Genomic DNA, 72,089 nt, shown 5'->3' with positions numbered 1-72,089 from the left:
ATCTTTCCAACTCAGAGAGAAGCACTTGAGTTTTTGAATCTCATTTAAATGCTGTGGAGTACTAGCCATAAAGAACTATATTTTTATTATTTCTGCATATAGGATTGACCTATTCCATTTCCATTTCTTCTACTTTATATCAGCAGAATCAGGCCAAAGTCAACAATCCAAACTTTTGCGGGAGAGCAAAAATTTACAGACCAGCCAAGTCACATCACTACTCCTTAACTTACACTCTTTCATATATTAGCAAGCACACGTCATCCGGAAGCTCTTTATGCTGCATAGCTTAAATCTAAGAGAAAATTTATTTGACAATTTTTCAGCCACTACTGATTGTTCTTATTATTGAATGGGAAGAAAAAGAAAAAAAAAAGAGAGAGAAAAAAAGCTAGTCTTAATTGTTGCTATGGTAACTAACACATCTGCCAGGATATGTTGCAGTGGGAAAAGCGTGTGAATTCTATGAACATTTCCTGTTGTCTTTCCGTGGGAAGACTTAAGAGCACGGCTCCATAGTGGCAACTTTACAAACTCAGTTAGAAGGCACCGAGAAACGGAAAGGCAAGCAGTGCAAAATGAAAGGCAAGAAGCACTCTTTAAATAGACAAGTGAGAAGAGCAGCATTGTCCAGTGGAACTCTTGGCCTTGTTAAAAAGAAAAGTTTTGTAGAATTTGAAATACTAGTGGGCACTTTACACGCATGGTAACATTTTCATTTGCAGCAGACTCAACGGACTCGCTTTGTGGTTCGGGCCAACTCATTATTATGGAAGGAAGGAAACGAAGGAAGGGTTTTGGATTCTTTAGAGTGCCACTCATTCGAATGTGGTTGTACACTGGAAAACCTTTGCCTATAAGGGACATTTGCCCATCCCATGTTCTACAAAGCAAAAATAAAGAGACAATTTCCCTACTTTCTTCACTGTTGATAAGCTGGCCTGGACCCTGTCTTACTCATCCTTTCCACTACCTGGATCTTTGTGCTTCATTCTGAAAAAATTTGATGCACTGATCCTCTATTTATAGCCCAGACAATTCAACTGCAAGCGGGGGGCTTCATTGAAAGACAAACAAACTTCTAACAAAACCCCACTGGTTGGTAAATGACCAACTCTGCTGACACTGCAGGCTGCAGGGGACTTAAACTACCCTGGGAAGTTGGCCATTTACTGTACCACAGAGTAAGAGCCCCTGTTGTTTCCTTGGCCTGGAAACAGCTAGTGATTTTTTTTTTTCTCTCTCGTCCTTTTTTTCTTCTTGCAAAAAATCAATTTCTCTATTGTTTTTCAAGAGTATGACAATTTCTTGCTGATTTAATTTAAATATATAAAAAAGCATAGCTTCCGTGACATCCTTTGTCAGACACATTTATTGATTTCAAATTGTTAATCTTTCATTTTTTAGGAGATTGTTAGCATCTTTTTTCTTTTAAAATACACTTGTGAAACTAATAGTTTACTCCATTGTGTTCAGGACTTTTGACCTTCAGGACTGGGATTTCTTGTCTTGATCTCGTTCGTGTTGATGGCTCCCTGTTTCTGAATTCAAGATAGTTCCACATTTCATTAGCTTTTATTCCATACAAAGACTAGGTGAGAGAAAAAAATTTGTGATCCATCTCCTTTCAAACTCATCGTGCTTCTGGGTTACAAACAAATAAACCTGTTTTTCCAATATTTTAAATGTAAAATAAGTGCTTGTGAAACACCACAGCAGCATTTTGTTCAGTCTGCTGGGGAAACGTCTTCCTATCCATGAAGGTACACTTCAAATTCCTTATTGAAACCAAGGGGAGGTGGTGACCACATACATGTTCAGCATTTCTAAATATCAAAACTGCCTAGAAGGCAGATATAGGCATTAACCTGACCCTTCTTCACTTCTATAGGCATTAACCTGACCCTTCTTCATAACGTGTTCCCTTCCTTTTAGACTCACCCAACTTAATCACACTTGTTTGAGCTGGAGATAAGACAGACTCTCCCAGAAGATATTTTGAACCTGCCTGAGGTTCCTCATTGCAGGGATGACTCAAGGTGTTGTATCCATTCCTCTGACATTCTTCAGTGACAAATAAATAAATAACATTCTATATAGCAAGCCAAGGCAAAAAGAGATCAGCAATTTTTAGGGTGAAGAATTATTGATATATTCTGTGATTTTCAGGGAGCTTAGACAGATCAGCTATCAAAGTTCTCTCCTCCGGAGTTATATTCATGCATCTAGTTGTCTGGTCCAGGTGTTTCTGGAGCTAGCCCAAGTGTCACGCCACTACTCATGAATCGCAGCTACTAGCCTTCCCACCTCCAGAATCTCCTTAGACTTGGTGTCCTTTTGGGACCTTTGCCTTAAGAGTAATTATTTTTTAAGGATATGTATTGCATGCCGTGAACATAGCAGTAAGTGGTGTTTGTAGGTACAAGCTTGCTGAAGTAGTAAGGAAGGACTGTGCAAAGAGAGGAGTCAAATCAGATGTGATTTCATCTTTCTTTCTGAATGTCATCCTGGAGAAGAGTAACTGGTTCGCTCCAAATGAGAAACCCAGGAGTGAAGGGCCAAGACCAAAGAGCAGGGTGGACATAAGTTCAATCTGAAAACATTTGTATCCTTTTTAGTTGTTTGGTCTCCTGTTGAGCAGTTTTACAGGAAAAATACTGTGACAAACAAAAGGTGAAGAAGAGGTCTGGGATGAACACAATATTATAGAGGTGTTTTGGTGAACTGCCTGTTAATGAAGACAAATCCCAGGGGGGTGAGGGGAAGTGTGATATTGCACATTCCTTGACTGTGTGTGGGAAGTGCTGAAATCCATCTCTGGATTTAGACATACTGTACTTAACTCCATATAGCAGAATTCTTCAAAATGAAAGGGAACTGCTAAAACAATTTTGATTTTTTTTCTCTCCCAATTTTTCTCCAACTTTGAAGTGTGTGTGTGTTTTGTTAAAAATAGTTCAAACAAATCAGATTATTAAATAAAAATGACTCATTAAGTCAAAATGAAATCTTTCATTTTAAAACACTTTCCTTGTTATGCAAATAAAAATATACAGAAAAGAAAAAAATGCCCAATTTTAAAATAATATTTTGATTGAAATTTTTTTACACTTACTTACTTGAAATTTGACGCAGTTATCAGTTCTTATGAAGAGATATTTTCTCAAGATGATTCTAAATTATATCAAATGATTTGGCTCACATGTATTTTTTAAACTATGCATTTACTTTTAAAAAATGGCGGGGGGGGGCAAAAAGGACAGACTGAAAGGAGGGAATCGTCTTCAAATTACTTGGTTTCATATTCAACATCACACTGTGTGCATGAGAGAAGCAGAGCAATGGCAAAGATATTAGATCATCCAGACTTTCTTCCTTAAAATGAGAATTCCTTTGCTTTGATATAAAATCAAAAGAAACTGAAATGGAACTGCATGTAAAAAATTAAGCCAAATGGTCTTGGCCTTAGAATACAAGTTACTTTACTGTTTTATATTTTACATTTAAGGGAAGATTTTCTGAAAATACAAATGGGAGTCGGGTGCCTGAGTCAATGAAAAATGGACACCTGACTCCCATTTGTGCCTTTGAAAATCTTTCTTTTATAAATCATTGTGGAATTCCTATACTATAATAAAATGTAGAAAGCAAAGGAGGGCTTAGAAGTGATGCTTGAAGTTCTCCAAGGACTATATGGATACCCTTTCTACTTTCTTGCCTTTGAAACCAGTATTCTTGTTTAAATTATTGTATTTAAATGTAACTGCTCTTTTTGCAAAGAATTTCAGTTTGCAAATTATGATAACCAGCTTCCCTGCTGTCAGTTGCTCAAAATTCTGTTGTATGATCTTAAAAAAAGGCACTATTGTTTGCACCTGTCTTTTACTAATAGTCTAAACTGGTGAATTTCTTAAAACCACAGGAAGATGAAAATGTTCTGTATCTCATTGGATAACTGATTGCTGTATTTATTAGAACAGGTTTAAGTTAATTTTGTTGCTTTCATTTTTTTTTAATGTTTTGAGATTTCTGTCCAGCTATTATGCCATCCTAACAAGAATGTACAGAAAATCAATGACCTGAAAAGTTCAACACACTGTAATATGACTACACTTGGAAGTATGGTGCAATATGGTCTTATTTGTGAGTAATCCAACTGGAATTTTTTGTTATTGTTGTCATTTTGCAACAATCCTTTTTAATGGTTTATACTATTGCTACAGTGTAGCTTTTCTTTCAAAGTAAAATCTTTTCTGTAAGGTATGCAAGGATACCCAGAGATATTCTGATTTCCCATCATTATTTTTTTCTCCATCACAATGAAACCCAGGAGAAATGCAACTCCTTCTCACAGGTAAGAAATGTTCTTAAGGTTTGTTTTTATTTCCCCCCAAGATAAAATATTCAAGATCTTCAATTGGAATTCACTCAGAAGTACAGACAATTGTTGAGGAAAATGAAAGGTATCGTGAGGGTGCAATTAGTATTTCTTTTACATTTTTGAAAGAAATAGCACATTCAGTTTGGAGAAGGTGAGGCATTTTTGAATTCATTAATAACTGAAAACCATGCAAAATAATAACTGAGATTCTATTTTTCATATCAGTAGGCTCAAACAGCTTCCATATGAGACTTCTTTAAGAGTTGTTCAGGGAAATGCTGTTACTAAGATATTCTTACAAGATCTTGGAATATTGGAAAAAAATCCAGAATACAAAAAAAAAAAAAAAGATATGATGACAATATCCAATAGGACAAGTGGAATCATCTGGTAAACTTCAGGGCTGTCAGAGTAACAAAAAAGTTATGGAAAATATAAAACAGAAAAAGAAACAGGAATTAAGCTTATAGAAATTCATAGAAAAACTTAATATCATTTAGTCGGAATTTATGTGAAAAATATCTTCACACATTTGAAAGTGAACTTTGCTGAGTTTGTAAGTTTGTTCAGCATAATTAGGAGATGAAACATATTACTTTAAGTATGCAAATTAGGCATTGCAATTCCTAAAATGACCTCACATGGTGATTTTCGACACCTGCCTAAAATAACACTTCAGATTAGCTTTGGCAGAGTGTAGATGTTCGGGTCCAGAAGAGCTCTATGAGTGTGCAATCTACGGGTGCAGACAGACAAGACTTCTGGGTCACTTTAACAGCTTTTTGTTCCCAAAAGAGGTAGAACTGATGCTCCCTCCTCACTTCCACTCCTCCATCTCATCCTCTTATTCTTTCCAGTTTGCCTGTGGTGCTTCTCTGATCCTTTGGTGAGCTAATTCAGCTCAATAATTTTCCTTGAATTTATTCATCATTTTGCAGGGATAATTTTCTTCTCTATTAAAGGAATGGAATTGGCTCATCAAGAACTGATACAAACATCAGAGTTTGCATACAGAAAAGAGCTGGAGCATGTGACCAGCAGACAGGTAGGGGAGGTGGAAAGGTGGGAAGAGTCGGAATGCCTCCTTTTGTCGGCAGAGAAATGCTGAAACATCTCCAGCCACATCATCTGGTTGTACTCTGTGTGTCCCTCAAGCACCTTCATGGCAGTGATGCCTTCACTTGGAGAGCAAAGGTCACCTTGTACATGAACCGAAGTGTCTCCAAAGCAGCACCTCGGTTCAGAGAGGTCCAGAGCTCCCACCCAAACTCAATCATGATTCAGAGGAAGGCCTCTGAAACCCCGCTGAATGCTTGCAGATGCATTCTGGGCTGGTAATTGTATTATTTCCCATATTGGTAGGGGTCATGCTTAGGAAACAAGAGTCAGCAGTTGTATCCTCTCATCTGGATGCTTTTAGCAAATAATCAAGAGGGAATATTTTTCGTCACTTTAAATAAGAAAATCATCCCAGGAAAGAAAAAAAGGAGGTGCTGGTTTGTGATCCCCCGGCACTGGAAGCAGGCTGAGTAGCTGTCTTGGTCCCAATGCCCAAATTTTGACAGTCCACCCTACACAGTCAAATTGGCAATCGGAACTATGATTATTCTTTTGAAAGGTATTAACTCTGTACTCAAAGAATAACTTCATGCAAAGTCAATAAAAAAATAAAGATTAAACTGAACTTCAGAAAAAGTACTTACTGGAAATGTTTCACAGTATGAAAGTATTTCTAGTAGGATTCTGCAGAAATATATCCTAGGGCTAAGAATATTCAGTGTTTCCATAGTGATGTATAAATAAACATGGTATGGCTGCCAAAAATGGGTCATTATTGGCAGAATGATAGATAACGATAGTAACATGGAAATCCTGCAGAACCATTTGACAAGCAGGGTCCATTCAAAGAAAAATTTCTACATGTAGCTGTACATATAGAAGTCAAGAACAATACAGAATTAGATCTAGCATCCTGATAATCCACTAACCTCCAAAATTATTTAAGGTTATAGTGCAATATAAACTTAATATAAAGTCCTACTAAGTTATCAGGAAGGATCACTGCAATTTTTGGAGGAAAAGCCAAAGAGGGATACTAACTATTTGTCATTTAGGAGCTAAAAAATGCTGTTTGGAAAAAAATGGACAGAAGCCAAGCAATGCCACAAAAAATATTTGAAGGCTAGGAAAAAAAAAAAAAAAAGGTTTTACTTTCCTATTTTAAAGTGTCTCTCTCGTCTAAGCCCATGCACATATGCCTCTTGTAGAAGTTTTCTTGCCCCAAGAAAACATTTGTGACTGCATGATGCAGCCCCTTGAACTGTAGAAAGCCTGCTCTCACCAAGAAAATATTACCTTGCTTCCAATTGAAGGCAATTTCTTGCAGAGGTGAGCTAGTTTCTTCCTGGGACTGCTTCCCAGGTTAATTTGTGCATGTCTGTCCGATGCCAGTTGTCTTTGTGCTCTTCCCTTGGAGCAACTCGGCACGCACAGCGATCGCCCAAAGGAAGGGTGAGAGGTGGCTTGGTAAGTACCTTCAGGAGCTGAAATATGGAGAGTTTAAATGTCTCTTTAATCTAGCAGAGAAATCTGTAACAGCCTGAGACCAAACTAAGCCAATTTCAAACTGGAAAGCAGACACCTGGTTCAAACAGCAAAAGGGATTAATCACCGGAACAAATTACCAGTAGAAGTGTTGGTTGCTCTGTCTCTTGATCTCTCTATGTCAAGTGCAAATGCCTTTGTGGTAGGCAAACAACAAGAGTCAGTTTAATTCAGGCAAAACGAAATGGTCTCTGACCTATAGGAGGTCAGAGCAGAGGAGCTAGATGTTTTCTCTGCTTCCAACCACATGGCCGTCTTAGTAAAATAACTTTATTAAGAAATTATTACATGGCAATTTCTTTGTTTATTATTTTTACTATATTTTTATTATCAATTATTCCAGAACCGATTAAGTAATAATCTAAAATCCTGTTTTCTTACTTTAAGGTCTACAGGTGGAGTGTCAGTTTTTTTCCAGTGAATCTAATGATGCACTTTGCAGGATTAGAGGAGTTTTCCCTGGCTTTCTTGGTACGTGTAGAATATGAGTAAGTAACAACTTCAATCTTTTCCCCAAATAAACAAAATATTCACACCAGCTCTCATAAAATCAATAACAAAACTAATATTTGCATCCTCTGAGATTATAATCCAATTTATCCAATTTAGAGAGAGAGAACAGTTTAAAGAAAATTCAGATGTGGGGTTAGTTGCCTACTTCATATGAAAATTTCCTAAAACTTTTTTGAATGAGGAGAGCGAATAGTAAACAAGCCAGAGAATAGCAAATATATATTCATCCAAACACTTATGCTTGACACTTTCAGAATTAATAAGCTTTTTCACAAAACATCTGGCTCACCGAATGCTCAAATAATGTGACCCTTACATAGGCTGATTAATCATGTTTATTTGTGAAAAATATTATTGAAAAACTTTTTTTTGTCCCTAAGACAAGCAGTCTAATAGCAAGAATATAAAGCAAGAACTTAATTAAAGCAGGATGGCAAGATCAAATAGTTTTAATTAGGGTAGGGTAATATGCTATGTGTAATGGAAATGATTTACAATGTGGTTAGTTTGATCTAAGCATCTCTTAACTTGAACTTTTTGTAGATCTTTCCCTAGAAATTACCAAAATCTAGATGAAATTTTATAGGAAGTAAGTTGCAGTGGTATGTATGAGTGTATGAGATAGACAATTAACTAAGTACTTTAATATGACGTTTTCAGAATAAATTTACTTAGGAAGGGTTTAGTCAATTAAATATCCATTTTTTTCAGAAATAAATTAACAGGGGTTTTTTGAAACATCTTTTTTTTTTTTCGTGATCCAGTTCAAATGTGTATTTGATATTCAAAAACGTAAGGAAGCATTATTCGTGTAGTCATTTCCAAGAATTCATGGAGAATTTAAATTTTTTTAACTTGCCTAAGTCATTTGAAATAGATTGATAATTTGATCCTGAAACTTTTTAATTATAATGTGTAATTGGAACACTTACATTTCAATTAAAACAAAGCAGCCTAAAACCATAGGGTGTTAGAAACCTATAAGCAGGGTATAATTTATTGCCATTTTGATGATCTGTAAGAATTCAACTTAGATCAATTATAAATAACCCATTTGAAAATGGATACAAGTGAAATGAACTAAATTGATATGCATTTCTTTTTGTGATCTGAAAATATATGCATAAATAGCAAGAAAATATTAATTGACCTTAACCTGTTCTGTGATAAATCTCTTCAATAATGCAACAATACTTCGCACTTACATAGCGTAGTACCTCTTATCTGAAGATTTCAAAAAGCTTTACAAAAATTAATTAAATCTCACAGTACTTTTTCAGCATAGGCAGAGAAAGTCTTAAATAGGTGTTTAAACTGAGAAAACAAGAGGGTAAAACCAACATTTTCAAAACAGGTTATCTGATGTTAGGAACGGAACCCTAACTCTAATTATTGTGGTCCCTTATTTTCATTAAAACCACAATTGTCATTGATCATAGGCCTCTAATGGCTCATAAATACAGAACTTTTGACCTACAAGGTGTTTGATGCAGCTGCTCCATTGCTTGGTCCTTTATAAAGCCAAGTAAATCACAGGTCTGGCCACATGCAAGCTCCCACTCAATGGGAAGAAGAGAGGTGTCCTCTCATCTTTCACACCTCCTGATTCTGCTAAACCACAGAGCAGAAAATTCACCTTAGAAACTCAGCATGGTTTCGAAACACTATCACCATACAAGAGAGAAGGATGAATTGTCAGCTGGAGGTGCCTCTCTCTATCAACAATGTAGAAAACCCAGAAACAAGATAAACAAGAGATGCCTAAATTCTAGACAACCAACATGTGAGATTAATTTCACCCTAATTAGAGGATAAATTCTACTTGTGTAGACCTGATCAGCATAGCAATGCTGTAATTCCAGAATTGAGAAATCACACTGGATAGGTATTACTAACAGATATCTTCTAAACAGAGCACTTTGAACCATGTATTCACTTGAATCATGTAATCACTTTAAGAGTAACCACAGAAAAATGGAATAAACGTTATCATTATTATCCTATATTCATCTTAACATATGTTGCAATCTGAATAAACATAAAAACTTCCATCCTGAACAAGGTTGGCACCAGCAAAGCTTGGAGACCCAAGGCATTATCAGGCAAGCTCTAATTACATATATGAATGTAATGGTGTGTGCCTGTGTTATACTTTGCTGCTTAATAAAAGAGGTAACTACTCTGAGGAAGCAGTTCATTGTCAACTCAAAAAGAGGAACTGCTGCAGAATAGGCTCTCTGGATTTTCTCTTTCTCATGTCTAAAAGTACAGGATATCCTATTTTCACTTGACACACCTGTCCAGCCATAGATTCCTGGAGCTACAGGCCGAGGAAGATCTCCAGCTCATCTCCTATATCCCCGCTACTTGACAGTCGTGATTTGGCTGGCTGGTTTTGTTTTTCTTTTAATCATGAATACAAGTCACCAAGATTAAGACAATAGTATAGAATTCATGCCCAGAAATCAACAACCAAATGTAATCACTTGATTATATTTGAATTCTAAGCACTTTGCAGAACTGAGCCATTTTTATTTGAGTCATATCGTATATCAAATATCATTTTCCAAAGTATATTAGAAATAGGTGCATCAATGAGAAACTGTAAGAGGTAAGGACATGAACAAGCTTCCCTCGCTGGCAATGGAAGTATCTCCATGCATTCTGTTTGGTGGAGCTCTATAACTCCTCTGTGACCCTGTTGTACCCATTAAAAATAAAAATATAAATTTTATATAAGATTCACGTGTTTGTGAGTGAAGGTCACTGCAGTGAAAATCTTTCCAAAGAATCAAATGCATTTCAAAATAATTTATTAAAATAACAAAAGGCAAGTTCAGAATGAACATCTTGCGTTCCTGTCACTGTCAAATCCATGAACTGGAGTATTCCTGGCAGAACAGAACCAGCTGGAGCTATCAAGCACAATTCTGGTGGAAGCTTACATTTTTATAGCTCCAGGGGCCAGTAGCATACAACACAGATTTGGCACCACAAAAGACAATAATAAGTTTTGATGCCAATATTTGTTAAAAAAAAAATGTATTTCTGTTTGGCACCTAGGCAGCAGATGCTTTTTCTAGGTGTCTCCAGGTACACAGAAATGATGAATATATTCTAAATTATTCAATTATACAGCTGACATATTTTGTAAAATGGCATGTTGAGTACTTCCATATGAGGTTGGAGCCTGTCCCTGAAATAGTATAAAGAAAAAAAAGAAAGAAGCCAAATCAGGGATCGACTTCTCTCCCTCGATTAATTTGTTTTATCTTATTCTAGCAATAAGAGTGTAGTGCAGCCGGATGGCAAATTTTGGAAGTTCTCTTTCAGAAGAGCACTTTAAAGTTGGGCAGCTCCTCAAATGGATCAGAGCAAAATTTATTCACCACATCACAAAACACCTCGGTATGGCAAAAAGATCACTCGCAATTGAACTTTGAACTCTCTTTGAAAAAGGATCTTATGTAATGACATCAGCTGTATGAATGGCACTTACAATATGAAGACAAACAGCTGCTACTTTTGTTATTTATAAGACTATGATTCCTGGAATGACCACTGAGAAAGCCAAAAACCTGTAGATTTTTTTTCTTCACTAGGGATTTCATTGTCCATCCTGTTATTTTACAAACAATGTCCATGTCTTTAACTGAGGGGGAAAAAAGAAAAAAAAAGGATGCATAGTTAAATATTTAAAACTCAGAAAATGATGCATATTAACATTGAACTTTGCCACCTTGCAAATGAGCAATGTGATTCCAAGACAAGCTCTCTCCTGGTGGCTCCTGGCAAACTACACAAGTGCTGTTGTTGAGCACCGTTCCACAGCAGCAGTCGCCTCCAGCCTGCTGCAGGCTCTGTTTTGGGTCCACTCAGAAGACCTGCACAACTCCTCAATTTGTCCTACTTGCGTGGGCCTGATTAGCATAGCAGCAAATCGGCTTGCCAACCTCATCTGTACCTATTGGCACTAGCTGCTGATGTGTTTATATACATACGTGTGTATTTCAGGGAATATTTTTTACTTTTGCTCACATTAGCTTCTAGTTGATTTTGGGTCTCATTCAACTTGAGGTTTTTGCATAGCCACTTCAGTGTCTTTAATGGTTAGGGTTCTCATTTCATCTTGTTCTCATTTTGACACCTGTGAGCTTTGAACTTAGTTGAGACGTGCTTTGCCTGAGTCAACTCCTCTAGATTTAGATGGGAAAAAGCAAATTGTAAGAGATTTTCAGCAAAGGTCAAATATGGAACTTCTTCCCTCCTCCTGCCATGCAGGACCAATTCTCAGCTGACATAAAAACCCTATTGATATCACTGTAGCTACACAGACTTATTTCATCTAAGGAACCAGCTTTTGGGGTATGCCCAAGGCACACATCTTCTCGCACATGTTTTTGCTTCACAGATCATCATAAAGTCACTAAAATTAACCTTGTTTTTTGACTTGACCTGTAAATTCTACTCCCAAGTGCTGCTCTTCCCTACCTGGAATCACAACTCTGCTCAAGGTCCTTCCATCTGAAAGCATTGGTGCTCTGGCACGCATCCCAGCTCTGGGATATCTGAGGCAACAGCAGAGCTCACTGATGCCCAAACGTATCCAGGCAAGGGGGATTTAGCTTGAAAGGTAATTTATACGTCTGGACTTTTTTTTCCCTCTTATTTCTGTGTAAGATCTTATTGCTGCTAGTTTTATCTCTAGGACTAGATGTGTCTTTTAAGCAATCATAAGGACACCTGCAGCTTAAGGGAGGGCTACGAATATGAGCAATCGTTTTTGACTGCACTGATCTTAATTGTCCAATCCTGGAGGGATTTTGTGATCGCAGGTACTTTAACTTAGTAAATCAAGTTGGGTGCACAGAACTGAGATAAATCCCATAGTAACAAAAACACTAATCATTTTTTAATATCTTGCCTTGTGCCTTTTTTATATATATAAATCTGCTTTATATATCATAATTGACTACCTCATATCTTGTAACTTGTTTAATGTGTCCCTCCTGATTGCTTTAATGCTTAGACATTGAGTGATACATCGTAAAACTTGGAACCGAATGAATAGGCTTATTCTGTGTACTGCTTACTGGGGTTTATTTGTAGTAACAGAAAAAGGACAGTAAATTGCAACATTGAGAATGGTCCATTATAGTTTTAGGCAACCCTTTTATATAATCCTATTCATAAATCCATTGAACTCCATCTTCAAGCCGGTTAAGTTTCTTATTTCATCTTTGCATGTTTGTACACTGTCAGGCTTCTCTGATAGCTACAGCCTTGCATATCATTTCAAGCTAAAATTTATTCATTACTCATAATCATTATATTATAACAATGCATATTTTGTAATGGCCAATGTTGCCAGGTAATAGCAACAAGTGTTTTTCAACCTGCGTCATGAGGTTCATAATTAAAGACAAGAGACACAAATCACATTCTGCAGCAACCTACCCTTGCTATGTGGCTTTAAAGTAGGCAAGCAAATATTTAACTTTTTAGGCAGCACAAGGATGAAGAGAGTCTAAATTCATACCAGTAGCAAAGAGGCATTTGCAAAAGCACATGGCACTGAGCACAATTATAGAACACAAGAAATTTGAGGAAATTTCACTTTATAATGCACTTTGTTATTGTCTTCTGGTTATGCACAGGTTCCTAACTGCTTGTACAGACTTATCACTAAAGCCCTTGGTTAGACTTGCTGGAGTATGTCAAAAACTATAGTAAGATAAAATTTCCTTTTGATCCTTGAAAAACTAGAGTTTAACCAGCACAATTTAGGTGCAACCACCTGTTTCAATTAGTTCTGTTACATGTCTCATGTCCCAAAAGTTTTCTTCTTTTTCCTTAAATCCTTTTGTCAAATGCTGCAGATGGTTTCTTTTTGTCACAACTCTATCAAGTTTTCAGTAATAGCAAGAGGTGAGTTAAATAAATCTACCCTAGACAGCCTACATATGCATCCATCATCACTTGCAAAATATGTAGGCATGATTATCAGATAAGAGAAATTATTCTAAAGGACTTGGCGATAAAACAAGCAACCTTGCACCATACCTGCTGGGTATCACATTCATCTGGAAGCTTAGAAGAGTCTCTTAAGTGAGGCACTAGAGAGGGAACTGAACTGCTGGCTCCAAACTCTACTCTCCCACTGGCCTGGCAGGTCGTATTTTATCTTCCACTCTACTTCAGAAAAGCAAAATTTAGCTTTGTGGCATTTAGAAAGAAAAATATCTCTATAATACTTTTTCGAAATATTTCAAGCTGCAATAGATTTTCCGTATCCACAAAGAAAAAGGATATATGGAAGATCTTAATTGAAACCTGACTGTTGAGATGATTTCCTTCTCCTCTTCTCTTCTCTTCTCTTCTCTTCTCTTCTCTTCTCTTCTCTTCTCTTCTCTTCTCTTCTCTTCATTCTTCTTATTTTTGAGAGGGAAATGTTTTGTAGGAGATTTCAAAACAAATATTTTGTGATTGTCTTTTTCAATTCCAATAATGCATTTTTTAAAATGCCTGCCTATGAGAAAGAAAATGAAAGCTTGAAAAGTATTCTTTTTGAGTAGCTTCACTTTCAAAATGCCCTTTCTGTAATTGAAAAAAAAAAAAAAAAAACTGTCAAACAATCTGTCAAAACTTCTAAATCTGTTTCTGTCATGTTGGCCACTGTGCAAACATATGGCTTTTATGCTTGGCCTTGGAGAGACTGTAGATTCTTTGTAGAGGGGTTATTTGTTCTGTGGGCAGAGTTGGAAGCATAAGTGAAATCAATGAAAAAAAAAAGAGAATTATTTCAAAATATGAAAAAGAAATTATTTAAAATCAGAGTTCTTTTGCAACTACACTTGAATCAGGTATAGCATGGTATAGCATGAGACATAGATATTCTTCATCCAAATTTTTTCCTGTAAAAGTTTTGTGTGTAGAAAACTTGTCCCTGAACTGCTCATTGGCAGATCAAGACTTTCATTATTCCTGTTTTATTCCCATGTCAAGGTTCTTGAATTTTCCAATATATTTTCCTACACTGCCTATTCAGCATGTGATTTCTGCAGATCTCTTGGAGAAACTCAACTCAAGGACAACTAAAAGGAAGCTTTAGTGTTTACACAGAGAGACCAGTGTGCGTGGGTGATTCATCCAAATGGGCTGGAGAATAAATCCATACAAAATTAGAGAATAAATCATGGGATATGAAAGCCTCTTGGCTTTAGCCCCACACCTAGGCTGAAGATGAGCATCTGATCTACATGAAGGTTATTGGTCTTTCCCTCTGCCACTAAAATTCTGGAGCTATAGGGGAAGGTTTCATCCTTTTCTGAAATTCCAAAACTCTAGGCAAGTACTTTGCATATGCCATAAATTGCTTCCTTTAAAATATGCTGAAACCCCAGTGAAATAATGAGATTTGTCTTAAAAATATTAATCGCACATCCAAATATTTAGATCAAAGCTTAACTCCTTTTAGTAAAAGGAGGTTGAAGATACAGGTATGATGCTTCCTCTATACAAATGCTCAAGTTAGCAAGGAAAGAAGGAAATCTTTTTTCATTTGTTCTTCTTCTTCTTTCTTCTTCTTCTTCTTTCTTCTTCTTCTTCTTTCTTCTTCTTCTTCTTTCTTTTTCTTCCCCTTCTATTTCAGGTAAATAGGGTATGTAACTCAAAGAAGAGGTATTACTACTACAGAGGTCACCACTCATATCATGAAAGCAATTAATGATATTTTAATTTCAATAAAAAATATATACGATTCTTAAGTTTCACAAAACTGAAGATCAGGTGGCTTCTTGAAAATCTTAGATGGAGTTTTGAGTCACTAACCTTAAGCAGCAGTCTTCATTTATTACTTTTACATTTATTTTTCCGCACACTTTTAGCCAATTGTAACAGCAGTTTTACCTGTAGAAATAGATATATGGAACTTAATACATGGGGAAAACAACAGGGATATCCAAAAAACCAACTCTGAGTATCTTTTGATGTATGTGTTTCTATCTATCTACACTGCAATTCAGAGGTGGGTGACTAGCCTGTGTACATCTGCCCAAAATAACAGTCTAGTTGTGTCTCCATGGAAGCAGGGGTTTCCTATGAGATATACAATCCTGCAAAATGTGGAGTGTGTACTCAGGAAGAACTGTACTCTGCTTTCTGAGTTTTCCAGGTGTCGGATTAAAGCTCCCTCGGATATGTCTGTACAAGATGCCACCACACTTCAGGATCACCAGAGATTTGCGTGTATTCTTGTGTTGCTGAACATTATTGAAAGGGGATAAAAAGGACACTTTTGAGATGAGTATTCCAATCTTTTCGGCTTGAAGAGGGAAATAAATATGAGCTGCAGACCCACCTAGGGCAAAAACAACAGAGCATTTGTTAGTATGACATTCAAACAAGGTCTCTGACTGGAGGCACAGATACGTATCTACAGTTTCGATTAAGGTTCCTGATTTCTAAAAAGTTCATTCTAATGTTCACTGTTCACTGCTTTTCGCCAGATTTCTCTGCTCAGTGTACAAATTTTAAGAACAGTCCTCTAAGTTTATCTCTTCAAATTCATTGCGTAGGAAGCCAGTGCATGTAACTCCAAATCTAGGATTTTACTTTGGAAAAGCATCGCATCAAAATGTAGAGGTTGCAGTGCTTAAGAGACACAAAGATTCGCTTTTTGATCTAGTCCTCAGATCCTGAAGTTTATCCATGCTGCTCATATTCAAGAATGGAGAGATCTATTGCATTTAATTCCACGGGATTTCTCTCCTCCTTGCTCTGAACTGGGAAAGGATTAATGCATAACAACTGAGCCTCTAACTAGCTGCAAACCGAATAAAAACAGTGAGATTAGCTCTCATAAAACTTTCCAGGCTGAGAATAATATAGATATTTCATGTGTCACTCTCTTATCCTTATCACAGACATCTATATAAATGAGTTTCTGGCATTTCCCTACTTATCTGTTACACTGCATTGCAGATCTGTAAGATTACACTGTCTGTGAGCTCTGAGAATCCCTCTTGAATCCAGACATTCAGCATTGTTTTCATCACACTTGGACTTTGTTCCACTTTTAGTAGCAGCATGATGTCAGTCACATTTAAATCAGATGAAAACCTGAATTTTTCATATTAATTAAAGTTCAATGGATTCCTTATAAAGAATAGATGAAAGGAGCAGCAGTGACAGGGGAGTCATGTAGGCTGGATTTTCTGCAGATTAGCTAAAGCTGGTATGAACTTCCTCCCTGGCTTTCTGAATGTTCCTTGATTTTTTTGAAGAGATTGACAAATAAGGTTTTGCATAATGGCACAGGACTAATTTCCTCAGCTTTTTCTCAATGTAAAAAAGACAGAGAAAAAAAAAAGAGAAAAAAAAAGAAAAAAAAAAGAAGACGAGGTTGTTTCTCAGAAGTGTTGTTTCTTGAATTTCTGTTAAATACACAGGAGCTCAATTCCCCTACTTGCACTGGGTTCATCAGCAATTAATTTAACTTTGGTGTGTTTTAGAAAAGTCTCTTAAAATGATCACTTCTAGAAGACCTCTCCTCTCCTGCTCCATGCCGTGGCCCACAGCATACTGTGTAAAAAGTATGGGAAGAAAGCTAGGTCGAGTGCCTGGGCTATAATTTCCTGACAATTCACCTCTATCTCTGCATGACAGCCTGCATGGGTAGCTTTCCAAGGGTAGCTCCTTTACTCATTGCCTTGGAAAGCCAAGCCAGAATGCAGTGACATGACTGTGATATCTCCTGACACAGAGCCCAGATCTTGCATGTCTCCCCAGGAAAAAATCTGCAGGCTTGGCTCAACTCAGAGTTTACAGCAGCCATGCACATGGCAAGAGCACCTAGGAAGAGAGATGCAACGGGGAAACTCTTCCTGGCTTTCCTCTCTGAGAAATTGGAGATATGGGATTTGGGAGGTGTGACTGCTTCCAGGGCAGACAATTGTGAGACAAGACATACTTCTCTAACTACCATATATGGTAATTCTGACATATATAAGAAATATTTCCTTCTGTAAAAGGAAAATCATTACTCGCCTTATTGACAGCTGTTGCTAGTCAAGACCTTGCTCGCAACTCAGCTACCCCCTCACATGACTGCATCTCAAAGCACTAATGGCCATTCGTCACCTGGAAGCTTCACAAGGGTACTCCAAAGAGGCCTGTTTCCACCAACAAGTACCCTGAAGCTAGAGCCAGATTTGGGCTACCAAAGGCCTGAGCTTCAAGCAGCCTAACTTGGGAGTCAGTCAAGTCAGGCCAGGAAGCAAGAATCACAGAAACACAGAATGGTTGATGTTGGAAGGGACCTCCAGAGATCCTAGTCCAACCCTCTTGCTCAAGCACAGACACTTAGAGCACATGGCACAGGGTCACATCCAGGTGGGTTTGAAGATCTCCAGAGAAGGAGACTCTGCAACCTCTCTGGGCTCTCTCAGTCTCAGAGTAAAGAAGCTCTTCCTCACATGGAGATGAAACTTCCTGTGTTTCAACTTGTACCCATTACCCCTTGCCCTGTCACTGGCCACCACCAAGAAGCGATGGCCCCATCTTCTTTACATTCTCCCCTCAGATACTTATTCGTATTGATCAGATCCCCTCTCAGTCTTCTCTTCTCCAGGATAAACAGACTCAGCTCTCTTAGTGTTTTCTCATACAATAGATGCTCCAGTCCCTTAATCACCTCCGTGGCTCTATGCTGGACGCTCTCTAGAAGCTCCACGTCCCTTTTGTACTGGGGAACCCAGAACTGTACCCAATACTCCAGGTGCGGCCTCACCAGAGCTGAGCAAAGGGGCAGGATCTCCTCTCTCAACCTGCTGGCAACACTCCTCCTGATGGAGCCAGGATCCCACTGGCCTTCTTGGCCACAAGGGCAAATTGTTGCCTCATGGTTAATGTGTTGTCAACCAGGACTCCCAAATCCCTCTCCACAGAGCTGCTTTCCAGCAGGTCAACCCCTAATCTGTGTTTGTATCTGGGGTTATTCCTCCCCCAACTGCAGGGAGCCTGCCCTTGTCCTTGATGAACCTCATGAGGTTCTTCTCTGTCCAACTCCCTAGTCTGTCTAGGTTGCTCTGAATGGCAGCATAGCCCTTGGGAGCGTCAGCCACTCCACCCAGTTTTGTATCATCAGCAAACTTGCTCAGGATGCACGCTGGGCCCTCATCCAAGTAATGGATGAACCAATTGAACAGCACTTGGCTCAGCACTGATTCCTGGGGCTCACCATTGGCCACATGCCTCCAAATAGACTTGGCCCCATCTATCACGACCCTAATGAATGTCATCCCTGGCCATTCCAGAAGTCTCCAGAGTAGCTTTTTCAATATCCTTAGAAACACTGAAAATCATGAAAGGCCACCTAACCACTTTGTTCCGCCTATACAGATATAAAAGAAGACTAGATTTAAATGCCCACATTCCCAAACAGCTGGCATGGAGGAACAATGCTGGGTCATCCAGCCCTCACCTTTTTAAAGTGGTCATGACAGGACAAGGCAAACTGCCAGTAGAATCCAAGCCACTTAGAGACCCTATGCCATTTCTTTAGTCTGTACAGGAACCAGAAACAAACGATAATCTTTAGGACTTAGGAAAGAGGAAGCTTGATTATTAGCCGAGCAGTTAGTATGGCAAGGATGTAGATTAACTGCTTTTTCCATCTCCAGCTCTGCCAAAGCCACATAAATATTTTTTCTTAATATCTAATCAAAATTTGCCACTTTCCAACTTGTTCCAATTTCTTCTTGTCCTGCCACTATGCACCTCTGCTAAGAATCTGACTTCATTTTCTCTGAAGCCTCCCATTAGAAATATTTGAACAGCAATTAGGTCTCTCATAAGATTTCATTTATTCAGGCTGAAAGAACCCAGTTCTCTCACCCTTTCCTCATATGTTCTCATATGCTTCAGCCCCCTGAGCATCTTGAACTCATCAATTTCTTTCTTGTGCTGAGGACCTAAGACTGGACCTAGCACTCCAGATGCCATCTGGTAAATGCTGAGGGGAAGGATCACTCCCCTGGAGTTCCTGGCTAAACTTTCATCACTATGTCCCAGGATGCGGTAGGCCTTTTTATTATTATTATTATTATTATTATTTATTTATTTATTTATTTATTTATTTATTCCTGTAATGGCGCATTGCTTTCTCATATTCATCTCATTGTTCCTCAGGACTATCAGATCTTTTTCTGCAGATCTGCTTCCCAGAAGGTCATCCCCTAACCAGCATTGTATCACATGAGGTTGATGCATTCCAAATGCAAGAACTCACCTTAGCCCTCATCGAACTTTATGAGGTACTGGTCACATCATTTTTCCAGCATATCCAGGTACTTCTGAACAATAGCCCCACTCTCTAGTGTATTGACCACTCTTCTCAATTCAGTATTATCTGCCAAAATGCTGAGAATGCACTCTATCCATCATCCACATTGTTGATAAAGACATTAACTAGTATTGCCTCCAGTAATCCCTGAGGGACACCACTAATCACCAGCTGTCAGCTGGACCTTGTACTGCCGATCTCAACACTTTAAGCCTGACAGTGCAGCCAATTTTCTATCATCTACCTTATGACTATTCACTTATCCAGTCATATCTCAACAACTGAACAACAAGGATGTTATGTTAAAATGAGAATACATGTTGAAAACCTTGCCAAGGTAAACAACACCTGTTAGAATTCATTGTCCACGTAGCTAGTCATCTTATCAGAGAGTGCAGTTATGTTTCGAGGCACAAAATGTGGTTGATAAACCCACAGCAACTATTCCCAGACACCATTTTGCCTTCCATGCTTATAAATGTCTTCCAGGAGAATTTGCTAACTTCATGGGGAAAAGATCCCTGAACAAGACAAAGTCCAGGTTTTAAAATACACTATTTTATCTTGCTCTCTTCTCGCATGTTCTTACACAGTGAGTTCCCAATCTCACAGTTACTGCAGCGAAGGCTGCTTCGATCTTCCCATCACTGACCAATTCCTGCATGTTTTTGAATAAAGGTGGTTTTGAATAAGGTGGTTGGACTAATATCAGACACCAAGAATCTAGATTTTTTTCTATAGTAGAGAAGGTCCCCTAGTTCTGTGATACAACTGTCTAAATGAGGCTTCATCTGATTTATCTTCTTGAACAGGAAATCTGCAATAGATGCTTGCCACAACATGTTGCTTAGCCCTCTGGTCCTTACCAATAAGCTCTCACAAAGTGAATATTATTAGTGCCCACAGGGATGAGCAGAAATAACTCAAGGGCTAGATGAACCTTGGCAGCCTCTGTAGCATCCCAGATCTGAGCACCCGGAAACCTACAAAACTCTAAGACGTACAGCCAGATTTGCAGGTGGGTACCTCCAGCTCCCCATGAATACCACCCACCTCTTCTACGCCTGACTCAGGCTCAGCCAGTTCTGACGGTTTTTTCACAGGTGAAGAAGGAACCCTTCCTCTGCTGCTAGAAATCAAAAACTTCCAGTGCCCCCATCATGGGCAAATGGGAGTCTCCATTCATGCCCTGTGTCACATGGACACCATCACTGCAGAGTCTTGATCAGTCCTGTCTTGAGCAGATTTTCTGGGCCCCTTTGTATGTTGTTGTGGCAGCTGTTGCAACAACTGGTAGGCTTGGCTTTCTCCATTTGCTGTGCTCTTGCATACCAGCTGCACAGCTGTTCCCCCAGCCAAACAGCTGCTCTATGGCTCCCTACCATCAGCTGAGAAAAAAGGTCTTGCCTCTCCCAAAATGAAAAATATGCTGCCTGCGTGTCCTGTGGCCTTGGGGGGATGCACAAGGGCACAGGAGTCCTGTGGAGCTTTGTAGGAAACATCGGGAATTCATAACAGGACCAAGCAGTAGCTCTTTCAAGTAGATATCTTCAAAAATGCCTGCAAGGGTCTACTGCAGTACATTTTAGGAGTAAGAGGCTCCCTGTGTTCTTCACAATGGTCCTGATCAGGGTAACCATGACGTTCCATGTGCACGGTAAGGGCAAGATTACATCAGCCATTGGGAATTTTGCCTTCAGTGCTCTTGCTCTGCCTCTTGGAGAAAGATCCAGACCTTCAAGAAGCTTTCAGATAACTCGCTTTTAATTTAAGTCCTTCCAAAATGCAGGTTCATCTGCTCCCTGGATTTTGGCAAGTCTGGCACCATAAAAATGCAAATGGTCTACCAGCTACAAGGAAAACACTGACTTTGTATTTTGTTGTTTGCCAACAACTATTTTTACAAATGTTGTCAATAAATGTCAGAATAACACAATTCAGAACAATTTTCAGAACAATTTCAATAACAATATGATAAGAATTTAGATTCTGTTTGTTTTCCGACAGAAAGAGGATTACTGTTTGGATTTTTTTTAATGCACAAAACCTATAGATATGTTAGTGATTCATGCAAAGAGAAAGTTTACTGAGTATTTTATTAGGGATTGGAGAGTTTTCATTTTACTTTCCACTGTTTATAATAGCTATTCTAAGGTTGGAAAAGTATCTTTTTATTGTCACTTGCATTGAAAATTGTCTAGAGGACTCTAAATGATGGGTAAGGAAAAACAAAGTTGAAAGTTGCTGGAAGGTATCTAGCAGGTACCACAAGAGTCAGGTCAGGTCTTAATGTCTTCATTTTGGACCAGGGAAAAGAGTAAACAGAATACTAATGAAAGCTGGAGATGGAACTAAAATCAGGAAAGGTTATCAGTGACAGTGAAATAATACAAGAGGACCTGAATAGGTTAGGAATATAGGGTTTAAAGCAAAATAATATTTTGCTATTTAGCAGCAGAAAAAACAATTAATGTTGAGCAGCCAAAGGAGGGTTAGTGAAAATGATCTGGGGTGAAGGGAAACTCAGAGATAAATTTGTGGCAGGAAGCAGAAACAAAAAAAATAAATACTGTTGAGTTAAAGACTTAGGCAAAATTCATATGTGTCATAAAACAAGATGAAACACTGCAGTTGTGCATGTAGCAATATCTGGCAGACCATTTCTAAACTAAAGCATCTCAGTACCAGAGGGCAAAGTACAAAGTGTTAAGGCATTTTTCTTCCCTTTGGGAGTAATTGCTTGATAAGGCCACAATAAAGAAGTTGCATGCATAAGTCATGTGAAAATAGGCATGTCCATCTACAGATAAACATTTTCCTATTCTACTAGTACCCTCTTTGTAGATGGCCAAAGAAAATAAGATGAAATTAAGAACAAAATCAAAATCTAGTAGCCAGTGAAACAGCCATGCATAGGGAAGATTTTAGTTTTATCACTTCAGGCATTTAAAAGAAGGAGCAGGAAATTCTAAAGCTGTGCAATAATAAACTTTGGTCAAATAACCTAAACTCAATAGCCCTACAGATCATTCACACTTGTAACCTGTGCTGCTTCTTATCGACATAACTCTTCTCATCTGATAAAATGTCATTTCTAAGAAAACATGTTTCGAACTAGTCCAGAAGTGGATTACTTCCTCACTTTTGTGCAAGGTAAGTAATTTTTTCTCAGGTCAGACTATTGTAATTAATAGGATAGATGACTGCATAGTATTGAAAAGCAGTCCTTACTATTTACTTAGTTATCACTTCATCTAAACTGCTTTAAGAACAAAAGGAATAGCAGTTTAACACAAAGAACTCTGCACTGTGCTCAGAGATCTGTTCCTCTTTCCCTGACCTTTTCTGTGAGTGTGGAGAAAATATCAAATATCCTTCAGGCCTTCCTTTCCTAGTGACAACATGGAGATAGTAATATACTTTTTCATAAACTTCTGTCAACATATAGAATTTTTGTAAATCAGAGATGGACGTATTTCATTACATAATGACATAGGCATCAGTACAAGCAAACTATTATTCCATTACACTAAATTAATGATACTTGTTTGCAGATTCTCTTAATTCTGAATTGAAAGATTGCTTATTAAATATTTTATAAACCAGAGGGCATTCCTCAGCAAATAGTGATTTTAAGATAGATCAGATTTTAGGCCTAATTTATATCTCTTTTTTTCTCTTCCTTCCTCTGACATATGCAGTTTTTATTATTTCAGTGAGAGGATCCTATTTTATGTACAAGAATAACAATGATTAATGACTTTCGTTGTTAGGTTCAAAACTTTAATAAAATCTACTCTAAGTGCTGTAATAACTATTAATTACTCCCATTGAATTATCTAAAGTCAGTTGAATTGAAACAAATAAGTTTAAAAGAAAAAAAAAAAACACTTTCTGCTTCATTACATATGCTATGTGCAACAAACAATTCTTAATTTTATACTGAAAGACTAGTGATTCGTCGGAGAGTAATAGTGCACTTAAATCCAAGATGCTTAAAGTTATTGTTTCTTCTGCTTCTTGGCAGATGGTCATATAGGAGTGTATCGAAGAAATGGGGGTGATGCAGGATGGGCCCCTGAGATAGTTCCCAGGTCTAAGTATGGGTCTGGGTTGGGAAAATGAGATATTTTCAGATGAAATCTCGGGAGGATTAGAGAAGAAAGCTGGTGCAGACCAACAGGGAGGTTCTGCCCCATGCTTTGACCACTGTGTGTTTCCAAGGCTCCCTGCAGGAGACCAGGGCATCACCATTGGAGGACATCGCTTCCAGAGCGGAATCAGAAAGCCCCATCCCAGCAGTGGAATCAGAAATCAGGAATCAGCCCCATCCCAAGAAGGAGCCTGCGGCATCTCATCCAGCCGCTGCAGCCTGTGCAGCCACAGCTAGGGTGCACTGATACACAAGCGCCTGGCAAAGGCTCTAATTTATTGCAGTAGCTCTGATGGCTCTCTGTGAAGCCCGAAATAATCTATGAGTGCTTCACATTTTAATGGTATTCACGGTGAGGGCCTCTGTGTAACTGCAGCTATACGATAACATATGCCCCAATCGGATCTGCCCTTTGTGTACAAGGCAACACAATTTGTGCGCAGTTTGCCATGAGGGAGAGAGAGATTACCCATTCCCAGTGCTGGCAACAGAAGGTCTACCAGCCTCTTGTATGTACCAAAGAGAGGAGTATTTTTCCATTTTTCAGATGTGTATTTACACCCCCAGAGTGCAACAGATGGGATGTTTTTGCCCTTCGAGGCAAAATTCTGCTGTCAGAAGAGATGCATAGAGGGAAAAAAATAAAATGATAAGTAGCAGGCTCAGCAACTAGTTAAGAGTTTAATGAGACTTGGCTGGTCATTCCATTGCTTTTCATTATCATTAACTCATAATTTCAGCAAATTAAAGGACCTCTAGCAATGGCCACCACTAGGAGTCTGTAGAGCTCATAGCAGAGCTAAAAGTTGTCCAAGAATAATATTTATGCAAGGCAGACACTTTAAAAAGTCGGAGAAAACTACAGTTAAAATCATTCAAGCTCTTTTCAAACGCTCTCCCAGTGCTAATGTTGTACATTGCTTCATAACCATGTGCCACTTCATTTACTATATAACTTTCTTTTTTATCTCACCTCTTTCTGATGGTGCTTCTCTAGACTTTTCTGAATGAAACCCACTGACTGCACTTTCCCTCCGTACATTCACTCAGGAAATCCTTCACAACCAAACACGTGCTCCTCTCCAGCAGCATGTTCATTTTAACCATCCTTTCCCAAACATTTCCAGTCCTTTCTCTCTCTCTCTCCTCCAAACTCCATGTCCACATCTGCTCTCCGAATATATCCCTTCAAGTCCAGCTTATTTCCCCAATCTTTAGTTTTAGACCATTTCTGTTGACAGTTCAGATGCTCAGAGCTGGATGTTATGGTCATAACTGCAGGATAAATAAAATGAGCTGCAGTCTTGAGAATGACGGCACCGCACAGCTCCAATCCATGCAGCTAAGCTTCCATTTCTGAACTTGCTGCCTCAAAATCAGGATGATGGCATCCTGCCACCCCAGTCTCCTGCACTACTCCTTAAACCATGCCTAGCCTTTGTCTGCGACAGCACTAGCTAGCAAGGCCAATGCTGTCGGAGGGAGCCGGCTAATAATTAAACAAAATGGAAAATCACTTGACTGTAATCAAGCCGGTGCTTCAGCCAGGGAGCCCCCAAGCAGTCCAGGAACTGAAGCTCGTGACGAGTCCTGGAAACAGGCAGCTGCAGAAGGACTCTCAAAGATGTAGACTCCTCGATGCACAGATCTGCAGCTTGGGCATCCGTGGGGTTTCTTCCAGCTTCTGCAGAAGTGGCACCATTTCTACAGTTTTTGTTATGGATGCTTTTTTTTTTTTTCCCTCCTGCCCCTGACATAAATGCCACCCTTCTGGAAAAATTTCAAGTCTTTAAGTCTTTGCATGAAGCCTGGCAGATGCATAATAGTCATAGAGCTCCTGAAAGGAAAGACTACTTTCTTAAGATGTGCTACATCTTAAGATGTGTTTTTTTTTTTCCACCAGTCTGACTCTCAGCAAAGATTAGGCCAATTTGGCTGAAGTTTTCAACAGTCACAGGCATACCTCTGGCAAAGGAAATTTAATCCCAAAATGTAGTGATAAAAAAAGCCACAAGCAACTGAAATCAGAGTTATATAAGAGGAAAGATTTGGAAACTTTAATAATCAGTGCTCCCGTCCCTGCTAATAACACTTTTTTGACCAGTCTGCTATTCCTTAATCTTCTTGTAAAGATTGCAAAAGATAAAGGCAGATTTTACAGGAAGGCTCAATAAATACTAAATCTCTGATTTCTCCGGGCATTTGCATACTTCTCACCTGTTAAGTTTCAAGCAGGAAGGCCATGATGAGGTTGGTGCAGAGCTGCCAAGGCACACGTCCTGAATTCCGGCTGGATCCTGCCCAGGTCTACGCCATGAGAAGGTGCGAACACACAAGTCAAACATCAGGGTCAGAGCCTGAGAGCCTGTCTTGCCAAGGAGCCGAGGTGCTGAGGAGCGCGTGCCCGCTGCGTGCGTCAGGATTTACTGAGTGCATTTAGGGAAGCTGCCAAAGTGTTCGGAGTGCTTTGGCAGGAGAAGAAACAGCTGGTCCCATCAAAGTGATCACATTCTTGGGTGTTAAATTAGAGGCTGAGAGGATGGAGCAAGGCTTGCCAAAGGATAAGCTTCATAATCCTAAAGGGTTAGTGACTCGCAGGTCCCAGACTGGTAAGGTGTGTTTAGACCCCTTGGGACCACTTCCTTAAATAGCCACATGAACCCTACAGAAGCAGATATTTAGCAGCATGTAGTCTTCAAGCTGACCAGTTTTCGCCATGGTGGTAGCTGTAGACAGACTGGTATTGCAAGGCAATAGACTCTGAGTTTTGGGAACCATTTTAGGGAGTCTTAGCTTATCAGTGAATGACAGATTAAATGAGTGCTAGTGCAAGAATTAATTATTGAAAGATGTGGATTGTGAAAATATATTTGAAAGTATCTGGAAGGTTGGCTCATGAGGGTGGCAATGTGTGTCACATTTTTCTGATGTGTATCAGAAAAAAATAGCATTCCTATTTGTGGTGGTCTCTGATAAAATGAGTATATAAGACTCACTGCTGTCTGGTTTATTATGGCATTCACTAGGTATAGAATAAGTAGCTTCTGTAAAGTTATGGTGCTGGCCAAATGGACATAGTAGATATCTTTTTTATGCTTTTTCCTTTCCAAGCTACGACAATGCGAAATGTGTTAAGCCCCTTTCCTATTCTGAGGCTGTTAAGAAGAAAATTTCGTAGGAGTCAGCTCTGGACTCCTGAACTCCACATTGATCAGGATAGTCTGGTCCATCTCCTCGCTTTTTCCTATTTATGGCACCATAGGAGACAACATCTTCTTCTACCACTGAGTCAAGGCTACTCTTGCAATATTGACGGATTTAGCATCTGGAAGTTCCCACCAGATCATCAGCTAACATTGCACTGAACACATACAAACTGCAAAACTGTATGAATACAGGTGGCACCCCTGTCTTCTGCCTTATTTTTCCTGTGAAAAGAGGGGGAACTTAAGCACAGTATCTATCTCCCTTTCTTGCTTTATTCCACCCCACAAGCTATACTTAAAACACGAGCTTTTGGAAGACTAACATGCAATGCTGGATTAATTTATTGAAGGACCAAATTCTGTGGGTCTTTTTTTTTTTTATGCTAGCTTTTTTAACGTTGGCCCCTTTTGATTGTAAAGAGACAGCAGGATATACCTAAGGGACAGCAATATAGGTATGAAAAATGAATTCAACCACAGGCAAGGCAATAGAAAACTAAGGTGTGCAACTGTCAATCATAAAAGCTACAGAAGTCCTTTTTCCTAAATAAGGGTTTTCCATAAGCAAAACTACACATAAAACCATGCTGCTTTAATGAGAAGAGTAACAAGCCTTTTTTGCTACTGGAAGAAATTAAGTGGCAAATAACCACAAGGCAAGCAGAAGTTTACAACCTTCCCTTTCACTTTATCAAACATTTTTTATGGGATGGACTTTGCCCGGGGCAAAGTAGCAGGTATCTTCTGGTTTTCATTGTTTTGTTTTTGTTTTTGTTTTTCCTGGCATAGGCTAATGAAACATATATAGATCAGCTTATCCAACAAAGGATTCCTCTAACAAAATACCACTCCTGAACTAATGCATTGGCTATGAAGACTATACAAAAATGTACACAAAGTACTCAATTAACAGCAAGCTCTCTTTAGAAGAGACTTTTATTACTGTATATCTTTGTTTAGAAGCCACTCCAAATCCCTCTCAGCTGTGAGCTGAGGGGTAAAGTAATTAATGGGAGGAGAAAGCCACTCTGTGCCACACGAAGTCTCAGCTCACACACAAGGAAATACGAAATGGGCATTACTGGCATATAATTAATTAATACAGGTTGCAAATCTCAAAATGCGCAAGCAAGAGCTGTCCACATGGCCCGTGTCTATACCCAAGTCTCCTTATAACAAGGGACTTGGTTGTTTACATAAAAGCCTATTTTTGTCACTCAGGCATATAAATCTCTAATTCCCTTTCCTAAATTCCCTGTAGGCTGCAAGGGAGGGGAAGGGGAAGGGGCTTGATACAGCTGGGTGAGCAAAGAGATTGAGTTGCACCAGCTGAGGCCACTTAGATAGAGCTGGCCTTGAGGAAAGACTTTACAAGAGACAGGAAGGGATCTTTCTGATCTGTTTTGGTACTTGTCAAGCTTGCAAATCTTGTGTCTTAATACTGAGACTTGGCTCAGGTTAGGCTAAAAGTCATTCTCCAACCCTCTTGCCATATCAGCGTAGCAGGGTCCACTTCAAAGTAGTGAAAAAATGTGGTTAAAAAAGGGTAAAAGAGTGATGAGAAAGCTCTTCCAGCCTGCTTTTGACCCAGTCCTTGAAAGCCAAAGACATCAAAACTCCTCAAAAAAAGCCTGGACTCCACTGAGGTTAAAGGCTAAAATATCCCTGATGAAAACAAAACCAGAAAATGCTTCATTCAGATGATGGTGTTTTATGAAGGATACATGGGTTAATTAGACATCTTCTATTGAATTACATGGTATGAAATCTCCATTAATTATAGTTTCTTTCATTTTGCTCCGATTCATTAAAAACTGATTGTAGAACCACAAAAGAAGCATTACTTTTTCCACACTACCTGACTTGACTTGCTTCTATAGTCCAAAGCCTATGACCCTCGATCAAAATTACATTCAAATGAAGGCACTGAATGATTAATAATGACATGCAACATCACTGGAACCTTAAAATGAACAAAGCCTCCACCAAGTTCAGTCTGACTCTGTTCTTTCAGACACTGCTACATTTATACTTGCATTTTATGATGTCCGAGAGTATAGGAGAAATGCATGATAATAGCAGCTCACTTTACCATTATTTTTATTTTTAAGTTAATAGCTCAAGTAAGGTGTTTGCATAAGTGTGTGATTTTATGAGCTCTTGTGCATTTTCTCAACCAATTAGTCAAATTGCCTTCTTGACTGTATCTGCTTGCTAAATCTAGCTTTTTTAGTATTTGTTATTTAGTGCATTACCTTATTCCATTACAGGCAAAGTTCAATTATTTGTCTTTGGAAGGTCTGAGTGCCTGGTTTAAAATGCCAAATGCATTAAAACAGGCCACCCTTGACTTTGCAAGGAGGTGTAGAAGGATAATAATTTAGCTAGATTTAACAGAATTCTGAAATTGTGAATACAGAATTGTGTGTGACGATACCAAGAAAATAAGGATTAAAGGCTGTCAAGTCAAGAACATACTTTTCTGTCATTATCTTTTTTAAAAAAAAAAAAAAAAATCTTTTCATCTTGACAACTAGCACAACTAGCAAGAAGGAAGGAAATTTTTGTGGTTAAAACAACCATGAGCCAGCGGGTACTAAACCTGAAGGAAAATGTATGCTACAGCATTTTACTAGCCTTGAAAAAAAAAAAAAAAAAAAAAAAGGTTTCAAAGATATGCAAGTAACTTATCACAATAGACTATTGTAAAAAAAAAAAAAAAAAGAAAAAAAGAAAAAAGAAAGAAAATGCTATTTTTTATTGGGACTCCCTGAGGGATCTGCTTTTGCACTTCTGAATTCTGTTCACCGTCCCTCAGTATTGGTATTTCCATTTTGAAGACAACTCCATGCTGATTTTTGCCTCCATCCTGCAACTGAGTACCCAGCAGACAGCAAAAATTCCTGGAGATAGCAGGAGATTGCTAAGAGATCTTGGTGCACGTCACAAGGAGACGGCTCCTGGCCACGACAAACAAACTCTCATTTCTAGAAGAGCAGGAGACCTCTGCCTTCAGCAGAGCTGACTCTAGATGCTCATCTGTTCAAGCGCTATGGAGGTTTTAAAGTAGAAGAAAGTAGCTTGAAACAAGAATGTGGTACCAGCTTAGAAAGGGAGCACTAAAGGGAGCTTTAGGAGGGATGTGGACCCTCTTGCTTAAGTCCTGCTAGTAGGAGTCATCCTACTTGAGATATTTTGGTGAGTAAAGGCTACAGAAAGGATGCAAACTAATTATTAGCTTCTGAAGATTTTTTAAAAATCTATTTAGAAGCCAATTGTCTACGGGAGGCATGTTCAGTGTGCATGTGTTTCTTCCTGTCTAGATCACAAACTTTGAGTAAAACATAGATTAACTAAGTTTAAACATTCAGCTTTTTATTTTATGGTAACACTTATAAGTAGAGCAATCACTGAATAAAAATGTTGCATATTTACTGTAGCATGATCCAAGCAACTACTACTAAAGTATTAAGGAGTATTTCACTGTTTTAATTTTATTTTATAATTAGGTGGGAACCTGCATTTTGGTGAATATATTTAGAGTAAGAAGTTATAGATTAAGTTTCCTTTTTTTGGGGAAGGATGATTTTAGTCTTGTTTCTAAAAGTCTGTTAGCAACTATTAAAATAGTTATAAAACTGTGTTTTTACAACTGATTTTTAATTATTGTTTTAAACATCTGGTCCAATGTGTAGCTTTTTATTTGCTTCGATTGTTAGATCGTCCATTTTGTTCATCACACTTCTGACTTGTGTTGCCTTTTTTTGCATAGGATTTGAAAAAGTTTAGATGGAAAACCACAAAGTAGAGCAATAAAAATACTGGTGACTTTTCCAAGTTTTGATTTTCTTTCCAGCATTTTGACTGTTTTTTTGGTGTTAAAAACCTTCCTGCGTCCCCGTTCAAATGCACAGGCTTCGCACCTGGTCTTGCAGGCAGGCATGGAGGGGTGTCTGCAAGATGCCACACGGTCAATGCCTGTTCTGCAGATAGCACAAGACTAAAATCAATCCGTTCAGGTTCGTCTCCATTCAGGGGGAAGCTGGGGAAAGCAGCCACCGCTCTCCGTCACGTGCCGTGTCGTATCAATTAAAATTACATTAAATTCCATGCAAAGGAGCCAACTTAAAAATCCCAGCAAACAACAACAGAACCTTTCCACTAATGATTTTCAGTCCTCAGAAGTGCAGAGAGGCTCCGACAGCAGCCAGCATGGTCCCGGCATGCTTTTTGCCTTTTTTTTTGTTTGCACAGTAGCTGTCAGTTGCAGCCCTGCAGGTAGTAGAACCCAGTGGGAAGAGGGGCGGGACGGAGCGATGCTGCCTGAACTGACAGCAAATTTAAATTACTGAGCTTTCTTTTCCTTTTTTTTTTTTTTTTTGCCTCCTTTCTTTTTCTTTCTTTGCGTGTTTTTTTTTTGATATTTTTCTACTCTGCGACAAACTGAAAAGATTCTAGTATGCGCTAATTTAACAACACTGCTTCGTCTTTTTATTTTTTTATTTTTTTTCTTTTTTCCCTCCCCCTTCTTCTTCCAGAATAATTAAAAGAGAAACCTGTAAAGGCAACATTCCTTCAAGCAACTTGGTGCTGCAACGTGCTGGTAAGAAGAATTTATTCTCTTTTTCCTCCCCTTTCCTCATCTTTTCCTTTTTTGGAGCTGAAAGCTTTTGTATATCTAACGCAGTCATAAGTGCGGTTCCCCTGCTGTGGAGGGTTAGCATGTAATGAAAAGGTGTAACTGCTTGATATGTGACCTTCTCCTATTACTTAAAACGGGTAATAACAGCTTTTGGGTCTGTCCTCATGAAGCTTCTCTCTCTGTGAATTGACTATTTGCTCAACAGAAGCAGGGTTGTGACTGTCGCACTATGACAACGAGGACTCACTTGTTTTTTGGTTACTGTTCCATGTTCCATTTCAGAAAAGATACTTGAGTTGAGAGATTTTGTGTGTGTAATTTCTTCTTCTTTTTTTTTTTTTTTTCTCTTCGTTGCCTGAAGCACAGATGTGATGGGGGTGGAGATGGGGGTGGAGATGCTCTTGGGTATCATCTTGCTTGTGTCCAGCTGGTTACTAGGTATGGAAGTGCAGCACTGAAACTTTTTAGAAAAATAAATAAATATTTGTTGAGCTTGCAGCAAGTGAGATCAGCCTACGCAGGATTTGTTCCTCCATGCTGGGTAAAGTTCCTACTGTCCCTTGTGTTGTCATTCTGGAGAAGAGGGGAAGGGATGTTCCTCTTGGTATCTTGTCATGTCTTAGCAGTGGTTAATTGCAAGAAGGTGACAAACTTTGGCAGGGGGTGTCTAGCATTGCTGTTGTCAGGATGGAGTTGATGCTGCACATTGCTTCCTATGAAAACAAACCTGTCAGATACAATCAGATCTGTATTATGTTGCATGTTGCAGTTCAGCACTAGTCTTTCTGATTTATGAGGTCTGGTTTCTGCTCTCTTTCTGGCATGAATATATGTATTTTTTTAAGGGATGAGAGGTGTTCTGGTCTTGCTTTGTTTTTGCCGTCCTAGAACTTATCTGGTGAGTTTTTTCCTTGGACTTTCTGGATGCCATTCTGCGAATTATAAAATGCTGCTTCACCTACTTAAATCAACAGGAAAGCTGAGCTTGTCCAACACTTTAGAGGAAATTGCTGAATATTCCCAAGACTGGATCTTACCATTGATGAAATATCTCTCTTTTCCTACCCACAATTAGCTGCTGTTATACTTAGGATCTGATTCTGCAGGCTCCTGCTGAAGCTGTTGGAGTAAACTCTGTGAATAAAGACCACTCTCACAATTCAAGGTTTCATATCAAGGAAAAGACTTTTCATACCAAGGAAAACTTTTAAACAGAGATGTTATTTTTTCAGAAAAATATAATGGATTTAGGAACCCAATGTGACTCCTTGAAACTCCTTGAAAACTCCTCTAACTCCTGAAAACTTTCCTCCTGAGTAAAAAAAAAAAAAAAAGTGTCTCAAATTACCTGTGTACAGATTTGCAGATTGATACATCAGATTGTCCAACCCTGAGCATCTGTTTTGACAAATGCATAATGTGTCAAAGGGAACGAAGATGTGCAGGGAATGGGGAGCTGAACAGCAGTCAGTAATTAAGTACAAACTCCCTTTAGGAGGTTGTGGAAACTCTGCAGGAAAGGAGATGATGCACCCATGTCATATGAAAACTTTCACGGCCACAACAACTTTGCTAGAGGATGGGGTTAATGGCATCAAGTTTGCAGAAGTTTGTCCTTGCCTGTTTCCACCTCTATTTCAAGACCTTCAACACTTTTCTGAAGAAGATTTTTTTTGCCTGTGCATAAAATGGGGGTGTCTCATGAAATCGGGTCATTGTTGCTCCTACATCCAATTTCTGCCCTGATACTTGGCCCCTCACCCCAGACACCAAGGTCTGTGAAGAAAAGAAAATTAGGCTTTGTCCCTCGTAATCCTAAACTCCCATGCATTTATAACAGGAGAAGAAAAGGATTGGATTCAGCCTTCTTGTTATGAAAATAAGTTTTTATTCACTCTGTATCAACTGGCAGTTAGGAGCGTATCATCTAATGTACCGTGAATAAACTGTAGGCTATTGACAGTAAATTATGCATCTATAGTCTCACGTTCTCCTGGAAACGGTGCTTTTACATTACTCAAGTGACCTAAATGGGGCAGAACAACAGCCAATACCCTCATCCAAGTTTCCTGGTCACCCAAAACCATGGGAACTCCACATCAGTTCCTATTCACCACCCATGGTGAGGACCTCAGACATGGGCAAGGCTGGCGGACCAACTTGGTCATGAGAGTGGTTGATGTCAATGTCAACTATGGGCTAATAAACATGCTAAAAAGAAAAAAATATGAATTTAAAACCATTTAACAGGATTTCTGAATAGAAATGGTTTACACCCAGAGAACTTCTGTCATTGCTAAAGCAGTATAATAAAAAATGATTAGGTTCTCTTATTAGGACCCCATCACCTCATCAAAACTCGACCCATAATATTATCTATGAAATGGCATAGGTTTGGGCAGCTTCCTTCTCCTCATAATAATAAAAAATTAAGGACATTTCATAGTTCAGTACTTGAATAACACAGATATGATTTTCCCTTCCAGGACAAAGCTAGCATACTTCTGTATTTCTTCCATATCTCAGCCTCTTCATAAAAGCCCGCGGAGGTTTGAGCTAAACCCATGCAGAATTGGGCTAATAGTAGGCTTTCTTCAGAAAGGGACACTTTTGAGGCTCTGGAAACCCTTGGTTGCTGTGAAGCAAATAACTTAACTTAACTCCACCTCAAGGTCCATGATTCCCAAGACCTATCAGAGCTTCATCTCTCCCAATCCCGTTGTTAAAGATAGTACCTGTCACCTTCCCAAGGGAAGGCCAGAAAGGAAGCCAAAAGCTCTATTTTTAATTTGCTTTCTCCGATTGGAGACTCCAGATGTCAATATTCCCTCCCGCCACTCCCGCCCCATAAATGTCTTCTCTCTGTTCATGGCTTTTGGAATCCAGAAGTAGGATTCATCTCATCCAAGTGCAGGCATTTTGTACTGTAGGTACCTCCATCTGAGCTATCTACCTCAGAGTCCCATTACAGTCAGTGGAGACAAACAGGCATTTTCAGGGAGTGATTTATCCGACCTATTTTAAAATGACTGTTTCCTTGAAATCCCACTGTAAGACATCACATACAAGACTCGGCTCATTTAACCTCCTCTCTTCCTCCTTAAATTTTCTTAATTAACCGTATGGTTCTGTTGCTTAATTTAGACATCCTTTCCTCACCTGCCTGCCTTCCCTTGTAACTACTTTATAAAGGCAAATTTAAAACTCTGTAAATTGCATGCCTTGAAGAACAATCATAGTACTATTGGCTTACTAAGTTTCGTATAGCTGGCAGTAGCCTTAAAACAAGACCACTTGTGGGGAAATGAGGTTCAGATTGCACAGATGGGGCAGCATCTCTCAGGTTTGCCATTAGTCCTCAAGGGCTGCTGGGCTGAAGGTGCCACAGGTATATTCCAACTAGGATACTTAATATACAGTTAGACTTGTTTCTCATGGTTGCTTTTATTGGAGTGAACTGATATTGTGAAGGGAGCTGCTCTGATTGATTTATTTGCCTACTCTGCAGAGCAGGGGTTTCTACGTGTTATAGTGCTTTAAAACTTGTGAGAAAGTCTAGGAAATCTAGGAAAGTGCACAAGTGCAACGAAATCTGAGGCCCCCAGGGTCTGTGTGGCACCTCCTTGTCCTCCAAGTTTGCTCTTGTGCCCTCCTACATGACAAGAAGTTTTGTGGGTGATTGTCCCTGCCTGCTTGAAGGGAGGGCTAAATGGAGCAGAGGGTTTCAGGATTAGAGCAGTTATAAAGTTCATAAGGACTGATCCCAAAGGATGACCATCCCCAGCATCACAGCCCGCTTTTATTCCCAAGGATAATTTGATTAATCTCACAAGTGAACCTGCCAATGTATAAATATATATATGTACACACACACCAATAAATACACACACACAGTATGGTTGTAGGGAACCTGGGAACAAGTTAGATAGCTAAGTCATTTGGCAATATGGCAATATCAGAAAAGTACAGTCTCCTTTAGGGGTGTTTTCTCTCTTGGCTGAGATAACCTTGAGCATCCTAAAGATGAGGCGCAGGCCAGGATAAGCTAGGCTAGCCAGATTCTACTCCTGATTTCCAAATGAAATGAGTGATATGAGGAATAACAAAGGTCAGCCTATTTTTAAGCCGAGCTGGAGTTACCCACATTTGACAGAATTGAAGCCTATATTCAGAAAGTGGCTGGATTTTGCAATATGCAAGGTATGCAATAGTCCTTAACAGAATTGCTCACATCATGGCAGAACTCTGAATTCAGTCCTTGCTCTGTAAAACAACTGCTATTTTCAGGAATTAATATATAGCTACCATACAAACCACAGCCAATGCATGCAACCCAGCAAGCCTATTGCCTCCTTTCTGCCTAGCAAGAGGTGGAAGTATGGATGGTTCTCAGTTTGAGGCAGTCAATGCATTCTATAGGAATTTTGTTAACACGTAGCTCTGCTAAAGCATTTATTTGGCTGCATCTTAAGCCACTGCAATTTACAAAGAACATACACAAATGAAGGGAAGCTGTGGCACTCGAGTGAAGAGCAGTAGGAACCTGCCTGATATGATGCCGTGCAAGCTGGGTGCTCTTGCTGAACAGGTTTACACATTTAAGCCTTGATCTCGCAAGGACTTACACACACGCTTAACCTTGCACACTGTGAATGAAATCCAGCACCTCTCAAAATCAATAGCAAAACTCCGACGACTTCAAAGGGTCACTCTGCAAATAGTGTTTTTGGCTACCATACAGCATGGAAAGAGCTGATCTCCCCAACCTCGCCTTCCCTGCACAGGGTCTTAAGAGGCTGAGGGGGCTGCTGAGCGTAGCTTTCAAAATATTCCTTCTGTCTCCCGACAAGCCGTAAGGATTCAAAGCTGTCTTTGTGTGTGATCTATCTTCTTAAGGGGGTTTACCCAAACTTGACAATAAAACCTGCAGGAATGGGTGCTGAGGAAGCCAGCGAGGAATCCATGACGCAAGCTAGTATTGCACCCTATTGCACGTCTTTCTCTTTTTAAAGAGAAAAAAAAAATATGGCTGACACAACTGTAGAGGAAATCTGAAAAATATCTACTAAAATGGCTCACAGGTCAGAAAAAAATGATTCTATTTGAATTATGCTCCCTCCTCCTTCTTAGACCCTCTGGATCTACATCTAATGCAACACACATGCAAATTATCTCATGCAGACTGGATCTTTGTGGGACTCAAAGGTCTCTCAGCTCCAGCAGCAAAGCTCAAGCCCTAAGATGCAGATCAACCAGAGCAGCTAATGACAGGGGACGGGTGTCCCAGTATGGCTTGTGTGTACTGGGAAATCAGAAAAGTTTTCTCCATGCCCCTAAATCAGCAGCTTCTTGTTCTAGTGAGAAGGCAATTATAAGTCTGCTGTAACATGGGGTACGGAATAGACGGTTCTTTGGAAAAGAGATTTTTTGTTTGTTTGTTTATGTTTTACATTCAAACTATGCATTTAGGATAACCCAACACTAGTTTTTTTGTAAAATAAATTACTGCTTCTCACCTAAACCGATGGCAGGCATTTGGAAAGAAGGGTGGCTTGGGTGAGTCCAGTAAAGCTCTTCTTCTATTTCAGCATTTTCACTATCAATTTTCATTACAGCAAGAAAAAAGTCTCCAAGCATAAGTCCTTTTTTCTTCCCTTTTTTCTTCCCTTTTTTTTTTTTTTTTTTTTTGAAGAGGGTGACTGTAAAGGTATTTTCATTTTATCTTCATCATGCTCCTGTGCTAATGGGCTTTACATACTCCCAGCAAAATCCTGTGTGAAATTCTTAACCACAGAGATTACAGAAATTTACTGCTTCACTGGCATGGTCAAGTTGCCACAAAATTGCATTTGTTAATGTAGCTGTGAAAACACATGGCACCTGCCATCCCTCAGCATAAGGATTTTAAATATGGCTGGGAAGAATTTAAGAATGCCTGTAAAGTGGGGCTTTGCCATGTCAGTTCGCCTTTAGAAAAAAGGCTGCGCTATAAAATCCTCACCCATAATTGGACACAAGTGACAGCTTTACTAAACTAGTGTTCACAAATGAGCGAGCAATGAAAATGCTCTGCCTTTCTCACCCCAGCAGAATGACCACGGCAGATGTTAACACTGTTGAGAACAGCTTTATTGTAACCACAGGTGAGACAAATGGGAGATTTATTAGTCTGGGCATTGAGGGGAGGGAGGGTGGAAGTCATAGCCAGGGCCGCTCCAAAGAAATGCAAGGCGCATTATCGAGCAGGCTACATGGCGCACACTGTGCTTTAACGCAGGGCCTGTGCTGTGTTTCTGAATCCAGGGCATTTGCTTTTGTGTTTGCTCTTTAAATAGCCAAGCCCAGAATCGCAAACGGAAAATGATCCTGCTGGCTGCTCCTTCGTGTCTAATCCTGCAGCCATTTAAGTCAATGCCAAATCCCTAACTTCACTGACAAAGCAACAGAATCAATGGCTCCAAGTCTGGGAACTTTGTCTGGGGACTGTCCAAGTCTGGGACCTACGAAAGAGAAACTCCAAAGACAAAGTCACTTCTCAAGATCACAAAATAAGTCCTGATCCAAAGTCCATCGGATCCTTTCTGCTGCTTTTAATGTGATTACAGTTGGTCGCTAAGACAAAGTTCGTTCATAGAAAGCAGGACTGGTTGTTCAGGCAAAGATCCAGTAAAGCCCTTAACTATGCACTTAAGATTATGGTATGGCAAATAGTCCTACAGAAGCAGCTGCAGCTGCAGAAATGCTCTAAGTCCAGCACATAAGTAAATGCTTTGTTGCTGGAGTTTATTCACAGTTTTTTGGGTTTTTTTTTTCAATCAATGCCCTCTGCCAAGCAAACTAGCCAATCTCTGTGACTTCAGCACCCTGAGATGCCATAAATCTGATGATACCCAGAACTTATATCCAGATTCTGTGGTTAGTTTATTCTCCTATATGCCCAGCTACAGGAGAATGCTTTACTGCAGTTGTGGCATGACCAGAAATACCTGCAATTTGAAATACAAAGCTCACTCCCTTTTCCCATTCAGGTTATGTGGTGTTGTGCTCTGCTCATCAGTCCCTTAGCTAAGTAGAGTAACATTTAAAATAAAAAGAAAGAAAAGGCAGCACTGTTTTCAATATAAACAAGAAAATATTCTCCTCCATAGTTAAGGTAAATCCCATATGTTTGCCCTGAGCTCTTTAGCCAGGTGCTTACTTAGAATAGCTCCTTAAAGGCAGTCAAAGCTTTTGTGCCATGATGAGCGCATTTTTTTTAACTACTTAACTTTGTTCATCCCATTTAACCAGAGGGTGCTGTGTTTCTGTATTATCTTGCCTTCTTGATATTTGCTGGGTTTTTTCAGATAATGATGTTTACAGCAAACACCGACTCTGGTGTTTCGAGGCTTCCAAAAGTTTCCTGCTGTCAGAAGCATGAGGACCAAATTGAAAATATTGGTTTGGGAGAATGTAATCTTTTCAGTACAGGCTTTGGTCAGCATGATTGTACGCAGTGCAAGTGCCCAATAGTAATGATGTCCAGGCATAGGGCCAAGTGCTAAAACTGCCCCGAGAGTGGATATACTCATACTCTGCAAGAGAAGCAGTGCAGTGTGCTCGTATTCTGGCCAGCAGCATCCAAAAGCACAGCTCCCCGTGAGAATAACTCTTGCCAGGAGTATGAATAAGTTGCGTCAAGGCGATGCATTATGGCAGTGGCTGGATTGGGGACTGCTAAGTAACTCATAAATGTGTAGTCCATGCTCCGATTCCTGTATCTCTCTTCAGAATGTACTCATGTAGCTGGAAGTATGAAAGGCTTGTATAGCTGTCCCGGTGGACTTTGTGAAGTGCCAAAATATAGGTGGCTACTTGCCATCCTGCTCCTTCGACTGGCCATTATTTTTCTGGCAAGCGCATATATACATCCCTTAAAAGGATTTGGCTTAAATTTTTCAGCTCATATTCATCATTTGAGTTGCTCTGATGAAGTTATGAAGCCAGAAGCTCCTATTGTGTTAGGACAAAGGCACTACCGCAGCTGAAATCTTTATTAATAAATACAAAATGAATCAAAATAGAAAAAAAAACTCCACACTTTAGCAACCCGACAACCATTTTGTTCAGGACACGTGTATATGTGTATTCACATCAGAACTATATTAAAAGATTTTAGGTTCATGCTTGTTTTGGCTTAGCGGTGTTGAGAACAACTTCAGTTCCACTTGCTCAACTGGTGATTCCTGTGACTCTACCAGATCTTCCACGGGCTTAAAATCAGAGCAACACTAGGAAGCACGTTGAGCATCTGACCCAGAGCGCTAGTTGATGTTCTCCAGAGCCAGACTAGTCTTTAAGGATGATCCAGACTACAGATCCTACATGCTTAACGCTTTGCATAGCACAGACAAAATAATTTTAGCCAGGAATTTCTATGGGATTTTGTAATCCTACAGCATAGGTTAAATACATTCTTGCAGCAAAGCGCCCCATCTAGGTTTAGAGGTTTCAAACTTGCTTATTTGTATGCAGGAGTTCAAAGAAGTTTTGTGCAGAGAGGTACTGATCGACATAGTTAAGAATATCAGAACTAGACCTCCATACTTTGCTCTACCGTGTGTCCATTACATATTCTTGCACATCTAATGGGTGACCTATAAAGATCAAATGCTGCTGCTAATGCTGCTGCTTTGTAGCAAAACCCCAAAGAAAAAGTCAAATCAGTCAATAAAATGATTTCTTGGAAAGTGGTGCTCTCTCCACACTCTCTTTTTCTTTAGATACATGTATCTTTCTTTTATAAACACCTCTTGGAAAAATGTGGAAATATCACCAGTTGAAGTGTTTATCTTAACACACATCTGCATAACTCTGAGCAATGCTTTCTGTGTGTAAAGACAAGGTGAATGTCGTAACACAGCACAATATTGTCACAGTTCCATTTTCTTTCTGACCTTTCCTTTCGGCCTTAAAAGACCACACATTTGAGGTGTAACTACTTGGCTTTGGTTGAATCCAAGAGTGAAAATGTTGAAGTTATTCCTTTACCTGTTATTTACAATCACCTTCAAATCTTAAACTACTAAAAACTTCAGGCAAGTCTTTCTCATGAGATCTGGTTCACAAATTCCTACAGGTTAGGGAAGGCTTATTAGATGAAATATGGTAATCTCTGAAATTTAATGGTAGTTTATCTTACCTTAATTTGTATCTCTGCTCAAGTTTCCAAAAATACATTAGGGGAAAGTAAATGACATTGAAGCCGGATGTGTAACACATTTTCACATGGCATAAAACTAGTCTGAGGAACTCACTGACACCAAAAATGGACACAAAACAGAAGGCCTAGAGAATTTTCTTTTTGTAGCTTCATGCATTGCCTTAGAATTACCTTTCCTTTAGGAGAAATTGTGTTCTCAGGGCTACCGGCAGGAATAAGATGTGGTAAAACTGATATTGAAGATTCTGGTGATGGTGATTTTTGTTGTTGTATGTGCGTACACTACTTGTGGAAATACCTCTATGACTATGTCAATACTACTGAATAAAATAGTCAAAGTCCACCCTGTAGACCCAAGGCCAAGTTCCTGTCCATTTACACACACTTCCTGCACCCCCAAGAGACCAGTCACAACAGCCTCTGATATACACTGTCCCCCACCTTGCCAATCCCACCACAATGAAGATTAAATAGGACACTTACAAATATAAAAGTTCATCCCTGATCTGTGTAGTAAAAATTCAGTGTGTGGCTATATGTACAGGCCATCCATGAGCCACAAGGTATTGAAAGTAGGAAAATAATTACAATTTTGCTTTATTCTTCTAGCCTAATCTAGGCATTCAGTTTTGGCCACTGGTGAAGACATAACAGTGAGACGGACATTTGGATTAACCCATACAAACGTGATGCAGGCTCCTTCTCCTATGGGAATGGGAGCAAGCGGAGGCAAGAAAACTATCCTCGTTTTTTGAGCCAGCTGTTGGTGCTGCGCTGACACAGCTTGATGAAAGGGCTGCTAGAGTAGAGCCAGCTTTCAGACCAGCCAAACTGGTATGTCCATATCTGTCCAAATAATCACACCAGGTAGTCATCAGTTTGCCTTTATCCAGGAGCAAATTGGATTTTGAACAAGCGTCCAAAGATATGAAAGTGCAAATACGCAGATGCTATCCTTTGGAAAACTCAGCTGCATGTATTTGACAAACCAAAGAATGGGGTGAAGGATGATATTATTCTACTCTCTTGAAATGTCAATTTAGATTTTTTTTCTGACTGAGTCTTAATTTTTCACCACTTCCCAGTTCCCCCATAGTGATTATTAGCAAATAAACAGATCTTCCTAAGTTGTCTTGGAAATAATAATAGTTAAATCTTCATTGCATATGCAGGAGCTCCAGTTTAGGTGCAAGTTGTCTCTGGCAGTGCAGCATGTGCCATCACACAGGCGCATCTACTAATAACACTGGTTCTCTTGGTGCTTGTTGTACAAGCAGCAATGGCAGAGCATCACCCAAGCCTGATTTTAGCAAATGACTATTACAGACCACCAAAGAGCATTAAGTCAGTGAAGAAGAATACTATGCAATATGCATGCGATACACTGAGGTGAAAATATACGGAGGACCACATCCACCGCGCTTTCCTCCCACAGGGTTTTTGGCAGGCTTCCTCTGTAGCTGGCCAGTTTAGAATTAACAGCTTCAGAAGACATGTCCCAACATTTAATATAATTTGGATTTATCAGTAATAGACTCCTCTGGAGAAAAGAGAAAAAAAAAATCCCTCTGTCCACCTGATAGATATGTCTTCCTAGACACCCGTCTCTGTGTCTCTCCTGCGCATCCTTTTGCCAACTGGAACCTTTTGATCTCACCATCCTTAGCGCCAAATTCTTTAATGGTATAAATGAGTGAAACTCCACCTAAGGCAGTGGAGCGGATCCCATTTACACCTGCAGAGAACTTGGTTTTGATTCTGCAGCCAAGGAGAGATTAAAACCATTGGTTCTAGGAGATTTGTTAGCCTGTAAAAATTCTCTTCATCTCCTGTTGCAGATAGCTCTATTATCCAAACCAAATGTGATAGGGAAAAGCAACAGAAAATGCTCCTGAGGAGGAGAATCCTGAACAGGCAGAATTATACACTGGATTTAATGGGACTTTTTGAGCTTTATCGTATGATCAAGCATATGTTATTATCGTTTTGATTCTGACCTCTTCACTTGCTCTCAGTTCAGCTATTCTCCAGATCTCCTCCTAATATGAATCACTTATTCCAGATTGCTCTTTGAAGAAGGCATCCACTGATGTAGCAGAGATTAAATGAGTCACTCGTGATGGATTGTGCTTCATGGCTTTATATACCAGAGAAAATTATGCATTTTACACTACCTTGTAAAATAGCCATTTATCTAAGTAAACATATTGACTCCTTTTGAGTTCATATGAAAACTATCCTGGGCTGTGAATCTTAATTTAGCAAGCTCTGACAGACAGAAAAAAATAAATAAATAAAAGACAGCTAACCATGATGGAGAAGAATCAGTTACTTAAATGTCAATAGAGGGAGCTTAAAAAATGATCCCAAAGTAACAGATCAATTCATTCTCAGGTGTCCAGCCAGAGATACAGACTTGGCAACTTTTCCCACCTTGCTCACTCTGGAAAAATAGTTTTAGTGTTGTGGCAAACAGTGGAGTTATATGCTGATATAATGTCAGTTCAAACATCACATGTATTAGGACAGCATGTATTAGGGAAAGAAATGAGGCTGAGTGGTTAAACCAAAGGGGAGCAAGTAGTTATAATTTTCCAGGGATTCAATTTCTGATCTTTTTTTCTGATCTGACTTGCTGTAAACGCCTCAGTTTCCCAACTGTAACACAGAAATTACACTTCTGAGTCAGATGCCTTTTGAGGTCATTCTATGTGAGTCACATAATGTTTAGACCTCTGAACTTTTGGTAAAATTGTATCAGTATAAATTCCCCTTTTGTGAATGCATTCTTTTTCTGAGTTCAAAGGAGTATCAGAAGGCATACACATTTTTCCAAAAACATGGATTCAAGGGCTTTGGAAAACCCTACTTTTTTCCCTCTAGAGAGCAGAGGTGCAAGTAAACATTAATGGAGTCTCACTCATCATTCAAAAAGTAACAATTAGATATTCTTGCACCTGAACATTTCTATTTGTTACTCCAGATTGCACTTAATTGGTACCCCTGCATGATTTTTTCCCTCTTCATATCCTTTTCCCATCAACTATTTGCACCATTCTCATGCGTGACGGTGTCTAAGATCCTGAGTGCAGCATTGACTTCTGCAAGCTTTGGATCCGACCTATAATCTCTTAAAGCCTCTGACTAGCTGATTCCAAGTATTTAGGATGAATCATCTCAGAGACAAAGGAGAATATCAGAGCAAATTATCTTATATATTCCTGCCTCCCCAAAGATTTACTCTTCAAAAAAATCTATTGTCCTATATGCAGTGTAAAATAATTCACCATGGAGGAAAACATTGTATCATGATACAGATCTGGGCAGTGATTGAAATAATAACAGACTGTTTAATTGCTAAATTACAGTGATGATATTATGAAATAACATATTATATCCGCATTTATAATAAATTAATCCATCATGATTAAAGGTCTCTCAATGAATACCAAATGAATTAATACATGATTGGCCTTTATAAGTATAAGCCTTTAAAATTATGCAGTATTCTACAAGCAGCTAACAGCCTGCAGTATAAAGTGGCATTGAGAAAATGTGATGCAGAAAACTTTTCAATGTTATTCTACATTTCACACGGAACACCTTTTCTTTCTGAACATTTTTTGCATGGAATTAGTTAGCAATTATGACAGACAGCTTTTTAAGAGGAGAAAATATGTCCATAAGCTCACAAAGTTTGTGAAAGAGGAGAAAATTACCACAATATGACTAATTTTATGAAAGACATCTGTCATTTTCTCCTGTTGTAATACAAGCTGTTTAGTAAGTAAATTTAATTAACCAGATTTCTCATTTTAAAAAGGAAAAGATGAGGCTCTTACAGCATGCCAGGCGCCTCTCTCTTGACTATAGTTTAATGTGTCCAATTAGACTGAATCATCAAATTTTTTGAATCTTAAATATCTCAAATTAATTTGTTTCCACATTGTTGTGTGATATACCGTTTTGCAGACATTTGTACCGTGTTGTAGATATCGTTTATTGTCGATATGACCATTTGGAGTCTCTACTTAAAAGGAGTCTTTTCTGTGCTCGTTGATGTGTGTAAACAAAGAAGTCCCCACCCAAAAAAGTTTCCTGTTGAAGAAGAGAGGCCTTCAAAGAGTGAGAAGTGAGAAGCAGAGAGAGCAAGTGTGACTGCCTTAGGTCACAAATAGTTTTTTGAAACACCTGAGTCTTAGTCTAGTAGTGTATCAACTTCTAGGCCATGCTAGCATTCCGTTTTTGAAAGGATACAGTCATAAGTCAGTAGTAAGCTCCTGCTTAGGAGTGTGAAAATACTCTTGTACTTATTCATAGTTGCAGGTCTGGTAGGTTGGTCAGCCGTCTAATTAAGATAATAATAAGGTTACTGTTGCAAAAAAAAAAAAATACTCATTGTGTCTACCCGAAGGAGCAGACAGCATGAACATTGAAAATCTATAGAAGGCCTTTTATTCATCATACACATAAGCTTATGCTATAAAAATGGTTTCCAAAACCTTGAAAGTACTTCTGCTCTGTTCTCCTACTGCCAGAAACAAAAATAGATGTTAAAGATTGAGATTTTTTTTAATGTGAATGCAAATCTGGGCTGATTGCACTAACTCTATTCTAAAACATGCTAAGATCAAAACCTGACCACAAAACTTAATTCAATCAATCATCTCAGTTAAAACATATACTTATATAATATAAAAGCAATTGATTCTAACCATAGCGTAGTGTGTTTTCCACTTGCTTAAAATAGTTTAGGAATACTTAAGCTAGAAGAAACTATTCACTTTCTAAACAAACATATTTGTGCATCTGATGATGATGACACTCCATCTGAAGCCTGCCTCTAAATACAGGCACTGTCCAGACTTTAATATATGCTGCTTTTCTAGAGTGGGGTAGGCTTGCTCCTTATCTAGAAAAACAGCAATCATTGCAAGAAAATACCCATGCCCGTTGCTTAGGCGGTGTGCTGACCTATGCAGAAATTCACTGAAGACTGAAAGCATTTTGTTTGCCTTCTTTTAGAAACATTTCTGTAGGTTATGTACAGAGGACATAGCATTATTTTTTTTAATTTCCCTAACCTCACAGTAGATTGAGTGAGTCTAATTGTTCATAACATGTGTCTGGTATTTAGAGAGCATTGTTCATTTAAAACCATGAGCAGAGTTTCTAAGTTTGGAGAATGAGACATTCCATAAAATAATAGATTGTTTACTGGGTGGAATAATCATGAAGAAAGGTGGATGGGGAAAACCAAAGGACTTTGGTTGTTCTCATGTATATGCATATGTCATAAATCTGTTAGGAGATCTGAAAGCTCAAACATAGTTTCTAACCCGAAAGCTCAAACATAGTTTCTAACCCTTTACACTTCCTATTGTTCTCTGTTGCAGGACAATAGACCTTGATAACTCCTGTAAATGTCCATCATCTCATGTACAGGACCTTTAAGCACTTGGGAAGAGTCAGAAAACTGATGAAGAAACATTAGGCTCAGAGTTGATACTGGCTTTAGCATCTATTTTTTTCACTGACTCACATGTTCCCTTTATCAAGATGCTCAAGGCCATACTGAGGACATATGCCTGTGCCTGGTCAGAGGAGACAACTGGATGTCTCTGAAGAACTGTGATGCCTTCAGAAGGCACTGGGTGGGGAGACACTCACAGTAACTGGTAACAAGTTATATAGCCAAGGCTTTGGGTGCCATTCTGTCTATTTAAATATAACCCTTGTGTTCCCTTTGCTTTAATTCCCCATCCCTAGAATAATATTTTCTGAGTGTTTAGGGCAGATAACACAATGCAGGTTAGTAATAGAGGACATATGAATACCTGCTGGTACAGATTGGGAAAATATACAATTCAGCATGTGGTGCATGCAGGCATGAAACAAATCTGCCACTGCGGGGTCAGCAGCAGACAAGGTGTTAGAAACTCGAGGGAATTTTATCTGAGCAAAGGCAATAGGATCAAGCTCCGAGACTGAACAGCTTTTAAGCGAGCATAGACAATCCCGCAATTAATGGAGACATATCTACTCAGTATTACAGTACAGCCGACCTGCATCCTTGGCTTATTAATTTCTCCCACTAGTACAAGTAGGTTGACGTCTTCTAAATTAAAAACAGTTCCGCCTTAGGAAGAATTGCCAAAGAATTTGTACATTAGAAGTCTCAGGAGATGTAACTCTTGCATGCTGCCTTCACTGGGGAAGAGTACATGCTTATCCTTCAGGAAGTGTCATCTGCCAATTATGACAGCTACACATTTGTATTCATTTATGAATTCACAATTTACAACTGTGGCTATTTAACACAACAATTCCCTGGAAAAATCTTTGGACTCCATGTTTGCATAATAATAACAAAAAAAGGCGTTCAAGAATAGCTATTCCTTCTTGCGTTTTTTGTTGTTGTTTTTGTTGTTGTTCAATACCCAAATATTTTTACACAAGAATAATTTAGGACAGCATTTGGAGGTTTTTCTAGCCTCTGTGCATGGAGGAAACTTGTGAATCTCTTTCAATCATGCCATAGGGGACAAAATTTCTATCAGGCTGATTTTTTTTTTTGCTCTGTAGAATGAAAAAGTAGTCTGGGTAAGCACAGCAGCTTACTGGAACAGGACAACAGACACCAAAGCTTGGTTCCTGATTCAACTACAGATATGCCCTAAATAAATCACTTCTAATTTTGTATACAGTCAAAATAGGACTAATATTTCTTTCTTCTCCCAAGCAAGTTGCAGGAAACCAAGGTGCTCACAATTGTAAGGTAAAGATACCCCAGTGTCAGCTCTCTCAAGGATTTGGTCTATGACACATCCTGCTCTCAGCAGTTGATCCACAGCAGTTTTGAACCCTATGAGTAGATCTACTGATTCAGGGTCTATTGCCTTGTGGCAGCTGAGGTGGTGTGGTGGCAATCAATGTTTTTATCTTGTTGACTTTTTTAAAACACTGCTGACTGAGACCAGGAGATGGAGGATAAAAGGAAATGTTGTCCAGGTCTCTTAAGACCAAAAGGATGCAGCTACCAACAGTCCCTGTGTTGGATGAGAAAAGAACAAATTCTTATATAAATAGTGATTTTGGGACTATTTCTATTGATTTCAACAATGCTATTCAACTTTTCTATGCTCAGATCAAAATCTTGTTCAAAAAGGGGTAGTTCGATGGATCTGTGATTACTTTTTCTTTACTTCTCTGTCTGTTGTTGAGGGAAAGATCTGTGTTTGGAGGAGGGTGACTAGGACAATTTCAGTAGGATATTGGCCTTTGTGAGAAGTATGGGAAAGTAAATGAAACAGATCTGGTGGGGTTGTACCTCAGAGAAGGTGAAGCAACACACTGCTTAGTACATGTATAATAACGGGAGATTTATGAGGAGGAGAACAGGCTATAAGAATAGACCACATTAATCTTCTGCTTCAAACTCTTCTCATTAATCTCCCAGTAATAAACTTCAATGGTCAGAAGAAAAAAAAAAAGAGAGAATATTCCTTTAGGCTGCATTTGCCATAATTTCACGATGTCCTTAAAGACTTTCACTGAAAAGAGATTCTTTGCTTCTGTTTTTCTCAGCTTCCCAAATCAGCCTATATGGGATGCAGAATAGTCCTAGGCAAGCTGTAGGGTTGCATTGGTATGCCATATCACTGTAATTTTAGCTCACTTCTATCAGAAAGCCAATGTGTCCATTCCTCGTGGACTGGTTTCCCATCTTCCTCTGTCCTCTCCGTTGCTAATGAGAGACGACTAAGAGAGTGGCATTTTGTGATCGTTGTCTGCTGATTAGCCAGAATGCTGTGAGTAGGTGAATTTGCACTTGCAAGGTTGAAATGAAACTGAACACCTGAATAAGCACAAGCATCAAAATTGAAAATAAGGAGGAACAAAATGAAGAGAAGGATTTCAGTTAGCAATCCACATGATTGAATCCATCCGGAACTCTCTTACATGGAGGGAATGCAGAACTGTTTCAGAGTGCTGAAACTACCCAGATAGTAAAATAGATTGGGCTAATCAGTAGACCTTGAGTTTTATTTTAACGTCTACATTTCTTGGCTTTGGTAGACTGCAAATATTCAGCAAGACTGTTTTTGTTCTTGTTGTTGTTTGATTTTCAGTTATCTTTAAAAATATCTTCAGAAGAATACAAGCTCTGACCAGATAGAGATCCGAGACTCCATGGAGTCATTTTTCTTCACAGAGTAGTAGCAGTAGCACTGTCACAACAGCAAAATTGTATTCTATCCAGGGAGTAAATATATTGATCGCTTACTTAGCAGAACTGGCGTGCAGCGTGCATTACACCTATTCTCTGCAGCTTGCGCTGACTTCCAATTTGCTTTTGGATGTTGAACTTTATATATCAAGCTGTGTGGTTTGTGTCTGTGGCTGTTCTTCTTCGCTCCATCCTCTGTCCTGCCACTGGAAATTATTTGGGATCCTTCTGTTAACAGTCCCTGCTGAACTCGGGAGGACCCAAACTCTCTGTCATGCAAAGCACTGCCCCAGTAACGATAACGCAGGGTACGGGGGTGTTCTATTCACATGGATGTTTTCCTGGGGAATGAACGTAGGCTGAGTTGAGAACGCGTAAAGGAGTTCAGTATTTGACATTTCTGCATCTGCCTTGTAATCCTTACTCTCACCTACCCTCTAAATACTCCCAGCAGTTTGTCCCATGTTAGATTTTTGTTTTGTTTCCAAATGTAAGATGAATTTGATGGAGTTTCAGGTTATGAGAAAAATGTAAGCCCAGATTAGCAGTGACTACATGCTATCCAGCCACGTCATTCTTCCTGCCACCACAAAAAGATTTCTCAACCTAAAGCCAGCAAATATGGAAGCTGCTGTTCCTGGCTGTCTGATTTGATGATCTTGAAGGTCTTTTACAATCAATCAGAATGATTCTATGATTCTATGAATGCCACAGAAGCCCCTCGTCCAAGGAGGCTGAACCAAGGTATTGCCAGTTTGCTTTGGAACCTTCCAGTACTTCTGCTAATATTGCCAATCCTCTCTGCAGAAACAGAGAGCTTCAAATGCTCCATGCTATTAGCTGAGCTTCTCTCTAGTACACACAGTTTTAAATGCAGTTAAGCATGCCAGTAAATGAGTGACTAAACAACGTTTTCTTGATGTTTCATTAGTTTTACTCTGCCTTGTAGAGTTTTGTTCACTCTAAACCTGGCTTTCCCAAAGAAATAATATGCCCGTGGGCACAAGGATTGCTCATATGTGTCTCCTCTCAATTTAACGTATGTGGATTAAGGAATCCTAGTTTAATACAGGCTGCGGCACTAGATATATGGTCTAATGTATGATGTACTGATTACACTGGCTAGCAAATGTAGGGCCACATAACACCCAGCCATCTCTGCCAACTTTTGTAATTTTGGCCAGTTTATTTCCACCCTACACAAGCAAACTTTGGCCTGTTAGTTTCAAAGTAGCTTTTGAAGTTGAAATTTCATAGGCTTTTTCTACTTAGTATATAGTCCATTCCTAGAGATGCCCAGCTTGAAGGCCCATGTTTTTATGTTTTCTTCATAAATGACAATAAAGCCAGGGTATACACCTACACAAGCTGTAGCACTCAGTAGCTACAGTCTAGTTGGGCTGTGAGTTTGCTTTAGAGATACTACTTTGCCAAAGTGTTTTTTTTTTTTTTAATGGGAGTATAATGATTTGGTCAGAAATTCTATCAGAAACAAACAAACAAACAAACAAACAAACAAAAAACAAAAATGTTTGGGCGAATAGCAGTCTCTCTGAAATAGAAAAAAGAAGGCAGGTTGCTGTGGAACTCTTCTAGGCTGTGGGAAATATGGGAGTTTTAAAGCAGGAAATGAGTCCAAATCTCGTTCAGCATGAAATGCTTTGACTGGTCATGGTTACATCCTGTCGAAATGCTTTTCGTCCCCCACACTTTTCTGAAATGAGCTAGCTGTCTCCTATGCAGCTACTCCATTGACTGCAAAGGTCAATGTAAACTCCCCAAACTACCCCTGAAAAGTTTCCAAGCCCATTCCCTCAAGGAGAAGACTGTATTTTCGTCTTGCAGGCAGAGATAGCCTTTATCTTGGTCTGGGAAAACTAAACTTGCGTGATAGTAGTGCTTGTCCTCCAGGCCACCCGTACTATTAACTTCTGAACCCATAAGCAGACTATCAGTCCTGATTCCTAGCCACTATATATTTTACAGAAGTAATTCCGTTCCACGAAAGCCAGGACTGCTCCCAGTAAATGATGGCTCTTGCCTCCTGGGATTTCTTGGGGATAACCACCTCAGGGAATAACGGGAACAAGGTATGGGGAGGAAGGAGGCAAACATGTGCAATGTCTTCATTAATTCTGCTGCTCACACTACGGCTTGGGGGTGGGGGAAGGATTTGGATTGGCAAGAAGGGATTAAACATTTGTACTTGGAGAATCCCTCAAAATGGCATATGCAGCAAATCCTCCTCGGCGCCGTAGACTTCCCTGGGAAATGACTGTACCAATCTTTATCACAGTTTATCTTCCACGCGGTGTCCTTTTAGCAGTGGCACGATGGGCCCAATCAGGCTGCTGGGCTGCAGCGTTATCGCCTCCCTAAGCCGTCTCCTCCTCGCTCTGCAAGAGCAGATAAATGGGAAGCAGGTGTGTTGTATCCAGCATGCTAACAGAGCAAGTACTCCCCAAATCTGCTTCCCGAGCTCTTGCTTTTATCTTGTCCTTAACACCAAGCAGCAACCGCTGATAACAAGCAGATTAAAAACACTATCAGATTAACATTTTTATGTAATAAACGGTCAAGAACCTCACATTAAAAGAGTATCTTTCCTGGCATTAAGCATCCTTCACTCACCCAGGAAGCCTTTATCAGCTTGAACCTGCTCCGCTCATTGCATAATAAATCTCCAAACCCTGATTTCATCGTAAGGAAATTCTTCATGAAGGCAGCAGGGAGCTAAATGGATGACTGTGTTTGAAAGGAAAATCAAGAAAAAAGATTAAAGTGATGGTCTTCTTTAGTTTAAAACTAACTCCCTGTGTTAAATCTTTTAGCTCGTGGATCACATAGTTTGGATGTTTCATAATTTTCTGTTCCTCTAAGACAGTTCAAATTTAGCCCAGGTAAATTTAGATTTACTCCAGACAGGCTATTCTTTAATTTAAGGAGTTTTGTTTTTTGGTTTTTGCTTTCTTTTGTTTTTCCTTTCTTGAAAGACAAAGCTGTCATCCAACACCTCCCTTACTAAATTTTTAATATTACGATTAGAATTTTGGACCCTTGTTTTACTAGCTTAATCTTTTTCAGAGTTTCTGCCTTCCTTCATTTGATAGCAAAGTCCATTTCACGCAAGATACAGGCTTCAGAAAAACTGGAAAATCTCAAAATGTATTTTCCTAAACACAGCTATGGTATATGCTCCACAGAAAATCCTGTGGAAAATGAGTAAAGGTCGTTTTGAACCCCATCAAATGGAAAAACGCTCACAGCTTAGCTTGGGCCACAGCAGTCTTACAAGTAAAATGTACTGAAGCCTTCATCCAATTTTTTCAGGGCAAATGCTGCAAAACTATCCCTGCAGTTGCTACTAACTCACATACTTCTGTTGTAAGGGGAATGACACTGGTGGGGTGAATAGTTGTCTAAGAAAAAGAACCTATTTATCGGCCCCAGGGAATCAGAGCAAGGACTGATGTTCAAGGACTGATTTTTGCAGTGCTACTTTGGCACCTCTCATAGATAAACAAAGCTGCTGAAGCTCTGGCACCTTAAATGAACACTAAATCCACTCAGTGAAAAAAAAAAAAATCTTCCTGGCAGACTGAATAAATGCAAAAATGTCTTGCACAGAAACATTGCTTTTTTGCATAGAGTATCCATGTTAAAATATGATGACTTAATGAGGTTTTCAACAGCTCCTGTCCTAGAAACCATTTTATACTCACTACTCTGTTGCTCTTCAATATCTTTCTTGAAGATAATCTTCAGTCTACTTTAGCTATACTTTAAAACAGACTGGCTGGCACAGACCCAAGTTGCTTGACTAGTCTTGCCTGATAGATTTGATTTTCAACCCAGAGATTAGTTTTGAGAAACATATACAGCCTGAAGGAATCTCTTCAAGATGCCTGTATCTTTTATTACAGAACTGTACAAAATTCAGACTCGATCATTAATAACTTTCCCCCATGATGTTCTTAAAACTATGTGTAAAAACTAGTACATGGTTATTTAATAAAAACATTTTTTCAAACTCAAGTGTTCGCAGTCATCTCTGAGAGAAGAAGAGATCATCTTCTCTGAAGATGTCTCTTATTCCATTTTGTTCCAGACTTCTCTGGGAATCCCTGGGGAAGTGGGATTTTCATTCTTTCCTCAGGTGTTATCAGGGCAGGTGCTCTAACCATTACTTTAAAAAGTAATATGTTTGTTTTAGTGAGACCACCCTTCAGATATACATACAGACAAGCAATCTGCCTGCAGGCACATCAATATAGAATGTACAGAGCCCCATTAAAATATTGTTTGGGTATTTTTATCAAAACACAGCATTTATTCAAAAATCATTCCTACAGTCATGCTGCTAGGTCTGTAGTCCATATTCATGCCAGTTAATACATAGGAGAATGTGCAGCTAAAATCTGCATCTCTAACACCAGGGCAAAGTTCTTCTTTGATTCTGGTAGAAGCAGGGGGATAGTGAATATCTCCTGATGAGTTACCACTACTTTGGAGGAGCAAGAAATTATCAGGTAATTCTTGGTAATACTTGTGAGAGCTCATTTTTAGAGAAGTTTGGCATTTGAGTATGTTTTAATTCTCAATATTTCAGCATGAAATGCTGCGGAGAAAAGCAGAGCACATCTTATCTGACCAGATCCTTAAATGTTGTGCAAATGTAACTCATTGAGTAAACAATGCAGGGGTTCACTGCAGCCAATAGCCATGTTCTGCAGCAGCTGAGTTTGAACAAAGCACCTGCACACAGAAAATCCAAATTAAAAAGGCACTCTGCCTTCATTTTCTGGTGTGAAAGAATATTGGGGAAGGAATGGAAAGGAAGGAATGGAGACTCTAGGAAGTAGGTGCCTAGAGGCGACATGGCTGGCCTGAAGGGGGTAATTGGGTAGGAAGACCAAACAAGAAAAGTGCTCTCAGTACCAGATGCCAATTTCCAATAATTCAAGCATCACATAGAGTTTTAGCCACATGACTCCTATTGACTTAATAGGAGTCATGCAGCTAAAAATGCTCATTGCTTAGAAAGTTGCTTATTAAAAAGTGAATACAAAAAATTAATTCAAGACAAACAGGCTATTCTGAAAGATCTGGTTTGGAAATGCTATGAGTTCTGCCAGCAGAGAATTTGGCCTGATGAGAGCTGCAGGATTACCCGGGACTCCTTTTTCCACTTGGTGTTGTACATGTGCCTTCTCCAGCATGAGTTACTGGATAAAGAGGAATGTGAGCTCAGTTGACATTTTGGTCGACTGCCAAACAGAATTTAAGAGAGTTAATAGACACTGATCCTGATTTAAATTTTTTCAGGGTTTTCTCCATAAATCAGTGTGGCCACAGTATGTTTAAATACCAGTTTTAAAGAGGAAGACATAAAAGTGTGGTACAGACAGCTGAGTGCATCCAGGGTTACACTATTCCTTGTAACTTGTATTTCTTTAAACTATTTAATATGTTGCTATGCAAAGAGAGGTTTTGTATTTTCTCAGCTGTGGTAACAGCAGCTGTCTTCGACCAGCAAGTGTTGCTCATAAGAAAAAAATACCTTGAAAACAATTTCGTAATTTTATATCCACTTGCACTCCCACCTTCTTTACAGAACCACACAAGAAGAAAATAGAATATTTTGAGCACGGGATCAGTAAAATGTTTTCATCAGAGATGTTAAATGACAAAAAGCACAAACAACTATTTGAAGGCATAAACAGCTCTCAAAGAGGCAAGCAAGAATACATAGATCTCCATCAGGCCATCTTCAAAATGCCTGGCTTCCTCATGAGGAAAAGCAGCTGAGTTAGTCTTGAAGAGATGATTGTTATATGTGAAGTATGTTTTTCCAAGTCCTAAACTTGCTCTTGGTATACTGTGCACTGAGCAGATGAAAATACTAGGACTTGACTACCTTTTTGTCTCAGGGGCTGGACTGTATTTTGAGGAAGAAAAATTCCCAACATTAGTCTGTGACTCCGTTTTACCAGCAAGCAACTTTCCACGGATACAAAAAAACAGTGCAGCTTTGGTTGTTTTAGCATGCAGAAATACTATAGCTGAACAGTTGCATAGTCATTTTCTTGAGGAGGATATTATACAGCAGGCGCAAAAATATCATTGTAAAAATCAGCTGTAGTGCTGAATATTCCCACACTAATATGGCCATATCGTGGCAGCAAGAGTTTTTCTTTAAATTACCATCACTTTAAGAACCTTTTACAAAATGGTAACCTTTATAAATAAAACTCAGGCACCATATAAGAATATTGTATTCTAACAGCTACAGCTCAGCAGTGCTAACAAATCCATTCATTGCTTGAATTATATGCTTCCAGAAGCATAGGAGGTCTGTAAACTGAAGCAAAAACTTCTTAAAGTTTGCTCTGTTCGAGTGTATTCCCCTGCTCACCTCCTTGGTAACAGCTGGTAAAGGTCAAGGCAAATTTTGTTTCTTAGATGATTCAGTGCTTGATTTAGTTTCCGATTAACAGAGGCTAAGAAGGGACTATGGTGGTTCAGCAAGGGGCAGTTCATACTTTCCCCATCAGCTGTCATGTTTTTTGCAGCTTTTTTTATGAAGCATTTAAGACTATATTGAATGATCCATGATCCAAGGGAGAAAACTATAGGACAATTCCTCTGAATCCTTTTCTTGGAAAAGATAGGAAAATAGCAGGCCCCTCTTTCCAGGATTTTAAATAACATGAGATGGAAACCTTGCTTCTTGACCTGTTGACGCTAAGCATGAACTACTCCCCTGTAAAAGCCAGACAGAGTGATATTTGTGCTATCTCCCTTTTCCCTACCAGCCTCCTGAGGGCCAGAAATAAGAACCCATGGCAAAACCTTCAACCAACATCTCAGCCATCTTCGCCATTGGTTCCTCTGTCATAAAGACATGAAATTCCTGTTTTCAACACAGAAGAAGACTTCAAGCTGCTTTTCCATGCCAACCATCCTTGTATTATCTTCAGCGGACAGAAATCCTGCTTCCTTCATAATGATATGATGGAGATTTTGAGGGAGAGTGAGTTAGTGCCGAAGGCACCCAGTTAAAGGGAGGAGGTGAGGTAGGCAGCAGTGTTTCCTCAAACTTTGCGTCCTGGTTTCTCCTTAGATGGTTGCAGTAGTTCAGCTCTGTGCAATGCACCCTCTCACTGATGACACAAGCACAAATACTTCTTGTGTTTTGCCATTAAATACGGGCTGCATGAAGTCCCTTAGCTGGGTGAGTGCGCATGGTGCATAAGTGCTTCTTTTTCAACTCACCATTGTGATGAGAAGCCTGAAATGTTTTGATTCTTCATTTAAGATGTTCTTCCCCAGAGATTTCAAGGTCCTCAGCATAGAGATGTGTACTTAAAAGAAGTAGAGAGAGAAGCAAAAATCCTTGCAGCTTCCTGCAGTCAATAGCAGCAGAACACTCAGACATCTCTCTTTGTGTTGGTAAAAATGTAACCAATAAAATAAAATAGCAAATAAAACCATCTAGACATAATGCTGATCCACCCGGGACAACAGACAGCAATATTCTGAAGTCCAGAATTACGTTAATTGCAAATCAAAGAAGGAAGCGTGAGGCAATGAAGCACTGGTTCTCTGAAGGTTTCAGCTGACACCTGCATTTAGTTTCCTTTTTTTTTTTTTTTTTTTTTTTTTTTGTTCTACCTTAATGAGCATATGGAAACTCCTCTATAAAGGGAGCAACATGTCATATTCGCTGTAAGTAGTTTTGCACAGTTGCTGAAACGAAACAGAACAAGCAGCTATATGAACACCTTTCATTAATCACCCAAATGTTGCTATGACACTTAAGTTAGCTGTTTGATTGCTAAAAGCCCTTGCTTCTGGATTTCATGCTCATGCACATGTTATGCCATTCTAGCAAAATACTAAAAAAATAAAGTGTCAAAAGAAAATTAATCAGTTACCAGTGGCTGATTTGTTTCTCCTTTTCCCTTTCCATGAGTTATTCTATATCTTTATAAGATAAGGCCCGAACCTCCAAATTCATGCCTAAAATCAAATCATGGAGTAGAAATGAAGGTGTTTACTGCACTGCCCTAGTCTTATATGCGCAGATGCAGACAGGGGCTGAGAGAGTTTGTTAAGCAGAGATACAGCCTTTGTGAAGGGATAATGAAGGTCCATAGCATAACTTGGAATGTTCCTGGTGCTTTTGAGGGTTTGGGGGCCACATTTCCACATGAGAGTTGAGGACATAGCTCTTCTGGAGGACTGGGAACCAGAAAGCGACCAGCTATTAAACCCCAGGATGGGTCTGCCCCAGGCCTGTGGACCATCAAGTCCACCCTGGTATTTCCAGGACTCCAGCTCTACCGAAGAACCAGGAAAGCTGCAAGTTGACGCTTGAGTGAACAGGTTCAGAGCAGTAGTGTGGCCAAAAAAAAAAAAAAAATAGTGATAGGAAAGTATAATGCTTTCCAGCTCAGGATGTGACAAATCTGTGAGTCCGGAAAGAAACAGGTAGTATCTTTTACTCTCTTTCTTTCTTGAATACCTCCCATCTTCATATTCCAGTTCTTAGGGAGTTTGGAGGGGATTTCTCAAGTGCCAGACTCAGAGCTTTTCTTGGAAAATGCAAAACTTTTTGAAACCTCGAGTGGCTCTCAATTCCCCGCTTCTGAAACATCCCACGTGTTTGCACCGCACGGAAACTGCAAAGGCTGGAAGCTCTCAGATCTCCACTTTGAAGGCAGGAGATGCAGTGAGGCTTCCCAGAGCCACAGAAGATCTTGGCTTCCAAACAATCCATCGGATAAGCTGGCAGCAAGCCAGGCTCATTTCTGATAGACACCTGCTTTAGTGTAATTTCAGGAGAAAAAGGAGATATTTTCTCAGAGCACCTTATTTAAGGTGAATTGACATTTTTCCAAAGAACCTTACTTTGTCAGAAATTTCACAGCTGGAACAAAGTATTAAAAAAAATGGATGAGACTGAGATCTCGGAGCACAATTAACAGTCTACCAGTCAAAAGAGAAGTCTCTATTTAGCAGGATGGAAAAAATACCACAGCAACTCACAGATGCTTTGTTTATATTACATTATTAATAATTCTATTGAAAATGACAGATCTAATAAGTAGATTGCAGAATCTCCCTGAAATATAATTGCAGAATTTTTTATTACAGCTGTGTCTATTTGTGTTCCCCGGGAAAAGTCCAAATCGGATAAGCTCAGAGTACTCATGCATTACTGCAGTCATCTCTAAATTGCTCTTGTTTGAGGGGGGGTTGTTGTTGTTGTTTTTCTGTGCCTATGGCTTTTGCTCACTTTTCATGTATTTAAAACAACAAGAATGCTGCAATCTGCCATGTTATCTAGGCAGTTAGGAGAACTGATGGAGACAGCTGAAAACTGGACTACTGCCTATCGAGGTTTCTCTAAAGAAAATTGAGTCTTTAGTAAGGCAATATTAAGAAAGAGAAATGCCTGATTCCTGCAAAGATATGTAGTTAAGAAGGAATTGTATTTTTTTCTTCCTGAACAAATGTCATAAGGCAAAACACCTGATCTAGATTAGTGCCTTGGAGCAGCTTTAATGCACATATCACTGTAATAGCTAATTTTGTGCAGCAAAATGAGGTTTGAGGTTTGTCTCGGAAACCAGAGTCGGTTGTGCCTGTGAATCTGATTGCTGGCATGTGAATCTGCATCTGTTACCTACATATATGTATATTCCCTTGGGAATATTCCCAGTATCTTGCAGGAAAAACTGATCATTTTACTGCATGAAAAAGGATCTTCTCACTAATGCTTAGATAACATCTCAGACATGCCAAATATTAAAACATGGAGAGCTGCACAGAGAATCTATAAAGTCTGACATGTTCCTTAAGCTCAGATGACTTTTGTTAGTCCATATTTTTTTTCATTCTCTTCGTATCATACCTGAGTATCCCCACCATTAGTCAATGACTCTGAATTAGTAGATGCATTGAGGACTCTCCTTATTTGTATAGTTCAGTGCAGTACCAGTCCTGGGGCATCCTGGAAGTGGTAGCCTGGCAAGTCAAGTGAGTGATAATATTTAGCACCATATCTTCAATACGATGAATCTGTGATCAAAACTTTGAAAGCAGGGTACAGTAAGAATGTGTAACTGGTCTTTCTCCATGGCAGTGTGATCCCTCAAAAATATGAGCTAGTCATTGTCTTCAGTTACAGCTTTTCCTTTTCAGCTCAATCTGTAACCGTTTGTGGGTGCATTCCAAGTGGTTTAGGCATTGCTGGGTAGCTAGCTTAGTGGTTACCTGCAAGGTCCTTTTTGCTACCTCTACTTTGAGAGCTTCACATGTAACTTTGACTTTCAGAAATGATTTTCACTCTAAGTGAAATAATGCCCAGACTGAATATCTAGCACCTTTGCTTATCAAACTTCAGATATCTCAATACCAAAACTAGTGGATTTTTTTTTTTTGAAATTATTAACCTGAATCTGAAGACCAGCTGCAGTGTGGGGGAGCCAGATGCACCAGGTTCAAAGATTGTCCTTCATTTTCTTAGGTATTGAAAAGCATTTTGCCCATAGTCTAATGAATTCAGTGCAGCTCACACTTCTAAGAAAACGTAAATAGTTAACTGTCTTGTGACTTGTATGATTAGTTCACATTCCTATTAATTAGATTCACATATGTATTAGAGATAATATATATCTAAACTCAATGCTTTAAAATGCTGCCTTATATCTACCTGCACGCTTTGTCTTTAATTCATAGAGAAAAAAATAAATACTATGAGACAGTTGAAATATATTTTATAAATTCAAACAGACTCATTACTGATTTATGCCACCTAGACAGCTAGCAATAAAATAGGGAAAAAATGGCTATGACATTCAGCAGACGTTGCTTGGCTTTCCATCTTTCCTTGTTAATACAATTAACTCCCACACAATCCCTGGTAACACTCCTATTAACCCTATCCAAACAAGAAAAATAATATAAGCTTATGCTGCCCATTCTCCATCTCTAGCAAAACCCTGAGATACACTGACACCCATTTAAAATCAGCCCTAAAGCCATACCTTCCTAATGATTCAAAACTGACAGATTTATTCATATACTTCACCACACACACTTAGCCCCTGCGGGCCTTGAAACATTTTCTTCCTAGATCCTCAGGGAATTTATGCAAATACTAAGTTCTCTACTTAAGAGAGTTTCAGGAGTGGAATAACAAGGATGTTGTAGCTCAAGTGTGAGGACCTGGGCAGGGAAAGATTGGATAACACCTGCCAACATTATAACTGGATCTTGCCAGTATAATGAGCCGTCGCTTTTATGAGGGTAAATTTGCATTGGGGAGCTTTGGGGTGAGGTTACACCAGCCCTATCCAGACTCTCTGCTGAGGACAACATTACATGCCCTCTTGTTGACACCACGGCTGGGCATGTCATACTCTGAGAAATAGTTTGTTCTATGCAGAGTAGCATTTCACCCTGATTTTTGTCTAAGAAACTAAATATTTCATGTTGATACTTTCCAAGGAAAAAATCTTTCAGGTGTCTAATTCCTTTTTTTTTTTTTTTCAAAAAGAGTTTTGCAAAGGACTAAAGGGAACCTAGTGTGGTCTATTATTATAGTTTGTACTCTGTTTCAGTACACTGCTCCCTGATTATTTTTCGTTTGTAAGGGCATCTTCCTCATTTATGAACTGAGTGTCCCTCAAAAGGCACCACTTTGAGAAGCTGTTCCTAAGAAAAAGCTTGCTTAGAAATTGTAACTCAAGAATGCACATCATGTCTAGAATGAAAGATGAAAGCCATAATGGGAAAGAGAGCAGAGAAGTGGACAGCAGAGACAGAGAATGATGGAAAATGTATAATGCATTTGGTGATCTGATTTTGGAAAGAAGTTTTCTAAAATGCCCCCTGGATGTCAAGCAAGACATAGTAAGGCTAACCAATTGGCATTATCAGTTGCGATCTAGAGAAATATCTTGCAATTAGGAATAGATCTACAAAATGTAATAGGAAGTAGTCAAGAAAAAAAGAAAGATCTTGCTCAGCAAATGGAGCTTATACCAGTCATGGCACAGAAGATAGTGTAAAACACTTCTAAAAGATTTAGAGGAAGAAGATCTTGTAAAATATTTGAAGTCAACCCTCAGATTATATCTACAATTGGAACCAATGCATCAGTCAACACAGATAAAGCAGAATCTGAGACAGCCAGAAAGTTTTCTGAGAGAGAAAGGTTGAACTCCTGCACTCATGGGAAGGCAACCGTAGAGGTGCATTGACAAGAGCTGCTTGAGGATTCACTTGGATGAAAAAAAAAAAAAAAAGCCTTTGGAAATAATAAGGCAAAGCTTAAGGGCAGCCAGGGTGGTTCAAATGTCATTTTAGACCTAGAATGCATATGGGGACACAAGGTAATCAAGAGAAGAAACCTAGGAGTACAAGGAATGGTACAGAAAAGGATAGAAGTAATTATTAATTCGATTTTTTTCTTATACCATAAAGCTCTACAAAGAATTTTAATCAATATATTTGCTACAATCAGAACTGAAATGCAGCAAGGTTTTGAGCTGACAGGAGTGGAGTTATATTCTAAACAAAAGAATATGAGTATGTGGGCTGGAGTCCAAGGTGTCTTATTCTCTCTTGAAATTAAGTCTAACCAGACCAAAACCTTTGGTCAAACAGTGTGACAATAGATAAGCACTGCGCTCAACTCTTAAAGTTTTGGAGACAGTCTGGAAACTTACCTTTCTGCTGTATAAAGTTATCCTTAAACTTTTGTTCTGGAAAATGGAGCTTCTTCAAACAGGTTGGGCAGAGGGGCAAGGTCTGAACACACCATCAGGGCAAGCGCTCTGGGTGCTCCTGGCACTTTGCTGCTCACCCTGGCCAGCTTGTCTGATGAAAGGAATGAAGAATGAATGAAGGGCAGAACAAGGTGCTGTTCACCATATACAGGATATGCAGCTTTTTGAACAAGCTGTGCTTTCCTCCTTTCGAAATAGTAGCATTGCAAAGTTAGGCTGCAATAGATTACCGGTGGATTGCAATAAACCAGAGATCTGCATTTCCAAGAATATAGATATTTTTTTCCTCCTTTTGGCTAACTTTAAAATTCAATAAATTGATTGTGTTAATTTTACAGAAAACCGAGGATAATTTTTACAAGCTAATTATATATCACTCTGGTATAATATAACATGAGCATTTTTTGAAAGGGTAGAAACGGGATACTCTTGAAAAAGCAAAATAACTATTGCTAAAATGAATGAATTCCAAAGCTACACCCTTTACATATAGAAATATCAGACTTGATGTATTATAAGCACCAGCTTTTGTGTATTTGACTAATCATTTTAGTGAATATAAGTGCTATAGGAGTTTTTTGAGGTGCCTGAGAGACACTTACATGCTGCCAGCTCATGCCAAATGACATGTCAAATGCTTTTCTCCATATTTTCACTAATCTTAGAAAGATTTAATTTTGTGCTTCACCTTAACCACAAGCATTATCCCATCGAATCAATGAAATTGGTCTTATGCTTAAATTTTCTGAGTCTATGTGAGTTTGGGGTCTTAAAGAAAAAAAGGGTTATAACAATAGTACCAGACATTTATTACCATGTCTTTATGATAAGTTCAAATAGGGACTAAGTTTTAATGCTTTTTTTTTTGTTTAATTCTCTTCTTTATTTTTTTAATAGTTCCTGTCCTCAGAACTAAGCTCAGCTTTTTTTTCCTGTTTCACTCACTCGGGGCAGCTATCATATCATAGGCAGGAAAGATAATTGAATGAAGAATTGATTTTTATTGCCTGTAATAAAAAGCAGTTCTTATTACTTTTACAAATTACTCATAATTACAATTGTCTAGAGAATGTCTTATCACCCAGAGTGGTGCTGAAATAAGCTAGATGCACAATAGTACTTCTGTGCCTGTGATTTAAAACTTGTGTTCTCATTAATGGCAATGTAAATTAGTATTATGGCAAATTTAGTTCATATCATTTTACTGGACAGATTCTAATAGTGTTGGGGAAGAATCTTAAGCAGGCATGCAATTTATTTCTGAGTGGCATCATTTCTACTGGAACACGTGCACTGAGTCTGAGAGGTGTCTCTAATTATTAAAGAAGTAGAATTGTATGAGTTAGACTTCGTGAAACATTTTGATTGTCTTTCAGAGCCCAAAAGATGGAAACTCTAGAGAGTTATTAGCAGGTATCAGATTTGTTAAATTTTAACCACATAACACTAATTTAAACATTAAGATTATACTGATAAGGTTTGGCAGATATGTGCTGAGTGGCCTCTCTTAAAGTCTTGTCTTTACATTTCACAGAAAAGAAATGAAAATAAGCCTGTACTTGCCATGTCTGAATTTCCCTTTTTCTTGTTTATGAGGCAGAATGCCCCATAAAGTGTATATGGTTTGCTTTTTCTTTTTTTTTTCCAAGCAGAACAGGTAACTCTGGGTCACTTTCATATACTTGATCTGTTACAGAACAGAGAAGGAAAAAAAATAAAATTAATCACAACCTCTCTCACCTCCCTAAAGAAAAATGAATTGTTGAAAATCTCCAGGGCAATCAGTCTTCATTAACTTCTATCCTAGAGTTTGTGTCTTGTTTAAATGTGTCATTCTGATAAATCAAGGTATTGATCTCACTTGATTATAAAGGAAATGTCTTTTAAGAATAATGGGAGTCAGTTTGTAGGGATAAGTTGACTTTTCTTCTCTGATGACCGTTTGTATGACTCAGATCACATCTGGCCTCCCTTTGTTAAACACTGTGAGGGTTAATTTGCTAAGAAGAATTTCAAAGCTAAATTAGATTTGCTAATTTTCTTCATGCTATTCTTGATATTTTATGAGTATTAACTCACTCATTTAAAAGTTGTTACCTTTAAGGCAAATATTTATGTTAGACGGCGTTGTGCAAACTAGGACACATGATAATTTTTACCAATCAACAAGTTCTATTAATTCACTAAAGCCTGCCTAAGGATATAATCAGCAATTTAAAGAACAGTTTATATATTAAGTTTGCATACCAGATATCTAGACATATTCTAGCCATAGCATACAACACAAACAGGCATCCAATGTGGGTACGCGCTGAGCTCATGTGGTTATTCAATACCACAATTAAATTATCAAGCTATTTATTAATGTATATGGTTTTTCTAATGCTCTTTGCCTAAGGCATTTTTATAAATAAGAACCTTTCATTTTCTGCATTTCTCAGAAAAGGCCCCAGTTTAAAGCATCAAAAATATTAAACATAAATAAATAAATAAATAAATAATCCTAAGATTTCTCTCAGGCCATTCCACTTGAGATTTCAGCAAAGAAATATGCATTTAGACTTACTTAATAAAATTTTGAAATGTCATTCCACACTCAACAGGAGAATTTTTGGCTGCTAATATTAAAAGAAACAAAAAGAATTATAGTGTTGGAAAGAAGAGATCTTCTAGTCCTCTTAGTCCTGGAATCCCTGAAAAAGACAAACTGTTCACTTCCTGAATTCTGATTGTTGTGGATTCTGCAGCTTCATTTGAGGTTTCATGGCATCCTCGTGCTATGCATCCTTGTTACATGCAACATCTGAGAAGACAGCCTTTTCGTCCATCCATCTATCCATCCATCCATCCATCCATCCATCCATCCATCCATCCATCCATCCATCCTCTCATGCATGGATGCATGTCACCAAGCTCTCAACTAACATAAACCATGTATATGCCATCATGTTTGCTTGGGTTTCAGTTTGTGCTGGAGGCCGGACTCCCCAGTTTCTTGCTTTCCATTTTGAGCATGAGGTGGTCTAGGTAGGTGAGTTGGCAAGAGCAGTTCCTCACAGCCAGGGTGAGTGTGCTTAAATTCTGTCATTGCACATCCTGCGCATTCATGTAGATCCTGGACGAAACTTATGTTGATAGAACAGCTCTCAGTTCACAAACAAAAGGTGAAGAAGGATTTTCCTTTAGGGAATGAGCTGATCAAAACTGAGACGCACTTTTTCTTTTTAACATGATTTCACAAAATATTTGGATGACAAGTCACCACAAAGTTCTTAGCTGTTCACAAACTACTGTGTACAAGGCAGACCTGAGTACTCAACAGAAGTTACAATGTCACCTCTATGATGGATCTTCACCACACCTCTGACTCAGCCTGCTTTCCAATTCAGACCTGGTGGCATCCTCCAGGACACATTTTTTCCAGATGTCTCCAAGCACAGACAGACTCCTGCTACAGCCATGGCTGCTGGTGAGTATATTTCCAGTGGGGAGGACATGGGGTGGGGTCAACAGTTCCTACCAGGGAACAGGTAATACACAACATCTTGGACCTGACAGCTACAGCAAGGAAAGAACATACCAGTGTTCCCTTTTGACTTAAAACTCCCCACCTTCAGGAAAAGATCCCCTCCACAGTTTGTTCTGCACTCTAGCCACATAAAACTGCACATCCCTTTAGTTAGACTGCAGAAGCAAGTAAGTGCAGCCAAATGCAATTCCCCCAGGCAACAATTATGTCATGACCAGCAATTGCTCACCCTTACCAGCCCCACTAAGTTCTTGTTTGCAAGGAGTCTGGTCATCTCTGACCTGAATCGATGGCTCCAGTCATCCTACTTCTGCCTCTCTTCACGGTAAATGTCAGTCCAGGCTAGGACACTTGATTCTGTCTGCTAGAGCTCCTTCATTTATTTACAATAGCCTCACTCAGCCCATATTCCATCTTCTGCTGACATTCCCAGAGTAATGATGAACTAGATCATGTTTCCATCTCATTTCTCTCCCCAATACTTTATTTTTTCTGACTCTCTGTATCACCTCCATAGCAGGATCCACACTTCTTCTCAAGATAGGGGCATGATGCACCACTTCCACATTTTCCCCACGCTGGGCAGTGGTTTTATTAGACAACTGGGAAAAATAGCAGCACAGTGTATCAAGGATGATTGCGTTGGGATGGAGAAAAAAATTTCACCCTCCTCTCTTACAGATCTTTTCTGGAATTATTTATACAGCAGAAACAAATCCATTCCATAACTCTCTGCTCCATCCTCAAAAGCCTAAGATGCAGATTACAAAATTGCAAAAGTCCCTTGGTCCTTTCTGCTAGACTTTCAGACATGACATATATTTTCCTGACATTCTGTTCTTTGGATGGTCTCCCAGGGAACATGATCAGAGTTGGAATCCAAATGCAAATTTACAAAATTTGGCCTGTGGGTAATGATCTCAGTTGCCATGTCTGGATATGAGTGTGCTGTATTTTTTACTGTCATCTCGACCATGCCAAAGAATGACATGGTTTTCTTTTCTCTTTCTTGCAGATATACTCGAAGGTTAAAGACATGTCTCCAAACAAGTTCTGATGTTCATATAGACCAGGCAATAAGAGAAGCTGCAAGAAAACTAGAGGACTGAAGTCTGGGCCTAAAGGGACCAAACTAAGTTAAAATCACCTGCAGCAAATTAGGCTCCAGTAGAAGACTCTGACCTCTGAATCTAGGACACAAAAAAAGCAAAACAGACAATTCTTCAGTGTCTTTCTTTTCTAAGTGCTGGGCAGTGCCAGAACTACGAGAGCACAGTGTGTCAGTTCCCACTGCTGGAGTTTCAGATGTGCCGATTACTCACGCATGTCAACACCTCTCCTGGAAAAGCAAAGGAAGTTGAGCTGGGATTCGAGGCAGGAGGCTGCTTTGGGTGCCAACAGGCAACTAAGACTGCTGTTGACATAAGCTGAAACATCTGTAAAGGAAGTGATGACCAAAGTCCCAAGACCCTTCAGGAACTTTGTCCACTGAAACTTCTGGCACTGAATACTTTGGGCTTGATCTTTGTTCACTAGAAAAGTTGGGAGTCACGTGACTCCTCTTTTAATGATAGTAGATGTGCTCTCTGAAACAGCCCATTCTACTGTTGTTATTTTTAACACAATGTTGTTATATTCCCCCAGCCTAATTACCCTTTGTACTTAGTGATCTCTTATTACTCTTATCTCTTGAGCCAAATGCTCAAGTTTTACTGTTTCTGAAAGAATAAATGTGTTGAAGTTGTCTGCAGTGTCTTAACTCTTTATGTTTTTATGGTCCCTATTGAATTTTCACTCCCATTACCTCTTCCTAAATAGCAATAACACCAACCTTCCTATTTTAGTGGAAGGAAGGAACTCTAGTTGTTATCAATCTAGTCAAATATGTATATATGCATGTATATATTTACATATTTTTACATGTTATATATTTTTATGTTTTGAGGAAAGCACTTAAAGACCTAAACCTAAATAACAAAAGCAGAAAATGTTTTCAGGCTTCAAGATTTGTGGTGATCCTCAGTCTCCCATAGATTAACTTGCATCTTCTTTCTCTTTGCCTCTATCTTTGCCTCTAGTCTAATTCATTTTTCTTTTTTCTTTTTTTGTTTTTCCTAAAATGGGTTACTCCACAACCTTCTACTTCCCTTAATGACATCACTGTCCTGAAAAAGCTACGATTCCACAGAATCCAAGAGGACAAGAAATCCCTGTCTTCCTTCTTAATTTATTTCTTTAAAAATCTACATAATAGAATTGGCTGGTGCCTTATTGCTGTCCTGAATAAGTCAGTCTTGCAGAAATTGTCATCTACATTCCCTATTTACAAAATTTCTTCTCCCATACCCCTTACCAGCAAGGTTAGTTAGACACTGTACCTTCTTTAAAATGAAAATTATTTATTCTTGGACAATAAGCACATAGAGTGATATGAGTAGATATTTTTAAATGAGCCTGTACAACAGAAATCAAAATTAAATAATAACTATTTTCTGTACATAGTGTTTATACATTCCTTCCTCCTCCTTAACTCTTAGAATCAAAAGTTTTTAGTAAGAAGGCTTACCTAATATCTATTCAATTCTTTTTTAACTTGTTTCTTGGAACGTATTTCAAGATCAGTTTGTGGCTAGTGTTTTAATTAAACTTTTGCAGTATATCTGCATGAAAATATAGTCAGTGAGACAGACATACTTGTTCTATGGGAGTTTATTGACAGAAAGGAACAGATTGACTTGGCATGTTATTAAGACTCATTAATCTTCTTCAAGTACATTCTGGGAAAATATGGAGTTCTCTCAACAAGCTGTTACCAAAACAGAGTTTCTGTTTGAACAGTTGGAAAACTAACAGTAGAAGGGGAAGAGAGATGCTCTTCCTCTGTAAAGCATTGTGGTTCTGGCTCCTTGTCACTGTGTGTAATGTACTGCGAGTAATATTTAGAATAGGCCAATACTTGTGAGAAAATGTTACATTGCCTCTTGAGTCTGTCATTATAAAATCTACAAAGCTAGTATCTAGCCATTGAAATCAAGCTGCACGACTTGATCTGTACATTAATGAATTAAATTTATAGTGGACATGTGTGGCTTCTTAAAAAGTGAAGTGTGTATAATGTGCTTTCATATGTATGTAAAGTGATAAAAATGTGAAAAAGTATATACTTTAGGTACAGTATAGCAGAAGGGTCTAAGGAAAGCTGGAAATACCTGGACATATTTCTAGAGAAGAGAAGCGATTAGGAGTAAGTGCTAGAAATAATCATTTCACTATGATCATTCTGATCAGTTTCTCATGTAGACAGACTTCAACACCCCTTATATGTGACAGGTACTAAGATAATTTTTCATTTTTTTTCATGTCTCTTACAGTGACCATTTATCAGGGAAGCCTGAAGTGGCTTTTTCCTCTCTTCCCCTCCCTTCCCTTCCCTTCCCTTCCCTTCCCTTCCCTTCCCTTCCCTTCCCCTTCCCTTTCCTTCCTTTCCCTTCCCTTCCCCTCCCTTCCCTTCCTTTCCTTCCCTTCCTTTCCCTTCCCTTCCCTTCCCTTCCCTTCCCTTCCCTTCCCTTCCCTTCCCTTCCCTTCCCTTCCCTTCCCTTCCCTTCCCTTCCCTTCCCTTCCCTTCCCTTTTTCCTTCCCTTCCCTTTTTCCTTCCCTTCCCTTCCCTTCCCTTTCCTTCCCTTCCCTTCTCTTCCCTTTTTCCTTCTCTTTTTCCTTCCCTTTTTCCTTCCCTTTCCTTTTTGGATTCCTTAGTTAGTAGCTAGTATTTTAACCACAGTCTACAATTGACGGTTCCTCAAAATCTACTCTTATCATTTTTATTACATCTATTAACAACAAATATATAATCTAAAAACATGCATGTTTTTAGCACGGAATATAGAAAGACCTTCCTGATGGTGCATATTGAGAAGTATAAGAGATATTTGGAGGGATTTGCATGCATAAGTACATGTATATTTATGATCCGCCACTGAAATTCATCTCTGATCCAGATGTAACCAGTGTAAATACCCTACTCTTGCAGGGGGCTGTGAATGCTCTTTTTACTCCCACAAAACTCAGCAGGATGTTTAATAAACGATAGAAGTCCCTCAAGACAGAAAAATACTTGAGAGCCCAGATAGGAGTGGCTATAAAGAGGAAATGAAGGAAATGAACCCTTTTCAAGGGTTTAATTTGTGTATATCAAAGGCTGGAATGCTAGGATATCTGAAAAGGTGATTACAAGGAGTCTATGGAGTCTACATGTTTTTTTTTTTATTTTTTTATTTTGCATTTCTCTGTAAGCATGAAGACAACTGAACGTAGAAAAGCCTTCGCTATTTCAGATACATAGTAAAGTTGTCCGATTTATTTTTCTATTTGTAAAATGAAGAATTTTTAGAGATGCTGTAAATAGTACAAGCAAATTAGACATTATCAAAAAAAAAAAAACTTGAAACATGCAGAGCAGGTTCTGCATCTGCTTTATACACAATATATTGTAAAAGGAAGTTCTCACCACTTTCTTACTGGAGAGATTTTTATGTACATTCATTGTATTTGCAGAGCTTTCTTTTCCAATGCTCTGTCAATTGGATGGCTATACACTATAAATCTTAGCAGGCATAGAAGTACACACAGAAATAATGCAGACTGCAATGCGCTTAAGCATGGGATATGTATATTGGAGCAAAATTGGACATTGTTAATAGAAGTTTCCTGGTAACAGAACTGCTGTAATATGAATTTTTATTCACATTTGGTTTAGTGGGCATGCTCGGGGTGTCATGCCCAGTTCTGAAATGTGAAGCTGACAGCAAGATACAATGCACAATAACACCGCATGTTTCCAAGGGAGAAATCTGCTATGTCTTCCTTGGTCGTTTTTGTGTAGCTGTCTGCAGTGCTTTACATTTTCAAATTTTAGCTCATGAATACACTTCCCCCCAGGAGGGGTAAATATCATTGGTGTGAATTTCAGAAATCAGGAGAAAGCCACAGACATTTTCAGTCATGCTTATCATTGTTGGTTACCCCCACTTGGGAAGTTCAATTGAGTTATTACACCCTGCACTTTAAAAGACAGAATTGTCTTTTAAATCAATTAATTAATGAATGCTCTTTGGCCATCTGGACTTGTCAGGACTGTCTAGGTACTCAGTAGTTCTGAAAATTAAGTCTGTGTGTTCAGTTATGCATCCAAACACTGAAAATAACATATATTTAGAAACTCTTCTTCAGGTTTGCTTGCTAGTGAGTAACGTGTGATACCAAGAGAACTTCTAAACAGATTTGCTTACAATTTTTTGGATGATATTCAGCAAAATACACTAATTGATCTCACCTCTTTGCAGATATATATCCATCAAACTTTCCTTAAGTTGGTTTAATGGATTTGCAGTCTTTTGGAGAAAAAACAAATAAATCAAGCAAGCAAGAAGGACTGAAGGATTTCATGCATTGAAAGGATGTGCAAATGTACTCAACTTTTCAGAAATAGGTGTCTATGTACACAAACATTTCTATTCTGGCATCTTAGACAAGATGGAGGATAATATATGCCTTTTTGTTAACATCACAATTTGAAACAAAAAAAAAAAAAAAAGGTTGAAAAGAGGACAAGACAGGTTTTAATCCCAGATCTGTCTAATATGGAGATTTTTTCTACATATCAGACTGGACAGGGGTTCTATGGAAACACAGGATCATACATTAGGCATTCATATATCTCTGAAATTCTGAGATTTAATAACCTGTAAGCTGTCCCTGAAATCCTTTCATATGCACTCCAGTAATGGAGGATTTCTGTTTTGGTGAGATGAATGGCTCTAGTAGAGTTCTGTGAAGCTTGAGATGGAGCATAAATGAAGAAAAAAAACATCTCCAAATTTCTGTATTTGGAATCCAGGGACATTTCGGGAAATTGCAAAAGCCTGTACTTCCGGAATTCAAGGTTGATTTGAAGAGGTTTAGGAGAGACTTTAGACTGGACCTTGTTTTGGCTTTTGCCTCTTTTCATTTCTTGAGTAATTTCTGTCCAAGTTTTCAGACCAGTCCTCTATCCATACTTCTCACTCACCAACCTGATTTTCTGTACACCTTAGGATGTATAGATGGGAGAATAAGAAATGAGTCTTTTTTTATGATAACATGTTAACTCATGTACACACTAAAGGAAGGCAGAAGAAAATAACAAGTAGTATCTTGAGTTGGGTGATGAAAGCCACAGAGCTCGAGGGTGTGGATCAGCAGAGAAAGAACCTCTTAGACCCCGAGATTTCACCCTAAGACTGTTTCATCACCTAAGAGAATAGGAATGGGGATAAGAGAGCAGAGGAGATATATTCCTTTGACTACATTCCAAGGAAAGTAACTGAAGTTTTAAGCAAAAGCACTCTGCTTAAAACCCTTCAGGACAGAAGCTGACACCGATAACAACCAGCAAAAGAAATATGACAAATACTTAAAAATAATATTCATATCTAGGGCACCTAGTGCTGT

At 38.9% G+C, this 72,089-nt stretch overlaps 1 long non-coding RNA gene across 2 annotated transcripts; it reads left to right on the top strand.

The window, feature by feature from the left end:
• Positions 1-31,321: 31,321 nt before the first annotated feature.
• On the top strand, positions 31,322-53,951 carry LOC148594449 (uncharacterized). Of its 2 annotated transcripts, none has more exons than XR_015913485.1 (3): positions 31,322-31,478; positions 31,739-31,803; positions 53,884-53,951. It is a non-coding gene; the product is annotated as an uncharacterized LOC148594449 (long non-coding RNA). The 2 variants fall into 2 exon arrangements; XR_015913484.1 differs by lacking the exon at positions 53,884-53,951 and adding an exon at positions 32,817-33,004.
• Positions 53,952-72,089: the final 18,138 nt, after the last annotated feature.

The sequence above is a fragment of the Tinamus guttatus genome, unplaced genomic scaffold (assembly GCF_059628265.1).
Source record: "Tinamus guttatus ecotype Peru unplaced genomic scaffold, ASM5962826v1 Tinamus_guttatus_pri_ptg000245l, whole genome shotgun sequence".
NCBI lineage: Eukaryota > Metazoa > Chordata > Aves > Tinamiformes > Tinamidae > Tinamus > Tinamus guttatus.
This window is presented reverse-complemented; position numbering and strand designations above follow the sequence as displayed.